Below are 62,678 nucleotides of genomic sequence, written 5' to 3'. Positions count from 1 at the left end.
CAGCAGTTATCTCGCCATCTGATGTCTGGGATTCCTGTCACATGAGAGAGGAGTCAGGGGTGACCTGAGCTACCCCAGAGGGAAGGAATGAGACATAATTCCTCTCCCTGGCCTGCTCTTGCTCTGTCTCCCAAGCGCCCTCATGTGGTGACACCATGTCTGATCTAAAGCCAGTGGAAGCGCTGCTGCCCAACCCAAGCTTCACCACAGGTACTCACTCCCCTTGGCCTCATACCCTGGAAAGAACGAAGCATTCAGGCAAGAGAGGCTAGCGGAGGACAGGGCTCCAGCCCCCATAAGCCCAAGTGGCAGCCCCTTTCTCCCGTCCCCAGGCCCCCTGGAACCTTATCAGGTATACTGAAGCAGGGACCTGTGGGGTTCCCAGGCATGGAGGCATTTCTGTCCATTCCACAGGCAAGACTCCATGACCTCCCTTGCGTTCCAAAGGGCATATTCGAACAGTTAACGAAGGGAGGAACAGCCAAGAAATCACCTGAGTCGTAATTAAAGTTGAGGGGAGAGGGGCTTCCCAGGTGACTCAGTGGTAAAGGATCCACCTGCCAAGGCAGGAGACGCGAGTTCAATCCCTGGGTCAGGAAGACCTGGAGGAGGACATGACAACCCACTCCAGTATTCTTGCTGGAATAATCCAATGGCTAGAAAGAGCCTAGCAGGCTACAGTCCATGGGGTCACAAGAAGAGACAGTCCGACTGAGCGTGCACAAGATTAAAGGGACCAGAAAAAAAAAAAAAAAAAAAAAGATTAGACGACCACCTGAGAGTACAAGCCCTACACACACACTAATCTTGTCAGAGGCCCTACCTTTGAACCAGTTATTAACCCCCTCATCAAGGTCTCTGGAGAGGAGACACAGAAGCCCACTGGCCGCTTTACCTGGCAAAGCAATAAAGCTATCCTTTTCTGCTTCACCCAAAACACTGGGATTTGATTCACTGGCACCAGTGTAGAGGGAGGCCGAGCTTTTGGCAACAATACTCACCCATCAGCAGTGAACAGCACCCAGACCAGCTCTGTAAGTGGGGCAGACCTGGTGGGCGAATCCTAGAAGGGGGCAAGGGGCCCAGAGAGGCTGGAACCTGGGAGGAGACCCTGTCTGGCCTGGCCTGGCCTCTGTGTCCCCTCTCCTGTCCATCCCACTTGTAACCCCAGGCCTCCCACTACCTCTCCCACTGATTCTCCAGGCAATGTGAAGAAGGCCAAGGGCACCCAATCTTCCAGATCCCTGGGGACCTTTAAGAACTCACCTCTTGCTCCCTCTCTTTCCCCCCAAACACTCACCTATAGACACAGGTGTCACACTAAGGGCATATCATCTCCTTTCTAATCCTGGACCTTCTCCAGGCAACACCTCCAGCCTCTTAATTAGGAAATCTCCATATCTCTAAACTCATGTTCTGTTTCTAACTTTTAGCTGGTAGCGCCAAGGGGAGAGGTGTTCCAGGGGCTGCTGGATGCCCTACACTCTTGCCTAAAAGGGCTTTCTGACCTCCCCACACCCATTCTAGTGACTCACCCAGGCAGGATGATCCCCCGCACCCCCCGCTAAGGGTAGAGTCTGAGACCCAGGATGGTTCTGGAACCTGTGATGGTGGCAGCAATCTACCACCAACCACCAGACAGGGCCTCTTACTGTGTGAGCAGACCAGTAGACCTGGGGTATCTATGGCACCACGAAACCTCTTTAAAGGATTCTCTTGATTCCCCATTTAGTCTTGGTTTGATTTCTTTACCTTTTAGTGTAAGGTGATTTTCAGTTTAAGATTTAAAAACATCTATGTGTTACCAAGTCCAAACTCACTCTGCTCACCACACAACAGGCCAACAAATCCAAGAGACAAGGTGTTGAGGCAAGGAGTACTACTTCAATCAGAAAGTTGGCCGACCAAGAAAATGGTAGATTAATGTCTCAAAATGATCATCTTGTCAGGGTCTGGATGCCAGGCTTTTACAGAACCAAAGATGGAAGTTGTGAGGAGCTAAAGTCAAAAGGCAGAATAGAGAGGGAGAGGCACTGAGGAAGTAAAGTAAGACAGGTCTTCAGTCTTGCAAAACATCTCCCAGAAGGGCCAGGCTTTGGAAGGGGTGTGTTAATCTCTTCTTTTTTTAGCCATTCACAGGTGAGCAGGGTCAGATTATCTCTATGAGCTGAACAAAGGCACTTTTAACAGGCAGAGGAGCAGGATCCTCTGAGGCATGACCCTGTGTATGACTATAACAATAACAGAAACAAAAGGCAAGTCAAAGAAATAGTTCCAACATAGAGTCAGAATTGATTCTTTGAAACATGTGGTATGGTAGGGGGTGCTGCAGAGAGAAAGCCAATTCTTGACTCCAAGTTGGGAAGTGCTTCTTTGACTTCCTTTCCATTGCTTTTGTTGTTACAATCATACACAATAGCTTGCCTCAAAGGACCCTGCCCTTCTGCCTGACTGTACTAAAGGGCCTTTGTTCGGCTCCTAGAGAAATAATTTGACCTTCGGTTCAGTCGCTCAGTCCTGTCCAACTCTGCGACCCCATGGACTGCAGCACGCCAGGCCTCCCTTGTCCATCACCAACTCCCGGAGCTTGCTCAAACTCATGTCCATTGAATCAGTGATACCATCCAAACATCTCTTCCTCTGTCATCCCCTTCTCCTGCCTTCAATCTTATCCCAGCATCAAGGTCTTTTCCAATGAGTCAGTTCTTCACAACAGGTGGTCAAAGTATTGGAGTTTCAGTTTCAGCATCAGTCCTTCCAATGAATATTCAGGACTGATCTCCTTTAGGATGGACTGGTTGGATCTCCTTGCTGTCCAATGGACTCTCAAGTATAGTCCAAATCTCACATCCATACATGACTACTGGAAAAACCATAGCTTTGACTAGATGGACCTTTGTCAGCAAAGTGATGTCTCTGCTTTTTAATAGGCGGTCTAGGTAGGTCACAGCTTTTCTTCCAAGGAGCAAGCGTTTTTTAATTTCATGGCTGCAGTTACCATTTGCAGTGATTTTGGAGCCTAAGAAAATAAAGTCTCTCACTGTTTCTATTGTTTCCACATCTATTAGCCATGAACCAGAGGCCATGATCTTCATTTTTTAAATATTCAGTTTTAAGCCAACTTTTTCACTCTCCTCTTTTACTTTCATCAAGAGGTTCTTTAGTTCTTCTTCAATTTCTGCCATAAGGGTGGTGTCATCTGCATATCTGAAGTGAAGTGAAGTGAAGTTGCTCAGTCATGTCCAACTCTTTGCGACCCCATGGACTGTAGGCTACAACGCTCCTCAGCCCATGGGATTTTCCAGGCAAGAATACTGGAGTGGGTTGCCATTTCCTTCTCCAGGGGATGTTCCCGATGCAGGGATCAAACCCGGGTCTCCCGCATTGTAGGCAGATGCTTTATCATCTGAGCTACCAGGGAAGCCCCCTGCATATCTGAGGTTATTGATATTTTTCGAAGCAATCTTGATTCCAGCTTGTGCTTCATCCAGCCCAGCATTTCACATGATGTACTCTACATATAAGTTAAATAAACAGGGTGACAATATACAGCCTTAATGTATTTCTTTCCTGATTTGGAACCAGTCTGTTTTTCATGTCCAGTTATAACTGTTGGTTCTTGACCTGCATACAGGTTTCTCAGTCTGGTATTCCCATCTCTTTCAGAATTTTTCAGAGTTTATTGTGATCCACCCAGTCAAAAACTTTGGCATAGTCAGTAAAGCAGAAGTGGATGTTTTTCTGGAACTCTCTTGTTTTTTCGATGATCCAACGGATGTTGGCAATTTGGTCTCTGGTTCCTCTGCCTTTTCCAAAACCAGCTTGAACATCTGGAAGTTCACGGTTCGCATACCATTGAAGCCTAGCTTGGAGAATTTTGAGCAGTACTTTCCTAGCATGTGAGATGAGTGCAATTGTGAGGTAGCTTGAACATTCTTTGGCATTGCCTTTCTTTGGGATTGGAATGAAAACACCTTTTCCAATCCTGTGGCCACTGCTGAGTTTTCCAAATTTGCTGGCATATTGAGTGTAGCACTTTCACAGCATCATCTTTTAGGATTTGAAATAGCTCAAATGGAATTCCATCACCTCCACTAGCTTTGTTCATAGTGATGCTTCCTAAGGCCCACTTGACTTCACATTCCAGGATGTCTGGCTCTAAGTGAGTGATCACCTAAAGTGATTGTGGTTATCTGGGTCATGATCTTTTTTATATAGTTCTTCTGTGTATTCTTGCCACCTCTTCTTATTCTGACCTTGCCCACCTGTGAATAGAAGAGATTAACACACCCCTTCTAAAAACTGGTCATGCCCTTGAAGATGTTTTGCAAGACTGAAGACTCTTTCACCTTCCTGACTACCTCCCCCTCTCTCTTCTGTCTTTGACTTTCATTCCTCTTTGCTTCTTTCTCTCTAAGTCTACAAAAGATCCTGGCATCCAGACCTCAACAAGATGGTTATTTTGAGGCGCTAGCTAGCCTCCCATCTTCTCTGTCAGTCAGTTCCCCAAATAAAGTCCCTTCCTTATCTTAACCCCTCGTCTCTCAGATTTATCAGCGAGCAGAACGAGCTTGGATGCAGGTAGTGGGGGTAGGTGTTAGGCCTCTCAGACCTGTCTTATACTTTTCGACCCCATGGACTGCAGCATACCACGCTTTCGTGTCCATCACCAACTCCCGCAGCTTGCTCAAACTCATGTCCATTGAATCAGTGATGCCATCCAGGCATCTCATCCTCTGTCCTCCCCTTCTCCTCCTGCCTTCAGTCTTTCCCAGCATCAGCATCTCTTCTAATGAGTTGACTCTTCTCATCAGGTGGCCAAAGTATTGGAGCTTCAACTTCAGCATCAGTCCTTCCAATGAATATTCAGGACTGATTTCCTTTAGGATGGACTGTTTGATCTCCTTGCAGTCCAAAGGACCCTCAAGAGTCTTCAACACCACAGTTCAAAAGCACCAATTCTTCAGTGCTCAGCCTTCTTTATGGTCCAACTCTCACATCCATAAATGACCACTGGAAAAAACCATAGCTTTGACTAGATGAACCTTTGTCAGCAAAGTGATGCCTCTGCTTTTTAATATGCTGTCTAGGTTTGTCATAGCTATTCTCGAGACTCTCATGAACAGTATGAAAAGCTTTGTCATGCTCCTTTGCCAATTTTGAACTAGTCCATTGTTTCATGTCCAGTTCTAACTTTTGCTTCTTGCCCATTTGGTCCTGCAAGAGTCATACATGACTTAGCAACTAAACAAGAGTGCCACGATGGGACTTACACAAGAAATATATATTTGGTCATAAGTCCCAGTTCCTGCCACAAGGTCCTAAAGTCCTTAGAATTTCCTGTGACTATGCTAAAGCTTTTGACTATGTGGATCACAACAAGTAGTGGAAAATTCTTAAAGAGATGTGAATACCAGACCACCTTACCTGCCTCCTGAGAAACCTATATGCAGGGCAAGAAGCAACAATTAGAACTGGACACGGAACAATGAACTGGTTCCAAATACTCCTTTCCAGAGTACATCAAGGCTATATATTGTCACCCTGTTTATTTAACTTATATGCAGAGTACATCATACAGAATGCCGGGCTGGATGAAGCACAAGCTGGAATCAAAATTGCCGGGAGAAATATCAATAACCTCAGATATGCAGATGATACCACCCTTATGGCAGAAAGTGAAGAAGAACTAAAGAGCCACTTGATGAAAGTGAAAAAGGAGAGTGAAAAAGTTGGTTTAAAACTCAACATTCAGAAAACTAAGATCATGGCATCTGGTCCCATCACTTCATGGCCAACAGATGGGGAAACAATAGATACAGTGAGAGACTATATTTTCTTGGGCTTCAAAATCACTGCAGATGGTGACTGCAGCCATGAAATTAAAAGACGCTTGCTCCTTGGAGGAAAAGCTATGGCCAACCTAGACAGCATATTAAAAAGCAGAGACATCACTTTGCTGACAAAGGTCCATCTAGTCAAAGCTATGGTTTTTCCAGTAGTCATGTATGGATATGAGAGTTGGACCGTAAAGAAGGCTGAACACTGAAGAACTGGTGCTTTTGAACCAAGGTGTTGGAGAAGACTCTTGAGGGTTCCTTGGACTGCAAGGAGATCAAACCAGTCCATCCTAAATGAAATCAGTCCTGAATATACATTGGAAGGACTGATGCTGAAACTGAAGCTCCAATACTTTGGCCACCTGATGAGAAGAGTCAACTCATTAGAAGAGATCCTGATGCTGGGAAAGACTGAAGGCAGGAGGAGACAGGGAGGACAGAGGATGAGATGCCTGGATGGCATCACTGACTCGATGGACATGAACTTGAGCAAGCTCCAGGAAATGGTGAAGGACAGGGAAGCTGGACACAACTGACGGACTGAACAACAACAACAAAGTCTAATAAAGATGTTTTTTTTTATGTGAATAAGGTGGCTTTTTGAAAGCTCCAAGTAATCTAAGGGTGTGGACTGGGGTTGGTTGCCAGGGCAATCAATCAAATCATTAAAGCCTTGGAACTTTCATTCCCTTCCCCAGACCTCTAGGGAGGGGAGAGGGGCTGGAGATTGAGTTTTGTTAATGAAGTGGTTTGGACTGGACAGGGAAGCCAGACGTGCTGCAGTCCATGAGGTAGAAAAGAGTCAGATACAACTGAGCGACTGAACAACATCAATGAAAGGATACTGATTGGTTGCCAGGAGAACCAACCTGGTAATTAGAGGGATGGAACTTTCAGTCCCACTCCCCAACCTCCATGGAGGGGAAAAGGGCTGGAGGTTCCCTATTCATCACCAAAGGGCGATGATTCATGTGTATGTAGTGAAAATTTCCTAAAAACCAGAAGCGCTCTTGGTTCTAAGAGTTTACAGCTGATGAACACATGGAGATTTGGGGAGAATGTCATGCCTGAAGAGGGCATGGAACCGTCACACTCTTTTCAACAAAATACGCTTGAGTTCTTCAGCAGGAACTAAGGCCCCCACCCAAGTGGAGAATGGGGACTTCAGGCTGAGCGCAAGATTCTAGGAACACCGCACTATCACCACCAAGCGATAAGAAGAAAGTCTGCACACAGCAGAATGTAGACTCCGAACCTCTCCCCAAATGATTCTCCCTTTAAAAACCTTCATGGTCAAACCAGAATCCTCAGAGTTAGTTTTTAGATGCGAGTTCGCCATCGCCCCATGTTGCCAGCCACCAAAATAAAGCAAGCCTTCTGTTCCTACCATCATTTGTCTCCAATATTGGCTTTTGAGTGGCAAGTAGCCAAACCTGAGTTCCGCCAGGAGGGGGTCGTGGGAATCTCTGACTTAGAGCCAGTCTGTCAAAAGTACAGGTAAACCTGAGCTAGCCTAGACGCTGGTGTCTAAAGTGGAAAGATTTGGGTGGGGGTTGCTGGTGGCAGTTACAGGACAGCCCTTAACCTGCTGTGGACCAAGAATGCCCTGCCTTTTCAGTAAGCAAGTGATGGTGAGGCTAGCCATCAAGCATCTCCCAGCCGCTTCAACTGACCCAAGGATGCACCGTGAGGGGATTCAGGATGGAAAAAAACAGGATATTTGCCCTATCCTTTGATAACTAAGGAGCATGGGAATAGTTTCCACCTTTTTTTTGTTTTTTGACTGCCCTCCTGCCCTGTGGTATCCCTGCCCTCCTGCCCTGGTTCCAACCAGGTATGGAACCCATGTTCCCTGCAGTGGAAGTGCAGTCTTAACCACTGGACTGCTGGGAAGTCCCTCAAAGGAATTATTTCAATAAGCCCAGACTCTTGCTTCTTCCCACACATAGAAAAGTGCTAGGGCTTCCCTGGTGGCTCAGTAGTAAAGAATCCGCCTGCCAGTGCAGGAGACACAGGTTCGATCCCTGGTCCAAGAAGATCCCACCTGCTGCAGGGCAACAAAGTCCGTGCAGATGACAGCTACTGAGCCTGTGCTCTGGAGCCCATGCTTGTGCTCAGTCACCAGTCATGTGTGATTCTTTGCATCCCTCTGGGTTGTATTCTGCCAGGCTCCTCACTCCATGGGATTCTCCAGGCAAGAATACTGGAATGGGTTGCCATGCCCTCCTCCTGGGAATCTTCCTGACCCAGGGATTGAACCCAGGTCTACTGCATTGCAGGCAGATTCCTTACCTACTGAACCACCTGGGAAGGTAACTGACCACACACCCAACAACTGGATTGATTTTTAAAACTAGCATATCACAATGCCTATGATAGAAAAACATTTGATTTACATGCAGGTGTCCTGGGTTCTACAGCCCAGGTTCCACCGCTATTGAAGCCTGAGCCTGCCAGAAGAGGACACTATACTGAACAAAAAAACAAGACCCTGTAGGACCTACTCCTGACACACCCCTCCCCCTACTTCCTCTGCCTGCCTCTTCCTTGTAAAAGTTGTAGTATCCCAGGCCTCCCCTGGGTCACAAAATCCTGGCTCAAGAATTGAGTGAAGGAATTTCCTGGCAGGCAATTCCTTAGGACTCTGTGCTTTTAATGACAAGGGCACAAGTTCAATCCCTGGTGAAGGAACTAAGATCTTGCAATCCATGTAGCATGGCCAAAGTAAATAAATAAGCAGTACAACAACTCTAAACATTAAAAAAAAAAAAAAAAAGAAGAGTGAAAAGATGTGAACATGTAGGGACAAAACGCGGGAGTTGGGCCAGGAGAACTGGTAAGAATTTAAACAGTAAGTCAGTCATATAGTAATCACAGAATCTTAAGTTTCCCCCAAAAATGCCTAGATAAAAGTATCTGATGGAAATTTCCTGAGCTGTTTTACAGATGCCAAAATTCCCACCAAATGGAAAAAATTAATTACTTGATGACTATGAGACTGTAGCCGTCAGACCAACTAGAGCATGATGGCTTGATATGCTAACCCCTGAGACACTACCCTACTGCCTCATGATCAACCAGTCAGAGAACTGTGCACAACCTGCAACTCCCCTCACTCACTTTCTCCTTAAAAACTCTTCCCTGTGCTCGCTTCGGCAGCACACATACTAAAATTGGAACGATACAGAGAAGATTAGCAGGGCCCCTGCGCAAGGATGATACGCAAATTCGTGAAGCGTCACGTATTTTTGAATGCAGATCACACCAATAATTCCTAAAGTAATGTGACTGAAATATCATTTCTCATGTCTGAAATTGGCAAATATTAAAAATCTTGAAGAGATTTCTTAAAAAAAAAAAAAAAAACTCCTCCCTGAGACCCTTTGGGGAGTTCAGGTCTTTTGAGAATGACATGAGTTTGAGTGAACTCCGGGAGTTAATGATGGACAGGGAGGCCTGGCATGCGGCGATTCATGGGGTCGCAAAGAATCGGACACAGCTGAGCGACTGAACTGAACTGAAATGAACATCCCATTCTTCTTGCATGGCCCTGCAATAAACCTTTCTCTGCTCCCAAATGTGTGAAGTTTCAGCCTCACTGTTCATCAGGCACAGAAACTTGGATTTGACAACAGCTCTACTGCCTGAGCCACAGCAGTGCCCAGCATAGCCCGGTGCAGAGATTTCTCGTGGACGTACCTCCAGAACCATCTGCAGGTATCCGGCAAGAGGGGACAAGTCAACCTAAGCACTGTCCAGGGATGCAAGTTCAAACCAATCCTAAAGGAGTCAGTTCTTTAGGATTCAAGCCAATCCTAAAGGAAATCAACCCTGAATATTCATTGGAAGGACTGATGCTGAAGTTGACACTCCAATATTTTGGCCACCTGATGCAAAGAGCTGACTCATTGGAAAAGACCCTGATGCTGGGAAAGATTGAAGACAGGAGGAGAAGGGGACAACAAAGGATGAGATGGTTAGATAGCATCACTGACTCAATGGACATGAATCTGAGCAAGCTCCGGGAGATGGTGAAGGACAAGAAGCCTGGTGTGCTGCAGTCCATGGGGTCACAAAGAGTCAGACACGACTAAGCAACTGAAAAACAACAAGGGGCTGGGGAGCTCAGGAACAGAAGAAACAGGGAGTTTTTATGACTCTCATTTCCTTCAGCCTCTGGGGGAAAGCCAAGGACTAGGAGATCACCGCTATGTGATACGGGCACAGGCGGGGAGGAGTGGGGTTTGTGGTGAGAACTGTGTGCCACTATCCCTGGAATTTGACAAGTGTTTAGAGGATGAATAATTGAACCAGCACCAGCTTTCAACCTGTTATCAAACTTCAGGGTTTCTGGAAGACCCTTGCCCAGTCTCCTTCACAAAGCTGTCCAAGGAATCAAGAAAACATGGATTCTCAAGTCCCTTTCAGCACTTATTTTCTCTGAGCAGGGTTATTATGTAATCTGACTGATATTTTAGAATGCAGGCTGACCTGGAAGATAGAGAGGCTAGAAGCAAGAAGATCAGTCAGGAGGGTGATACAATGTCCTCATGAGATATAAGAGCTAACTCAAAAAAAAAAAAAAAAATTGCTAACTCAAGTGATAAGGAGTGAAAAAGAAAGCATAAAAACAAAATACAGAGTGATTTTCCTCAGAGAACCAGCCTTTGAAGTAGAATTACTAGATAAGATAGTTATATTAAAAAATTTATTTGTTGTTTATCTGAAATTCTAATTTACCTAGTGTCCCAGAGTTTTTTGTTCTGTTTTCTAAATCTGGCGACATTACTTTGAAGAGGTAGCTGAAAGGACTGTGGCCTAACTTGGGGGCTTCCTTTCTAGACATGGGCCATCCACCTCTTTTCCAGCCAAGGCCAGTCCCTGTTCTCTGTCCCCAGCACAGGACCCAAGGACTTGACCTTTTTTCCTTTCTCTTCAACACGCACACTGCTTTATCCCCTGGGCATCCTTTACTGAAAGCCGGCTGTTGTTGCCCTAGCTACCCCCTTCTTTGCCGCTTACTCCCAAAATAAGACCCCAGCCTCTCCTGAGAGTTTTACCTCTAACCACTAGAGGGAACAATACAGAGAAACAAACGCAAAGAACAACAAAAAGTGTACTAGGTTTTAAAAGTTGCCATGGTTTGGGTCTCAGGTTTGCAGCTGCTGACCACCACTCTCCCACAATGATTTAAACACCTTTATTCCTGAGGACGAAGTTGTCAATGAAAAAAATTAATCAATGGTCAATCCAAGAAAGAACGGGAAAATTTTATTCGAACCTATCTAGGAATTGTAAGCTGGAGACAGTCTTTCAGAAAGCTCTGAGGACTGTTCCAAAAAGCTCAGGGGGAAGGCTTGAACTTATGTGATTTTTGACAAAGGGGTACAGATTTAGTACTTGCCTAACTATGGGAAGATGCAAGAAACTGAGTTCATAAAATTTTCTCCTGAAAATATGGAACTAAGGACCAGTTCTCCCAGTTTTCCCAGAGCACAAAATACCTTATCCTTATCCTGAATTCCTTTCTGGATGTACTGTAGATCACTGACCACAGTGGCTAATGACTTGATTCTTATAGAACTGAGTAGTGGGCAACATCCTTTATTTTTCAGTCCTCTACAAAGGTGTGTATAGTTATGGTTTTTTCAGTAGTCATGTATGGATATTAGAGTCAGACCATAAAGAAGGCTATTCATTCCCAGGTCAGGCAAGGAATTCATTGATGGGCCATTCAAGAGGCTGTTACTGGACTAGGCCCCTGTTAACAGTATCCAAAAGTCTCTGGACCGTCTGTCTTACTAGTCTGTTATGGCCTGGATAATGTTTCCCTCTTGTTTCTTTCATATCTAGAGTTATGCTATACAATTTTTTATTTTATTTTTTTTACAATTTTTTATCTTATAGAACTATACATTTGGTCAATTGCTTCAAGTTGCCTAGTTGTCACTATTTTTTTTTTTAGTTGTCACTATTTTTATTGGCAGCTTAGTCACACATTTGGTAATGGAAGAAACAGTAATCTTGTAAAATAGGCAGAACACAAGTAAGATAGCTAGTAATATTAATTAGGTCATAAGTAAGCATTTAAGCTAAGAACTTTCATTAGGTATCTCTGCAGGTCATCTGACTTAGTCTGTCCTGCAGCAATTGCTAGCTTTAAGGGAATGATATATTGGTATTGTACATAAAGTTTACCAAAGATATCTGCACGTACAAGGTGAGTGGTGAGTCATCTGATGCCTTACAGAAATGAGAAAGAAATGTAATCTTCTAAGGAGTTACAACGTTGGTGTCAGAAGAAGAAAAATTTATGGTTGAGCAGCTATTTCTGACATTGGAATGATCTGGTTAACTCATAATGCAGACACACACTGAACACAAGAGGGAAGAGAAGAGGCCTCCAGGACTTCCCTGGTGTCCTGCAGTTAAGACTTTGTGCTTCCACTGCAGAGGGTAAGGGTTTGATCCCTGGTCAGAGAACCAAAGTGAAAGTGTTAGTTGCTCAGTCATGTCCAACTCTTTAGAACCCCATGGACTGTAGCCTGCCAGGCTCCTCTATGTCCATGGAATTCTCCAGTCAAGAATACTGGAGTGGGTAGTCATTCCCTCTTCCAGGGATCTTCTTGAGCCAGGGATCAAACCCATGGATCCTACATCACTTGTATTGGCAGGCAGATTCTTTACCACTAGCACCACCTGGGGGAGAAGGCAATGGCACCCCACTCCAGTACTCTTGCCTGGAGAATCCCATGGACGGAGGAGCCTGGTCGGCTGCAGTCCATGGGGTCGCTAAGAGTAGGACACAACTGAGCGACTTCACTTTCACTTTTCACTTTCATGCATTGGAGAAGGAAATGGCAACCCACTCCAGTGTCCTCGCCTGGAGAATCCCAGGGACGGGGGAGCCTGGTGGGCTGCCGTCTATGGGGTCACACAGAGTCGGACACGACTGAAGCGACTTAGCAGCAGCAGCAGCAGCACCTGGGAAGCACATGGCTGTAAGAGTTGGACCATAAAGAAGGTTGAGTGCTGAAGAAAAGATGTTTTGGAATTGTAGTAGTGGAAAAGACTCCTGAGAGTCCTTTAGACTGCAAAGAGATCAAACCAGTCCATCCTAAAGGAAATCAACCTTGAATATTCATTGGAAGGACTGATGCTAAAATCAAAGCTCCAATACTTTGGCTGCCTGATGCAAAGAGCTAACTCATTGGACAAGATCCTGATGCTGAAAAAGACTGAAGACAAAAGGAGAAGGGGGCGGCAGAAGATGAGATGGTTAAATAGCATCACCAACTCAATGGACATGAATGTGAGCAAATTCCAGGAAATAGTGAAGGACAGAGGAGCCTGTGCTTTAGACCATGGGGTTACAAAGAATGGCTGAGTAACAACATTAACAGGGAACTAAAATCTGGCAAGCCATGAGATGTGGACAAAAAAAGACTTTCGGGATCTTAGTTCCTAGGCCAGGGATTAAACCCAGGTCCATGGCAGTGAAAGCACACAATCCTAACCACTGTACCATCGGGGAATTCCCAAGCAGTTTTCTTGTCTTAAAATAGGAACTTTATTTCATCAAATCTCAAGACTGAATATTTTGATGCCCATTTTTTTGTAAGCCACTGGAACACATTAGGATTTTAGAGACAGAGGGTTGTGCCTCTTGTTGAGAGTTCAACAAGAGATGTAAACTCTCTGGAAAGCCATGAAAAACAAAAGTAAGGAAACTTTTTGAGGGTAGAAAAAAATACAAATATGGAAACATGCAGGTTAAATGTTTTTCCCTGTGGCAAAATCTATATTACATAAAAATTAGCACTTTAATCATTTTTAAGTGTAAGGTTCAGTGGCATTGAGTAAACTCACATTATTGTGAAACTATCACCACTGCTCATCTCTAGAACTAAAAGCTATGACAAACCTAGACAGCATATTAAAAAGCAGAGACATTACTTTGCCACCAAAGGTCTGTCTAGTCAAAGCTATGGTTTTTCCAGTAGTCAAGGATGGATGCGAGGGTTGGACCATAAAGAAGGCTGGGCTCCAAAGAACTGATGTTTTTGAACTGTGGTGTTGGAGAAGACTCTTGAGAGTCCCTTAGACAGCAAGAAGATCAACGCAGTCAATCTTACAGGATATCAATCCTAAACATTCACTGGAAGGACTAATGCTAAAGCTCCAATACTTTGGCCACCTGATGCAAAGAGTTGACTCACTAGAAAAGACCCTGATACTGGGAAAGATTGAAGCTGGAGGAGAAGGAGTCAACAGAGGAGATGGTTGGTAGGCATCACTGACTCAATGGACATGACTTTGAGCAAGCTCTGGGAGATGGTGATAGACAGGGAAGCCTGGCATGCTGCAGTCCATGGGGTCACAAAGAGTCAGACACGACTGAGAGGCTGAACAACAACAACAAATACTGAAACTGTATCTGTTGAGCAACAAATCTCCACTCCCCTCAGCCCCTGACAACACTGTTCTGATAGACAAAACCACATTTTAGCTCCACGAATTTGACTGCTATAGGTACTTCATATAAGCAGGACTATTAAATTTTGATCTTCTGGGTCTGGCTTATCTCACTCAGCATAATGTCTTCACATTTAACCCACCAGAATTTCATTCCTTCTTAAGGCTGAATGATATTCAGATTCAGTTTTGTATATATTTTAGTGCCATTAAAAATACACTTAAATTTAGAAAGATACTATGACTATCATTTGGATTTCCCACAAAATTAACATGGGAAATCTATGAACAATAGGGTATGTAAGCAATTATTCTTCAACATTGGAGAAAACAAAAAGTACCCCTCCCAAAACGGTTCCTTTGGACTTCCTCGGTGGCTCAGACGGTAAAGCGTCTGCCTACACTGCGGGAGACCCATGTTCAATCCCTGGGTCGGGAAGGTATCATGCAGAAGGAAATAGCAACTCACTCCAGTATTCTTGCCTGGAAAATCCCATGGACGTAAGAGCCTGGTAGGCTACAGTCCTTTGGGTCGCAAAGAGTCGGACACGACTGCGCGACTTCACTTTCAGCTCTTGAAGTCTGGAAACTTTCTCAACCAGTCACTTCAAAGCCTAAAGAGAACTACAACTTCCAGTAGCTCTAGGTTCTGTCCCTTCGCTTCTCTCCGTCCCGCCCCGCCCCTCTGGCTCCAGAGACTGCATTTCCCAGAAACCCCTGGCAGGGCCGGAGACGGCACTCCCCGGACGCCCCCTGGCGGCGCACTTTGGAGCGGCTTAAGTTCCCGGCGGCCTCCGCGGCGGGTTCCGGGCGTAAGGGCAGTTCGTGATGGCGGGGGCTGGTTCCGCCGCTGTGTCCGGTGCAGGGACGCCCGTGGCGGGGCCCGCAGGCCGCGACCTCTTCGCCGAGGGGCTCCTCGAGTTCCTGAGACCAGCTGTACAGCAGCTTGACTCTCACGTCCACGCCGTCAGGTGCCCTGGAGGGCAGGTTGGGGCGGGGCCTCTCCTGGATTTGGCTTTTTAGGGGCGGGACCAAGAAAGGGCGGAGACAAGATGAGTTCGCTGGCTTTCTGGCGCGACTACAAGTGGGGAAACATTGGAAGCGGGGCCGACTGGCGGCAGGGCGTGCAGGTGGAGGCAAAAGCTGGCTTCTCTAAGCACTTGGGAAACACACAGGGGAGGTTTTTTATTCCATTAACTGTCTGACCGTGGGACAGTCTGACCGTCTAACTCGTACCTCTTTGCAGAGAGAGCCAAGTAGAGCTCCGGGAACAAATTGACAACCTAGCCACCGGTGAGTAAGCATCCCCCTGGATCCTACAACTGACTTCAGTACCTTCCGTTTTGCTAACCTCTTGGGCTGGGTTTTTCTCACTTGCTTCTAGGGCTGCTAACTGACCCCTAAGTTTCTAGTGACAGTATCCATTTGGTAAAGTGTTTTCCATAACATTTACTAGCTTACTTGTCCCGAACAAGGCCGTTAGGTGTTTAGTTGCCTCTTCCTTCCATTTCCCAGAACTGTGTCGTATCAATGAGGATCAGAAAGTGGCCCTGGATCTCGACCCCTATGTGAAGAAGCTCCTTAATGCCCGACGACGCGTCGTCTTGGTCAATAATATCCTACAGAATGCCCAGGTAAAGGAATTTCCTACCAACAGTAATTCAAGGTACTTTCCGATTTTCAAAAGGTGTCATGAAGTCCCCAACACAATGAAAGTCACCGTTATTTTTAGTCTTTGGGGAAAGGGAGTTGTCAACTAAAACTTACTGTTCTTAACCTTGAGATGAAGCAAGCCTAAGATATTTTCCAGCACCTGGTTAACAGCGAGCTCTAAATCCTTTGACAGGATAGTTATCTGATTCCAAATCTTGTTTTGTAGGAAAGGCTGAGGCGGCTAAACCACAGCGTGGCCAAGGAAACAGCCCGAAGGAGAGCAATGTTGGATTCAGGAGTTTACCCCTCTGGTTCCCCAAGCAAGTAACAGGCCAGAAGATGGCCCATGGCCACAGTGTAGCACGACTACTATTCCCCAGCTGCCTGTTTCCTCCAGGATGCCCTGTAGGTGTTGGGACATCAAAAAGGCAGCCCTGTGGTTTGTTTGAAACACTTCAAAGTCTTACCCATTTATGCGGGGCCCAAAGAAACCTGTGTACAGCAGGACTCAGGATCCCAAAGGATTTATTATGGCTCTTACTTCCAGGAATGAGTTGAAGCTTCTGCATTTTTTTTCTAAGCTGTGTCAAGGCCCACTTCCTGTACCATCTCTGAGCCTCATTAACAAGGGGAGGGGCTTCCTGTTACATGCCAGGTTGTTGGACCTGGGCAGAATGTCCTCTGTGACTTCCAGTTTTCCTTTGTTTACACTAAGGATTGAGAGGAAAGGACAGGCAAAGTCAAGGTGAATGACCCATCTACTCCCTTTTGTTGACTGCACTGGCTTGACTACTGTAGCAGTGTTACTAGAAATATTTCATTCAATAAATGCTTAAATGGTAGTCCAGTTTACTCTGGTATATGGAAGCGTTCCAAGAGTTTTCTACATTAATTCAAATATAGCTTCAAATTGAGATCAAGCATTATCAATGAAAAAAACTCAAGTATCATTTTCAGTGAAGAGTACAGAAAGTAAATGGAAGCAAAATGATTGCCAGATGCCAAGGAAAAACAGTACCAAGAGCCCTACTAGGAAGTACTTTAATCTTTTTTCTTAGAAAAAAAAAAAAATCCAAACACTAACAGTTCACAACATTTCAACAACAAAGTACTGGCTTAGAGAGGTTTCAGGAGCTGGAGATTCTACAATATTAGGAAGAAAAGTTGTTGGTATCTTGCTTCACTGTGGATGGATGGCACAGGTCATAAACGGGAGATTTCTGATTACTAAGACAGTTTCAGAACCCAGTGGAATGATACCTCCTTCTATAGTCTTTCTTTAAAAATCTTCCTTCCTGTCTCCCTTACTCCCTCAGAAATGCCACCACATAAAGCCCAGTAGCAGTCAGCTTAGGCTCCAGTCTTCCCCTTGGGTAAGAAAGGGGGTGGTGAAGAGATAAGGAGGTCACTCCTGAGTCTCCATGCTTTCCTCTTCCTCTCCTTGAGGTGGCTCTTCTGTATTCTCCTCCTCTTCCTCTCCTTCCTTCTTCTCTGGTGGCTTCTCATAAGCCTTTTCTGAAGGTGTCACTATCACTCCATCCCAGGTAGATATTTCAGAAGCAAGATCTAGAAGAGAAGAAAAGGTGACTTCAGACAAGTAGCCCAACATCCAAGTCATGACCTACACAGTGGACAAATGAAGACCACTGAGTGCAGTTACTTTGTAGATCACAGAGTAACATGAAGAACCCCTGCCCATCTATGGCTGATTCATATCAATGTATGACAAAACCCACTGAAAAAAAAAAAAAAAGAACCCCTGCCCCACAGTGGTCACTCACAGCTGGCATCACCCTCCTGGCCAAGGATCTTCCTAAAGCCACCATGTGAGAGGATTCGGACCAGAGTCTGAGCTGTGTAGCAGACCATATCCTGAAGGAGGGCAAAGTAAGAGTAAATTAGCAAGGAGAATCAAAATACCTTCTCATTTTCATGACAACTGAGATGAAGAAAACTTTTAATTTCAAAACCAAAATTTGTGAGAACCCCCAAATCTCTGACCACTAAGATCACATTTCCTTTGCTTTCTGACAAAGGATATTCAAGAGAGGGGCACAATGCACCATTTCAGAGCTGCACCAATATACCTGCTGTTCCAGAGTCATGACTGTGTGTACTCTGAAGTTGCCACTCTCACAGGGGTCTGTGATACCCACCGACCCTGGCAGGAACAGTCCTGCAGCCAGAATCTGCAGGCATCGTCTGAAACATGGAGAGATATTAGAAGAACACACAAGACAACGTACAGTCAAACCCCAAACCCAAAGCAGCATGCTATACCTGTATGCCACGTTTAGGGCCAAAGGCTGTCTGGTGGGATTGTTCATCACGGCATAATGTCCCTACAAGAAAAGCCGGTAAGTGTGCCATAAAGTGGCAATTCTATCTTCAAACAAATTAAAACTTTAAACCATCATGAAAACTTTCATGTTCAAGAAGCAGTTTTGAAATGACTGCTCATTCAGTAATTTCTCTCCATTACCACATTAATGACCATAGTAATGAAAAAGATAAAGGAGCAGTAATAACTACCCATTTAACTGAATACTCCAAAAGCCCAAGAAATAATCAACATTGAATCTGTTGGATTACTTGTCCACTAATGAGATTTCTTTTTTTTTTTTTTTTAGTACCCCCATTCCTCTAAGATTTCTTTTAATCTGTACCAAGTTTCATTTTATGGTAGGTTTCAGACTAACTACTGATTCATAGGGTGGATCAGGAATTCCAGTTGCCCTTCATTACTTACAAGTAGGTCAAGTATCCAAGGAGTGAGGGGCTCAAAGCCAGGAAAACGAATCCTCAGGTCCTTCAGCAGTCTGATGAGAACTTTAACTCTGAAGGTAAGAGGCACCAGGAATTAAAAGCAGTTAACAGATCATTAAACAAATCAGAGAATATAACAAAAAAGAAAACAAAAACAGGCCTACAGATACAGAGACCAAGCTAGTGGTTACGAATGGGGAGAGGGAAGGGGAAGGGGCACAATAGGAGTCATGGGATTAAGAGGTACAAACTACTACGTATAAAATAAATGTTACAAGGATACACAGTAAAACACGGGTATTTTATAACCTTTAAAAATTAAAGCAATAAGATTTTACTTCCATACCTAAGGCACAGAGCTGAAGCTACTGCCAGAATTATTCCCTTCTTTCCCTCAACCTAAGTTTGAAGTGAAGTGAAAGTCACTCACTTGTGTCCGACTCTTTGTAACACCATGGACCATATAGCCCATGGAATTCTCCAGGCCAGAATACTGGAGTGGGTAGCCATTCCCTTCTCCAGGGGAATCTTCCCCACCCAGGGATCAAACACTAGGTCTCCCACATTGCGGGTGGATTCTTTGCCAGCTGAGCCACCAGGGAAGACCAGGAATACTGGAGTGGGTAGCCTATCCCTTCTCCAGGGGATCTTCCCAACCCAGGAATTGAACTGGGGTCTCCTGCATTGCAGGCGGATTCTTTACCAGTTGAGCTACCAGGTACTTCAGGTAAAAACAAAATCAAAATCCAGACAGAAAATCAGTCAAAAACAGTTGTCAGAGGAAGGCTGGGTTATCATGCTGTTCAGTGTAGTTAGAAGGATTAGGATATATCTTCATTCAAACAGGGAGGGACTCACGTGGACTGAGAAGCATTTTCCTCAAACCAGCGGGCATGTCGGATGGCTGCTAAGGCACTCTGTAATACCTTGATATCCACTAGAAGACAAGCACGACATCCACCAAGATGAAACATTCTGATTACTGAGCAAGCAATTCAATTCCATTGCCATGCTCCAAGAACTCAGAAGGAGGACAGGGTGATTTAGTAATTCCTTGAACTAATCCCCATGTCCTCAGATCAGCAAATCCCCAAATCACTGTTCCTTCCCTAAACCAGATCTGGAAGCATGAGAGAGCCCCAATTTTCTCCAAAAGTCTACCCCCTCCATAAATATTTCCTCAGTCCTTTTTCTTAAGTCCTCAAACTGCTTTCTTGGCCTGGCTGTTTTTGACAATTTCATTAGCAAGCTGATAAAACTGCTTCCAAATTACAAAGGAAGACAGCAAAGTTTGGGAGAAAACTTGGGTCCCCAAAAGGTAGCATGTGGAATAGCAACAAATGAAGTAAATTCAACAGCATTTGATACCATGTTTTGAATTTCCCCCAAATTTCACAGCAGTGTAATAAAGGACTAACAGTGGAGTTCTGGGTCCAGTTTTCGGAGGTTTGGTGGCACTGTTGTAATGAGAATCTTCACTGTAGCATCAGAAGAGCTGATTTCAAAGCCAGTTTCATTGGTCAGCATGGTCAAAACTGAAATAAGAAAAATCAGAAGTTGCACTCACATTTCCATTAGATGACCAAAGGTAAATCCAGGATGAGGGTAGGGGAACAGATATTTATTTATCTATTGATTTATCTAACAGATCTGTCTATCTGTTATTGTTTATTTGTTATTTACTCAGCTACAGGATCTTAGTTCCCCAACCAGGGATCAAACCCATGCCCCCTGCATTGGTAGCGCAGAATCTTAACAACTGGATCACTAGGGAAGTCCCAGGTTTTTAAAAACAGCAACAGTCCAGAGTCAGAATTGAGAATACAGAATTTTAAAAGTAAGAGAAATCAATTAGATTTTGAACGCTGGTGATCTCTGCTAGAAACTTCCCCAACATAAAACTCTGCACTCACTCTTCCTTCTAGCCTGACCTGACTTTATTAAAATGTACTTATAAACCTGGCTTCTATGACCACTGTGTTACATGTTCAGCAACAAACTCAAACCTTCAGAAGGATCCTGTGCTCTCAGGCTCTCCACGACCTTGTTTCCTAGTGCAGCAACAGCTTCCACTAGATTGAGAGAGAAAAAGAGATAATAAAGATTATAATTATTTTAGTAGACTTTCTATATGTCTCAAAGCTACTCTGCACTCTGATTTCGGCAGAGCAAGGACAAGCAACTGAATACACGCTTTTACAAGGGGAAGTTTGTAAAAACAGAGAAACTGAAGGCTCAGCGACACCTCCTCCTTTACACACACCTTTTTTCCACCCTAGGGATTTTTATCAGTGGGACTAATGCCATTTTGGCCTGGATAATTCTTTGTTTGGGGTTGGGAGGTAGGGTCTGTCTTGTCCATTGTAGGATGCTTAGCAGCAACCCTGGCCTGTACCAGAAGACATTAGCCTCAAACATCTCCAGACACTGCCAAATGTCCCCTGGGGAGCAAAGTCTATCCTGCAGTAACTGGTCATACATTCTTTCGCATACAGCACACATTTAGATCCCTATGCCTCGAATCCAACTGCTATGTTCTGCTGCTGTGGCCAGAGAGAGGCACACTCACATGTTGGCAAAATCTTTAGGATCACCACCAGGTCAGCCACATTGTGTCCTGTAGTCATCGTTCCCTTTTTATATGATCCAACTTGTCGGACTTCTTCAATTTGCTGTTGGAAAAGGGATTTAAGAAAGAAAAAACAAAACTTAGAAGTGAGAAGCTTATTACCCAGATTTGGAAGTAGCAGAGTTCAAATCATATCCCAAAACGAGCAATGAAAAGCCTGATTCATTACGGCTAGGTGATAGTCATGATGAATCTGGTCCCCAAGACCAGCACTACAAAGGAATTCCACTGTACTTTCCCATTCCAAGAGTGGCTTTGAATAAGCATCTGAAGAACTAAGCAACAGGAACCAAGGAAACTTTCACACTACCATGGCTTCCCTTTCCTAGGGCTAAATCTTCAAAAACTCACCACTTCAAATGTCCCTGGAGCCACAATCAAATTGTCAATCACATTGTTTATTTTTGTCACCAGGGAAAGGATAGAGGCCTGAAAGATAGCAGGAAACAAAAAATACCCTCAGGTGAAATACTAAGTAACTTTTCATCAAGTCTGACTATTTCCCCCAATTCCTTCAATAGGAGATGAATCAACACCTACACAGGATTCTGAGAACACCCTGACCCTCCCAGCCTTGAATATGCCAGAAGAGAAAACTTTTTGATCCCAAAGACAGATTCCCCAGTGATAATATGAATGCACATGTAATCTGTTTATACACTCACCCACAATGAAAAATTACCCACAATGAAAAATAATTAAACTTATGGAGTTCAGGCTCTGATAACAGTAACCTCACCAAGTAACTGTTTACTTCTCTAGCTTCCTTCATGAAATCTCAGGAAGAAAACCAACAGAATATACCTGTTCAGCAGAATTAGGAGCAAGGTCCTGATTCCTCTTCAACAAGGCCTCACTGAAGGAAGTTTCATCAGGTGCTGGCTTGACCCGGGGAAAAGCCATTTCACACTAGACAAGAAATAAACTACTATATACTACTTACCAAAAATAATACACAACAGATTTTGCTGTTGCCACAACACAAAAAAAGAGACAATTCTACAACACTTATGCTCTCACTACCCTTATATTAACAGATAAGGCAGTGATACAATTAACTGTTCAGACCAAAGATTATAATCATGTTACTGTCAATTGTAATGAAGGAACTATCTTCCCCACCCAGATTACACTGTTTCTGTATGTAAAGCAACACAGATGACTCAAAACCTCCCTTTTTCTACTCCAGCTACCATATGACTTCATTATCAGGGAAATGCCAGGTTCCAAGAAACAACAACTGAATAGTGGCCAAGGTACTCACCAAATAGAAGTCAAACGGAATATGTGGCACAAAGGGCCTGAACCTAAAAAGCAGAAAAACAATCCAGATTACTCACCACATAAATCAAATTGACTTCACATCATGGGGTCAAACTCATTTATCAAGAGAGCATGAGAAGAATACTTTTAAAGTACAGCTGGATCTCAACAAGGCAGCTAAGATTACTCCACTCCAAACTCCTATTTAGATGACTGAAACGGAAAGCAACGGGCACAGAGATGCTAAAAACTGGCACTCACCCTCCTCCTGGGCCTCCTCTGGAACCAAAGCGCCCGCCACGACCTCGGCCTCTGTCACCCCTAGAAATGCATTATTAACACATTTTAACTTTGTTTTCACCTCGTTGAAGCAATCTCCTCGATACCGGCCATATGATTTCAAGTTAGCCTACCTCTATCGCTCTGCGCTTCCCTTTGGAAGCCAAAGGATCCCATTCTCACTTACACTTCTACACCTTCCAAATGTCCAGGCTCACTCCCCATGACTGAATAACTGAATCACATCAAATCACATTAAATACTGACGAGGCTCAGAGAGCCCTACAAGAAACACCCCATAACTGCTGGGTCCCGCCAACCCTAATACTTCGGAGACTAATGTGATTGCAGTAAATGTAGTAAAAGCATCTATCAGGCGTATCTGTATGTCAAGCGCCTGACATTGAGGATGAATGAGACACGTTCCAGCCTTCTCAGTCCAAATAGGGGGTGTAGAGGTGCTCCTCCTGGAACCTTAAGACACCCCCTCATGTGAACTCCCCCAGAGATCGAACAGTCGAAACCGCCTCCCGACTCCTGGGCCCCACCCCCCATCCCCGGCCAAGTTTCCCCGCCTCCACTGCCCCCGACCTCCCCCAGTCTCTTAGACCCGGAGTTCCCAGGTTTCCGTGCAACCCCCAGGTACATGGCCCTTTCCAGTCCGCCGACTCCTTTCGGACCAACTTCCTAAAGTTTTCGCTCGAATACCTGAAACCTCTCCAGAGCACCCCACAGCCCTTACCTCATGGCGTCCTAGATCCCGAACAATGGAGGCCACACCAACCGCCCCTTTCCTCTGGGGACCCGAGAACTGGAGAGGCAGCTTGCCGGCGTGTCCCAACAAACTCCAACGCGATTGGCTCCTGCCGTACTCCGCTGTCTGGGCCTATTGGTTTGCTTTGGCAAACCGGTTTATTGAGCCAATGAAAAGGGCCTGCTATGTCAGTAACTAGCCAATAAGAACGGGTTAGACATTAACGCCTTTTTGCAGACGCTAGGGAGCGCTGTGTAAACAATTTAGCATGGCTGACATCTGGAGACCTTTCTATATGATTCTTGGGAAACACGCGCTCGTAGGAGCAGAGTGGCGCAGCGGAAGCGTGCTGGGCCCATAACCCAGAGGTCGATGGATCGAAACCATCCTCTGCTAGCGGTGTTTTTACTTTTCTCCTGGGACAGTTTTTCTGTTTTAAATTTCTTCAGTAAAAAAAAAAATTTCTTCAGTAAATGTAACTACCGTAATCCTACTTTTTTCTCCCTCAAAAATGCAGCCTTTAAAAGCTGTTTTTGCTATCAGCGAGTGAAATGGAAAAAGCAAGCGCAATCATGTAGGAAGGGATTTTAGGTGACTGTGAACACTACATGTCTGGATGTGGTTCATAGAAGCTCTTGAGGCAGGAGAAACGGATATGAGTCTGCATGTGTGTTGATTGACTCAGGGAGGGAAAGTACTGATGGTACTGAGGGACTAGAAGGGAAACTGAGACAGCCTTTGGAAAGAGAGCTCAGAAAAGGAGGGCAAGGGAAACGACAGGAGAGAAGGACCAGCCCTCTGCCATTTTTTGTCCAGTTTCCTCTCCTTTCTCCTTTCCTCTTTCTACAACCTCTCTGGCAGATTCCACCTTTATTCAAAGTTTCACAGCCACGTACATGGATGTACTGTGGTTGCATTTACATCAATTCATATTACTATGTGCTTTTTGTCCTTGCTATAATCCTACTTATCCTCCTTGCCTTCTTTCGTATTGATTACTATTTATTATTCCTTCCCTCCTTCTGTCAATTGAGAGCTCCCACTCGTTTTCTACATTTCTAGTGGTTATCCTAAAAATTATGACGCGCCTCCTTGATTGTCAAAGTCTAACTTTATAAAATCTATTCCCTCCTCGAGAAAAATGCAAGAATAATTTAATTCCGTTCACCACCATCACTCCCTCCGGAATTGTATATATTGTTGTGTAACTCCTTTAAGTACTATATTGGTGTATTATTTACTGCAGCAGAATGCACAGACCTTAAGTCTACAGCTCGATTAATTGTGAGTAATATATTTTGCCCAGGTAACCACCACACAGATTAACATAAAACATTTTTATCGCCTCAAAAAATTTACTGATACTCCTTTGCCCTTCTCCTAGAGGCAATCACTATTCTAATTTCTATTATCAGAGATTACTTTTGCTGTTGTTCACATAAAAGGACTAACATCCTATGTACTCTTTTTCTGTCTAACTTCTTTTGCTTGACCCATTTAAAAATTCTTCTGAAGTTTTGCATCTGTCAGCAATTTGTTCCCTTTTATTATGAGTAGCATTCCATTGCATAAATATTCCACAGTTTGTTTACCCATTCTCCTGTGTTGAATACAGGACCTCTGACTGGCTGAGACACAAGCTAATACATTTGGGTTGTTTCCAGTTTGAAGCCTTATGAATAAAGCTGCTACGACCATTTTTGTACAAGATTCTTGTGAGATGCAATTGTTCCTGTTGGGTAAGTGTAGGTGTATATGTTTACAGAATTTAAATTCCATATATATTTTCAATCCCATAGGACATTAATGCTTACTAAGACAATGGTCACTGAGATTTACCATTTTTAAAGCTCTATATTTCTTCCTGTATCCGCAACACTATGGAATAATACTCCTTCTTGAGAATTAGTGCCCTTCTGCTGGCGGCTAACTTTCTTGTTTTCAGCTTCTCTGAATACATCTTTATTTCACCTTTGTTTTGAAGGACATTTTCTCTAGATATGTAATTCCAAACTGGAAGTCATTTTCTTTCAGCACATTTACAATATTATTTTACTATTTATGGCTTCCATTTTTGCTGTGAAAAAAGAGTTGTTAGTCAAATGATTGCTCTTCTGAGAGTAACCAACCCTCTTTTTTCTGATTGTCTTTAAAGATTTTAAAGACTGCCGGGAGAAATATCAATAACCTCAGATATGCAGATGACCCCACTCTAATGGCAGAAAACGGAGAGGAACTAAAGAGCCTCCTGATGAAGGTGAAAGAGGAGAGTGAAAAAACTGGCTTAAAATTCAACATTCAAAAAACAAAGATCATGGCATCCGGTCCCATCATTTCATGGCCAATAGATGGGGGGAAAGTGGAAACAGTGGCAGATTTTATTTTCTTGGGCTCCAAAATGACTGGGGACGATGCCTGCAGTCATGAAATTAAAAGACACTTGCTCCTTGGAAGAGAAGCTATGACAAACCCAGACAGCATATTAAAAACCAGAGACATCACTTTGCTGACAAATGTCCCTACAGTCAAAGCTATGGTTTTTCCAATAGTCATACACATTTAACAATTGGATCATAAGGAAGGTTGAGCACTGAAGAATAGACGCTTTCAAATTGTGGTGCTGGAGAAGACTCTTGAGAGTCCATTTGGACTGCAAGGGGATCAAACCAGTCAATCCTAAAGGAAATTAACATTGAATGCTCATTGGAATGACTGAAACTGAAGTTGAAGTTCCAATATTTTAGCCTCCTGATGTGGAGATCAGACTCGTTGGAAAAGTCCCTGATGCTGGGAAAGATTGAAGGCAAAAGGAGAAGAGGGAAGCAAAGGATGAGGTGGTCAGATAGCATCACCGACTCAATGGACATGAATTTGAGCAAACTCCAGGAGATAGTAACGGACAGGGAAGCCTGGAGCAGTTCACAGGATTGCGAAGAGTTGGACATGAGTTAGCGACTGAACAACAATCATAGTGTCACACAGTAACTAATTTGTTTTAGATTTAAAAGTAAGACCAAGACTTTTTCAATTACACTCTCACATGCAGCAAATTGTATTATACAGTAAATATTTTCAATGACAAATAAGTGATGCCAGGTACTCAGTAATGGATTTAATTATGATCCTAATACCATAATCAGTGGAGGACTAGGAAGCCTGGAGTTTGTAGTCCATGGAGTCGCAAAGAGTCAGACATGAGTCAACTCATTGGAAAAGACCCTGATGCTGGGAAAGATTGAAGGCAGAAGGAGAAAGTGGGGACAGAGGATGAGATGGTTGGATAGCATCATCGACTCAAGAAACATGAGTCTGAGCAAACTACAGGAGACAGTGAAAAACAGGGAAGCTGGCGTGCTGCAGTCTGTGGGGCCACAAGGAGTCAGACATGACTGAGAGACAAATCTTTTATTTCCTGCAGTTTCACTCTGATGGTTCCAGGTATGAATTATTATTTTTAATCTTGAGATTTGTTGAGATTCTTGAATCTGTGACTTGAGGTACATATTTTTTAAGTTTCTCAGCCACTGTCTCTTTAAATATTGCTTCTACCCTATTATTTCCCTCCCTCCTTAGCTCCAAATAAAGGTGAGCCAGACTTTCTCATGATATCTTTTATACCTGCCCTCTTCTTTTTTCCCCCTAACTTCCTCTTTTATATTTTTCATTCCTTTTTGTCCATGCTTCATTCTGAGTGGTTTCTTCTTTGCTTTCTTCCAATTCATTACTTACTTCTCACTTGAGTCTAACTTGCTCTTAAACCCATCAGTTGGTTCTTAAGTTTGGGCTTTTGACTATGTCAAGACTGGATTTTCTGTTTACTTCTGGTTTCCCCTACTCCTGGGTTTCCCCTAAGAGTGCAGCCTTTCAGGATCCTAACCCTAAATAGGAAGATGGTTTACCAGTGTGATCATCTTTGGGGACATTTGGACTCCAACTTTTGTCTCACTTGCCCCATGTAGCCTATTTTCTGCCACCAATTTTGGATCAGCAAATGACTCCAGGGGGAAAAGGCCTCTGCTCTCCTGCTTTCCTGTCCTTTCATGCTTTCACTGTCTTCCTAGACTGTTGATTTTCAAAAGCATTTCATCTACCATTTTTTAGTTTTCTTCAGCTCAGCTTGAGGGTTGGACAAATTATTTAAGCCACTGTGGATAAAAGGGAAGCTCAATTACTAAGTTAGATTTCTAGTCTAGTTCTCCTGAGTTCCAGTTCCACTATTTCAATGGCTTATTGGATACCTCCACTTGGGTATCTACAGGCACCTCAAAACCAATAAACTAAAATAGTTATCTTCCCCCCCAAAACCTTTCAGCTTCTCAACTAATGGGTCAATGTTGCCTAGACTTCAGTTATTTGTATGCTGCCTTCTTTTCCTGAATTCCAATTGGTTCTACTTACAAAATATCACCCTATAATGAACAAGACCACATTATACATTTTAAATTTTGTTGAAAGGGTAGATCTCATGTTAGGTGTTCTTATGTTCTTACACACACACACACACACACACACACACACACACACACACAAAAGGACACAAGGAAATTTTTGGAGGTGATGAAAATGTGTATTACTTTGATGCTGTGGTGATAGTTTCACCAGTATACGTGTATGTCCAAGCTCATTAAATCGTAATATATGTTACAAATGTATAGTTTATGTTATAACAGATATACTTCAATAAAACTGTTTTATTTTTTATTGTTTTATTTCCCTATCTCCTATCTACCTCTATAGCTTCTGGAGTCCTCCCTTTAGGACAAAGACATGCCTATCGCACAAAGCTTGCATTATCCACCCGCCACTGCCTTTTCTTGCCTCTCCTCCTCAGTCACTCTTACACCCATATACCTTACGTCTTAGATCAGGGTTGAAAACATACACTAGTGCTGCAGCCAGTGATGCAAATGAGTCACCACGATGTATAGGGACTGTGATGAGCTAGACTCATCTCAAAGAAATGATCCTTGGTTTCAGATGACTGTTCATAGAGAGATGCAGAATCTATATTACCAGCTCTCCAATATTTTAAGACAAGTCAGAAGTCCAAATAGTCATGTGCCACCTGCTGATATAAAAATGTGGGCAATTAAATTACACACACACAAGTTGTGTGTGTGTGTGTGTGTGTGTGTGTGTGTGTGTGTGTGTGTAATTTAATTGCCCACATTCTTGGTCAATTCCAAGAGAGGAAGAGAGAGCGAGAGAACAGGTGAGATAGAACATACCTGCCATCTGAAGTTGGTCCGTGGGCTACTGTTTGCTCTAGACCATAACAATATTCAAAATTCTCCTAAATATGTAGGAAACATACTTCAGTGTTCTGCTCTCTCTGTACAGAGTAACTTTCTCATCCTCCCGGCCCCTTCATGGATCACAGGCTTGTGTAACTTGGTGAAGCTATGAGACATGCTGTGCGGGGCCACCCAAGACAGACGGGTCATAGTGAAGAGTTCTGACAAAATGTGGTCCCCCGGAGGAGGACATGGCAAGCCCTTCCAGTATTCTTGTTGCAAGAACCTCATGAACAGTATGAATAGGCAAAAAGATATGACACTGGAATATGAGCTTCCTAGGTCAAAGGTGTCCAGTATGCCACTGGGGAAGAGTGGAGGGCAATTACTAATTGCTCCAGAAGGAATGCAGCGACGGGGCCAAAGTGGAAACAACACTCAGTTGTGGATGTGTCTGGTGGTAAAAGTAAAGTCTGATGCTGTAAATAACAATACTGTATAGGAACCTGGAATGTTAGGTCCATGAATCAAGGTAAATTGGATGTCAAGATGACAGGAGACAGCAAGACTGAACATCGACATCTTAGGAATCAGTGAAGTAAAATGGATGGGAATGGGCGAATTTAATTCAGATGATCATTATGTCTACTACTGTGGGCAAGAAACCCTTAGAAGAAAGGAAGTACGTAATCCTCATAGTCAATAGAAGAGTTCAAAATGCAGTACTTGGGTGCAACCTCAAAAATGACAGAATGATGTCTGTTCGTTTTCAAGGCAAACCATTCAGTATCACGGTAATCCAAGTCTATGCCCCAAGCACTGATACCAAAGAAGTTGAGGTCGACGGGTTCTATGAAAACCTACAAGAACTTCTAGAACTAACACCAGAAAAGATGTCCTTTTTATCATAAGGAATTGGAATGTAAAAGTAGGAATTCAAGAGATACTGGGAATAACAGGCAAGTTTGGTCTCAGAGTGGCTTCCCTGGTTGCTCAGATGGTAAAGAATCTGCCCTTAATGCAGGAGTCCTGGGTGGGCCTTGAGAAGGGAATGGCTGCCCACTCGTTTTCTTGCCTGTAGAATTCCATGGACAGAGGAGCCTGGTGGGCGTTATAAGGGTCCATGGGGTCATAAAGAGTTGGACACAACTGAGCTACTAATACTTTCACTTTCAGTTGGCCTTGGAGTACAAAATGAAGCAGGGTAAAGGCTAACAGAGTTTTGTCAAGAGAACATGCTGGTCATAGCAAACACCCTTTTCCAACAACACAAGAGATGACTTTACACATGCACATCACTGGATGGTCAATACCAAAATCAGATTGATGATTATTTGCAGCCAAAGATGAAGAAACTCTATTCAGTCAGCAAAAACAAAACCAGGAGCTGACTGTGGCTCAGATCATGAGCTCCCTATTGCAAAATTCAGACCTGAATTGAAGAAAGTAGGAAACACCACTAGGTCATTCGGGTATGAGCTAAATCAAATCCCTTATGATTATAAAGTGGAGGTGACAAATAGATTCAAGGGATTAGATCTAACAGAGTGCCTGAAGAACTATGAACAGAGGTTCGTAACATGTACTTCAGGCACTGACCAAAACTATCCCAAAGAAAAAGAAATGCAGGTTGTCTGGGGAGGCTTTATAAATGACTGAAGAAAGAAGAGACATGAAAAAGCAAGGGACAAAGGGACAGATAAACTCAACTGAATGCAAAGTTACAGAGAATAGCAGGGAGAGATAAGAAGGTATTCTTAAATGAACAATGCAAAGAAATAGAGCAGAACAATAGAATGGGAAAGACTAGAGATCTCTTCAAGAAAATTAGAGCTATCAAACCAACTTTCCATGCAAGGATGGGCATGATGAAGGACAGAAACAGTAAAGACCTAACAGAAGCAGAAGAGATGAAGACGTGGCAAGAATACACAGAAGAACTATACAAAAAAGGTCTTAATGACTGGGATAACCACGATGATGTGGTCACTCACCGAGAGCTGAACTTCTCGGAGTGTGAAGTCAAGTGAACCTTAGAAAGCATTACTACAAACAAAGCTAGTGGAGGTGATGGAATTCCAGCTGTGCTATTTCAAATCCTAAAGATGATGCTGTGAAAGTGTTGGATTCAAGATGTCAGCAAATTTGGGAAATTCAACAGTGGCCGCAGGACTGGAAAAAGATCAGTTTTCATTCCAACGCCAAAGAATGTTCAAAGTACTGTACAATTGGGCTCATTTAACATGATAGCAAGGTTATGCTCGAAATCATTCAAGCTAGGCTTCAGCAGTCTGTGAACGGAGAAGTCCAGATGTACACACTGGATTTAGAAAAGGTAGAGGAACCAAAGATCAAATTGCCAACATTTACTGGATTATAAAGAAAGCAACAGAATTCCAGGAAAACATCTATTTTGGCTTCATTGACTACACCAAAACCTTTGACTGTGTGGATCACAATAAACTGTGGAAAATTCTTCAACAGATGGGAATACCAGACCACCTCACCTGTCTCCTGAGAAACTTGAATGCAGGTCAAAAAGCAACAGTTAGAATCAGACAGGGAAGACCGGTTCAAAATTGAGAAAGGGGTACAACAAGCCTGCATATTGTCACTCTACTTATTTAACTTCTATGCAGAGCACATCATGTGAAACGCCAGGCTGGAGGAATCATAAGTTGGAATCAAGATTGCCAGGAGAAATATCAATAACCTCAGATATGCAGATACTACCATTCTAATGGTAGGAAGTGAAGAGGAACTAAAGAACCTCTTGCTGAGGGTAAAAGAGGAAAGTGAAAAAGTTGGCTTAAAACTCAACACGATTAAAAGTAAGATCATGGCATCCGGTCCCATCAAGTCATGGCAAGTAGAAGGAGGAAAAGTGGAAACAGTGGCAGATTTTACTTTCTTGGGCTCCAAAATCACTATGGATGGTGACTGCAGCCATGAAATGAAAAGACACTTGATCCTTGGGAGGAAAGCTATGAAACCTAGACAGCATATTAAAAAGCAGAGACATTACTTTGCCAACAAAGGTCCATATAGTCAAAGTTGTGGTTTTTCCAGTAGTCATGAATGGATGTGAGAGTTGGAGCATAAGGAAGACTGAGCGCTGAAGAATTGATGCTTTCAGACTGTGATGCTTGAGAAGACTCTTGAGAGTCCACTGGACAGCAAGAAGATCAAGCCAGTCAATTCTAAAGGAAATCAACCCTGAATATTCATTGGAAGGACTGAAACTGAAGCTCCAGTACTTTGGCCACCTGATGTGAAGAGCCTACTCACTGGAAAAGACTCTGATGCTGGGAAAGACAGAAAGCAAAAGGAGAAGGAGGTGGCAGAAGATGAGATGGTTAGATAGCTTCACCGACTGAATGGACAGGAGATAGTGAAGGACAGAGGAGTCTGGGGTGCTTTAGTCCCTGGGGTGGCAAAGATTCGGACGTGACTTAGTGACAGAACAACAGCAAGGACAAATATACACACACAGAATCTTCATATTTATGCCTTCAGCATCTAGTTGGTGCTTGACATGTACTAGGTCCTTTGAAAGTCTACAGTGTAGAAGTTTGCAGATCTTTGGTCCTGAGCGACTGGTCTGAACTGAACTGAGGCAGTTTTCAGAGGTTGGCGCGCAATACCGCCAATGACTTCTTCTGGCCACTAGAGGGCAGACTGATTTCACAGCTGTCCAGCCCCCGGCCCAGCCGTCAAGGGCCCCCCAAACACTCCCCAATATATACCTCCACTTGTCATTTCCAACACTGTCTGCCACCGTCCCGACAAATCTCACTTTAATAATCCTCTTTAAGACAAAGCAAACGCACACGCCGGCAGCGGCCCTGAGGTCACACCTCTTCGCTTCAGCGGCCACCCACCAGCTCTCCCTCCCGTTCCTACGGCCTTTTGGGAACTAGAGTTAACTCCGCCCTCCACCTGGTCCTTTTTCTCCGCTAATCCGCTCTGTCTGGAAGCTGGGGGGTGGGTGACAACCTAGATAGAGTGGTCACGGGACCCTGGATTCAACTACTTTAACTTCTTTTCCAGAAACCGTCACCCTCCTGCCCCACAACCTGACACACAACCGAACACTCACACCTTTTCCGGCTAAGATCCCAAACCTGCACCTCTTTCTTCCCGCGGCGGAGTCAGGTAGGAGGAGAGGGACAAGGTGGGGCGCAAGAGGCACGCTGTTACTTCCACACATCTCTGTTCTTCCCATCCCCGTGGGGAAGCCCCTTCTGCGGGTACCGCTTCTCGGAGGAGAAACACATTTGGCCCGCCGAGAAGCGAGAAGAGCATCTAGAGGAAACCGCGCGAGTTGAGAGGCTCGGGAAGAGTCCGCGACTTCGGGGCGGGGAGGAAGGAGTTAAAGATCCAGGCTCGGTTCTACGGTCTCGGAGTCTGGGAGGGGAAGCGGCCGGGAGGGAGGGTTCGGAGCTTGGCTTGGGTCCTCCCCAGTTCCCCCCAGACTGTCGGAGTCTTGGGCCGGCCGGACGCCCCTTCTGGCACACTCCCTGGGCCAAGCGCTCAGGCACATACAAACACTCACACTCCCCTTTAACTCCCTGGCGCCCTCTCTCCCATCCTTCCCCTCCGAGCGCTCGCTCGTGCTCTCTTTTTCTCTCTCCTAACAGACGCACACACACACACGCACGCACACACACACACACCCTGTGGTTCACACTCGGGTCCTCTCGGCCCCCGCGCTCTCCTCGCACCCACCTGCTCCGCAGAGCCCTGGGCACACCCCTAGGTCGCGCGCCCCTGGCGCTCCCGGCGCGGACGGTCGCAGCTAGAGGGGGCAGCGTGCTCCGGGTGAGCGCCCCCGCTCCGCCCCTCTTCCCTCCCACAGGGGCGCTCCCGGTGCCCAGTACCGGCCGCTGAGCCGGAGTGGACGCTTGAGGCCATGGTGGGAGCGCTCGCCCACCACGGTGCCCGCTGAGGCCATGCCGCGCCCCGGGCGCCCCTCCGGCGCCCGCCTGCGCCTGCTTCTGCTCCTGCCGCCGTTGCTACTGCTCCCGGGCAGCTACGCTGGCAACCTGACGGTGGCCGTGGTGCTGCCTCTGACCAACACCTCGTACCCGTGGTCTTGGGCGCGCGTGGGACCGGCGGTGGAGCTGGCCCTGGCCCGGGTGAAGGCGCAGCCGGACCTGCTGCCGGGTTGGACAGTCCGCACGGTGCTGGGCAGCAGCGAGAGCGCGCTGGGCGTCTGCTCCGACACCGCCGCGCCCCTGGCCGCCGTGGACCTCAAGTGGGAGCACAGCCCCGCGGTGTTCCTGGGCCCCGGCTGCGTGTACGCCGCCGCCCCCGTGGGCCGCTTCACCGCGCACTGGCGGGTGCCGCTGCTGACCGCCGGCGCCCCCGCCGTGGGCTTCGGAGCCAAGGACGAGTACGCGCTGACCACCCGCGCGGGACCCAGCCACGCCAAGCTGGGCGACTTCGTGGCGGCGCTGCACCGACGGCTGGGCTGGGAGCGCCAGGCGCTCGTGCTCTACGCCTACCAGCCAGGGAACGACCAGCCCTGCTTCTTCGTGGTGGAGGGTCTGTACATGCGGGTTCGCGACCGCCTCAACATCACGGTGGACCACCTGGAATTCGCCGAGGGAGACCGCGACCACTACGCCATGCTGCTGCGCACCGTGCGGCGTAAAGGCCGAGGTAGAGGCAGGGCACACCCGTCTGGCCGCTCGGCCTCCGGGCCTTCCCCGGGACTTGACCTCTCTCCTGGCTGCACTAAACGTCTCCTCCTCTGGGCCCTTCACTCCTGCCTCGGCCTCCTCCGCCCCGTCCACCTCTGAGTTTCTATTTCCCTGTCTTTCTCCATGGCCCCCTCTCTTCCTAGGCTCGCCTCGATTCTCACCTCCCCACTCGATTCTCACCTCCCCACTCCCTCCTTCCCACCGATTCCTCCGGAGTTAATTTAACAGAGGTAAAAAAGCCTCCAGCTAACACCCTGACACCTAGTAGGGCCCCGGCTTAGTTCCCAGCCCTCTTTTCCTCCCCCATTTCCCATCTTTTTCCAGCAGCCGCCTTCCCTGCTCCAGCTTCCCTTCCCGGAGCTCCAGTCCCCTCTCCAGCTGGCCCTCCCCTGCTCTCCCTGCGCCACCCTCACCTTCCCCACCTTCAGCTCCACTATTCCTGCTCTCCCTATCTGGCCTCCTTCTCCCTCCCCCTCCCACCGCCTTCTCTGTTGTCTTTCTCCTGCTTCGCCTAGACTGAGCCGGGAGTTCCACTTGACCACCGCAGGGTCTCTGAACTTCCTCCCCTGGGTGCCCCCGCTTCAGTTTCTCCTCCATTCCCTGACACCCTGGCTTCCCTGGTTTCTCTCTCTCCCCCAGTTATCTACATCTGCAGCTCGCCGGATACCTTCAGAGCCCTCATGCTTCTGGCCCTGGAAGCTGGTCTGAGTGGGGACAACTATGTTTTCTTCCACCTGGACCTCTTTGGGCAAAGCCTGCAAGGTGCACACGGCCTTGCTCCCCGCAGGCCCTGGGAGAGAGGAGATGGGCAGGATGTCAGTGCCCACCAGGCCTTTCAGGTGAGGGTCCAGCTTGGAAGCCCAGGCTGTGGGGCTCTGGGTTGCTGGCACATCGTTTCTGGGTCCTGGGTGCCTCGGTGTCTGAAAGGATTCCAGAAAAGAAGTTATTGATGCTCGTAGGGAGTTAGGTGACAGAAGGACAGGGGGCTGAGGCCACGGATACATAGAAGGTCAGAAGATGGCAGAACTAGGAGGCTAAAAATATGAGAGAATGCCCTTGAGGCGGGATAATGTTCACATCCCGTCAACCATCAGGACTTAGAAATGCCATCCCAGTTCATTCCCTGCTTTGATGCAGGCAGCACCTCATGCAGCACCTCATGTCCAATCTGACCTTGAGCTAAGCAGAGGTGCAACTCTGGGAGATGGGCACTCAGGATACAGGGAGGACCAGAGTCAGCATCCAACCAGCTCTCCCCTCTCCACTGACTCCTCCTCAGGCTGCCAAAATCATTACATATAAAGAGCCGAATAATCCTGAGTACTTGGAATTCCTACAGAAGCTAAAACGCTTGGCCCTTGAGCAGTTCAACTTCACCATGGAGGATGGCCTGGTAGGAGGTGGTCCTGGGTGATGTGGACCCCGAATCTCCACTCCACACCCCTCTGCTGCTCTCTACCCCACTTTCTCAGCCTCCCTCCTATTCCCGGTCTGCCCTTCTCTCCCTTCCCTTTGCTCCCCTATCTCTCCTGATGATGGAGGGCGGCACTGACAATTGTTCAACGTCTGAACCTCAAATCTTTATCAGTAAAATGAGGATGATACGTCCTGCCCCATGTGCCTAGCAGGTGTATACAGATGTGTCTTATAAGTAGTGAAATCTCTCTATACGTACATGAGTAGGGTTGTTTTCATCCATCCTCCTCCATTCCCTGCCCCACAGCACCCCACTCTGCACCCCTCATACTTCCCCCCACCAGCCCAGCTCTCTCTGCCCCTGCAGGTGAACACCATCCCAGCGTCCTTCCATGATGGGCTCCTGCTCTACATCCAGGCGGTGACGGAGACTCTAGCACACGGGGGAGCTGTCACCGATGGGGAGGGCATCACTCAGCGGATGTGGAACCGAACCTTCCAAGGTCAGGGACTGCAGGTGGCAGGAATGGGCTACCCTGGGGCGCCCCAGGCAGGAGGCAACAAGAAGCCTCTGGGCCTGCAGTGCAGGTAGTTACACACGCCAGTCTCTTCCTCTCCTCCAAGCTGCCTTTAGGCTTTCTTCCCCATCTCCCTAGTGTCATGACAAGTCTTCTTAAGTGCCCAACACCAGTCATTCCTGCTGATGACATGTCTGTCTCTTTTATTATGTGTGTGTGTGTGTGTGTGTGTGTTTGTGTGTGTGTGTGTGTGTGTATTTGGAGAGCAAGACAGACAAGATCAAAAGATGGAGATGAGGTCTGGAGTCCCTGAACTTTCACTCTCAAAACACAGCCATCATCCTCCATACCCCCAGGTGTGACAGGATACCTGAAAATGGACAGCAATGGAGACCGGGAGACTGACTTCTCCCTCTGGGATATGGATCCTAACACTGGCGCCTTCAGGGTAAGGTTGTGCCCCCAAGAAGGCAGTGCCAACTGGGAGTGACATCTCCCCTTCCCACCTCTGTGCATAAGAGCGAACCCTGGATAAAAGTGATCCAGCCAATCTGGAGGAACAACCAGAGTGATAGGGACTTGGGTGTTGTCCTTGGGGAGCCCATGTGTAAGTAGGGAACACAACCCTGCCCTCAGCAAGCCCCATGTCTCTGAAGGGAGGCAGGATCCCCTCCCAGCAGAGACAGGCTATACTCAGAAGGAGGAGTATATGGTTTAGGCCTGGGAATGTGGACTGAAAACACTGCCTTTTCCTATTTTCTGGGTGCTTCAATCCCGGATTACAAACTTCCTGAGTGTGGGACTGTGATCCTATACAGAATATAGAAGCACTTAAGTCATTGTCAAGTTTGTCCATTCTGATAACATGGGGCGTGGGTATGAGGCTCTCTGTATCCAGTCACGCCAGGGGCTCGGTGAACTGTTGACAGGGCAGACTCAGTCTCTGGCAGCGGAGGCGGGGTAGGTGGGGGGCAGGACTGCTTCCCTGGACAGGAGGCCTCACCAAGGGCCCTGGCCCGCCCACCACTCCTGCCCTCTCATAGGTTGTTCTGAACTTCAATGGGACTTCCCAAGAACTGGTGACCATGTCAGGGCGCAAACTGAACTGGCCCCTGGGGTATCCACCTCCTGATGTCCCCAAGTGCGGCTTCGACAATGAGGACCCAGCCTGCAACCAAGGTGACTGCCCCTTGCCTTCCTGGCCTGCATTCTGGAGACACTGCATGCTTCCTGTTCAGGAGGTCGAATAGGTGCTGCTCTCTGGCACTGAGGGTTTCCCACAGAGACTCCGCCTGCCGTTTTTGTTCCTTCGTCCACCATCTGAGTTCACTGATTAAATATTAAAAAGTGCTGGGACTTCCCTGGCAGTCCAGTGATTAGGACTCCATGTTTCCACTTTAGGCATGGGTTCAAATCTCAGAGAGGATCCTGCATGCCATGCAGGGCAGCCAAAAAAAAAAAATTATATATAAAAAAGTTCTTCTTTCTCCTGTCCAATGTCTATCTCACATCTCTCTTGCTGCAACTCGGTCCTCCTCTGTAGACCACTTCTCCACCCTGGAGGTGCTGGCTTTGGTGGGGAGCCTTTCCCTTCTCAGCATCCTGATCGTCTCCTTCTTCATATACAGGTGAGCCTGGGGATGAGGTTGGTGACTGAGGCTGGAAGGCCTGGAGAGCCAGTAGCAGAGGAGGTGGCAGGGGCCCGGAGTGGAGAGGGAGGGGTGAAGGGACAGCACAGCAAAGCCCAGGGATATGGGGGAGAAAAGAGACTAAAAAGCCCTCCAACGAAGAAGGAGGGGAAAGGGCTTCCCAGGTGGTGCTAGTGGTAAAGAACCCCCCTGCCAACGCAGGAGACTTAAGGAGGCACCAGAGATAGGAGTGGTCAAGGAGGATCTGGGAGATCCAAGAAGGAGCAGATCTGTTGGAGCATCATAGGATGTGGGTTCTGAGCTGAGGCTGGTCTATCCTCCCTTCCTGTTTGTACAGACCAGATGGGAAGCAATGTATTAGACCCATATTAGCTGACCAAGGATGATGGCTCGGCCATGTACCAGGGGCTGAACCCAGAGCAGAGGAGAGAGATAAGGAAGACTCACTCCTGCCTTCTGGTGGGAGGCTGACAGGTGCAGAAAAAGTTGATGACAGAGGGAAGCAAGGAGGGAGAGAAGAAAATCAGGGCTGGTTGAGCATAAATTGTGTGCCAGGCACTTCCACACACATTTCTTTTCATTCTTATAACAATGCTTTGAAATAAACATCAAGATCCCCAGTTTCCACATGAGGACATTTAGATGTGAACATGAGCCCTCAGAGAAGTGAAATGACTACCTCAAGGTCCCCAGTGAGGCAGAATTTCACCCAGGCCTCCTGACTCCGAGCCGAGAGGCTGTAACTGCCCCACCCATCTCTCAGCTCCTGCAGAGATCCCAGGGCTCTGAGGAGGGGCTGCTGAGTACCCCCGCCCTGGGTCAGGAGCTCAGATGTGGGCTCAGGTGCAGGTTTCGTGCCCCAGGAAGATGCAGCTGGAGAAGGAACTGGCCTCAGAGCTGTGGCGCGTGCGCTGGGAGGACCTGCAGCCCAGTAGCCTTGAGAGGCATCTCCGGAGTGCAGGCAGCCGGCTGACCCTGAGCGGGGTAAGAACTCCACTACTGGGAAGAAGGGGGCTGAGCCGGGTACGGGTATGGGGGTTAGCACCTGACAAGTTAAGGTAGAGAGCAAGATTCTCGTCCCAGCTCTGCCTTCACTTGCTATGTGACCTTGGGCAAGTCACATATCCTCTCTGAGACCATCTCAGATAATGATGATATCCACAGAGCCTCCCTCACAGGTCAGTGATAGCATATGTGAAAATACATTTTTTTTTAAAGTAAATAATGAGAACCTACTGGATAACACAGGGAACTTCTAGTCAATGCTCTGTGGTGACCTAAACGGGAAAGAAATCTGAAAAAGAAGGGATAGATGTGTATATACATTTGATTCACTTTGCGGTCCAACACAACACTGTAAAGCAACTACACTCCAATAAATCTTGTTTTTTAAAAAGTAAGTAAATGAGGAAAGGATTTCAGGATGAGCTGAAATTCCACACATTGAGCTGGATGACAGGATGAGGCCGGGTGACACAAAGATAAGGCAGAGTAGTGAAGAGCAGAGCCCAGACGGCCGGGATGGAGAACTAGGCCCGCTGGCTGACCACCCCTCCTGTGCTCCACCCCTTCAGAGAGGCTCCAATTATGGCTCCCTACTGACCACAGAGGGCCAGCTCCAAATCTTTGCCAGGACAGCATATTATAAGGTAGGTCTGCGTGAGGCCACTGGTCCTCCCGCTGCGACAGGCAGTCCTCTGATGGAGGGCTGCGGAGGGTCTCAGGGCAGTGGGGGGCTGTGGGAGCGCTGGGGTTCCCAGTGCCGGGCTCTCTCCTCACAGTGCCCACCTCCACTCCTTGCTCAGGGCAACCTCGTGGCTGTGAAACGCGTGAACCGGAAACGCATTGAGCTGACACGGGAAGTCCTGTTTGAGCTGAAGCATGTAATGTGCGGAGGGAGGGAGGGAGGCAGGCAGTGGCCTGGGGAAGAATCTGGGGATACGGGGAGGTTGGCCAACAGAAGCGGCCAACAGCGCATCCTAGGAAAGGGCGGGCACTAGAGCCGTGGGAGGGGCCCTTGACATTGTGAGTAGAATCACAGGTGGGAGAAGGGCTACTGGAGATTTCCTAGGGGCTCCGCTGGACGGGCTTAGGAGGCAGAGGGAATAGGGAGCGGATTCTGGGGACGGGTTCTGTCAAACAGGAGCGGGAATCACGGGAAGCTCTAGAATGTCTGGAGAGAATACATCGGGACTTAGGAAGAGTGAGGGGTCCCTGAGGGTAGTGGCGACTTGGTGCGGAGTGAGGTCTCTGCCAGGCTCTGATGCTGGCTCTCGCCTGCAGATGCGGGATGTACAAAATGAACACTTGACCAGGTTTGTGGGAGCCTGCACTGATCCCCCCAACATCTGTATCCTCACAGAGTACTGTCCCCGTGGGAGCCTGCAGGTGAGGGTAACAAGGGAGTGTCAGGACACCTGGGTCCAGCCCTGAGTCCGCCCTTGACTGACCATAAGCGCAAGCCTCTCCTTTTTTCTGATCTTTATTTTCCCCATCTGTAAAATGGAAGTGGGGGAGGGTGGTGGCTCCAGAGTAAATACAAAGCTTTGTTCTCTTCTGCCAGTTTATGTCAGCAGGACCCCTGCACTCCTCCTCCTGGGGGCGCATGCAGGGTCCAGAGCTGACTCTCACTGCCCTACAGGACATCCTGGAGAATGAGAGCATCACCCTGGACTGGATGTTCCGGTACTCGCTCACCAATGACATTGTCAAGGTAGGTTGGGTATAGCCCACTGGGTGTGGGGTGAGGGGCCAGGCAGGCCTCTTCTCTGGCCCTGGTTGGAGGTCCCACTCAGACCCCTGCCTCCCCAAACTTCCCAGGGTATGCTGTTCTTACACAATGGAGCCATTTGCTCCCATGGGAACCTCAAGTCATCCAACTGCGTGGTAGACGGGCGCTTTGTGCTCAAGATCACTGACTACGGGCTGGAGAGCTTCAGGGATCCAGAGCCAGAGCAAGGACACACCCTCTATGCCAGTGAGCCCCGCATGACTCTGACCCCTAACCCCTACGGTCAGCACAACCCGATGGGGAGACCGATGCCCTGGCCTGCAATGGGCTCAGGCCCACCTTTCCTGACTGCCAGCTCAATTCATCATCAGCAGAAAGCTGAGTCAGACGAAGTCGTTTCAAGCTGCTTCTAGCTCTAGCACCCCCTGTTTTGTCTCCAGATCAGCCCAGCCACTTCCTTGTTTCCCGTCACCCCTTAGCTTTGGGGCCCTTCACCCTGTGACTCCTGACCTCTGACCCACAGAAAAGTTGTGGACTGCCCCTGAGCTCCTGCGAATGGCCTCGCCCCCTGCCCGGGGCTCCCAGGCTGGTGATGTGTACAGCTTTGGGATCATCCTTCAGGAGATTGCCCTGAGGAGTGGTGCCTTCCACGTGGAAGGTTTGGACCTTAGTCCCAAAGGTGAGAGGACCACACTTTCCCCTAATGCCGCCACACTCCACTGACCCCACCTCGAGAGAGAGGGAACCCTGGAAACACTGCCCCCTTCTCCACCACTGTGGCCAGCGACCCCAGGCACCGCTGGCCCATGTCCCTGCGGGGCTTCCCCAGCCCTTGCTCTGGTCCTGGGCTTCCCCACCTCGTTACTCAACAGGCCCCAGGCTGAACCCATCCCTCATCCTCTCTCCCCACAACCACACAGAGATCATCGAGCGTGTGACTCGGGGCGAGCAGCCCCCCTTCCGGCCCTCCCTGGTCCTGCAGAGTCACCTGGAGGAACTGGGGCAGTTGATGCAGCGCTGCTGGGCTGAGGACCCACAGGAGCGGCCACCCTTCCAGCAGATCCGCCTGATGTTGCGAAAATTTAACAGGTCGCTGGCGTTAGTCCTGAGCCATCCCAGTCTCCTCCACCCACGGCAGCCACCGTGTATCCGACGCTTAAGTCTTATCCCTGTGGTGGGTGGCAGAGCCCATGCACAGCCCCCCAGACATAGCCTGCTCCAGCCCACCACAGCCCCGCAGCCCCCTCTGTGAATACTCTGGGACCCAGTTGTCCCCACAGCCACCCACTTTTCATACCAGTGTCCTCCCCGGCCCCTGCTCCAGTCTTCACTGGTAAGCAGAGTAAATGGCCTTGCACCTCCTCCCTTTGCCTCTCTGTCCTCCATGGGGGCTCCCACCCATCCTTTGCTCCCCTTTCCCAGTGTGCTCTATGGGGGCCGGTTCCTCCAGGCACACCCCTTAGCTAGTCTGTGCCCTCACTCTTCTCAGTTGATCCCTGTTCCTTTCTACCTCCTCTGTGTGCATGTGTGCTAAGTCACTTCAGTCGTGTCTGACTCTTTGAGATCCTATGGACTATATAGCCTGCCAGGCTCCTCCCTCCATGGGATTTCCCAGGCAAGAATACTGGAGTGGGTTGCCATGCCCTCCTCCAGGTGATCTTCCCGATCCAGGGATCGAACCCTCGTCTCCTGGGTCTCCTGCATTGGCAAGCGGGTTCTTTATCACTAGCACCACCTGGGAAGCCCTCTATCTCCTCCACCTCCTTCTAGCCTACTTGTGTTCAACAAAATGAGCAGAAGAGCCAATACATCTGAAGCTTCAGACTTGACCCTGGGGACTCAGGGAAGAGTTGGACTTTCTTCCTACCCTCTTCCCCTGCACTCCCATCCTGCTGTGTCCCCCAACCCTGACCATCTCCAGGGACTCTGCTGTATAAGCTAACTTAAGTATAAGCTAACTTAAGTCTGGGGAAGGTGAGAGCCTGGGGTGGGCACTGCAGCATTGGGCATGCTGCTCCCCTTTGACCACCACCCCCTCCGCCACCCCCCTCCCCAGGGAGAACAGCAGCAACATCCTGGACAACCTGCTGTCACGCATGGAGCAGTACGCCAACAACCTGGAGGAGCTGGTGGAGGAGCGGACCCAGGCCTACCTGGAGGAGAAGCGCAAGGCCGAGGCACTGCTCTACCAGATTCTCCCTCAGTGAGTGCCTGCACCTCGTGCCCCCGCCACCCCTGTCCTGGCCCCAGCTCATCTTCTGATCCTGTCCCTGTCCCTGGCCCTTCAGCTCAGTGGCTGAGCAGCTGAAGCGTGGGGAGACGGTCCAGGCTGAAGCCTTTGACAGCGTCACCATCTACTTCAGTGACATCGTGGGTTTCACAGCCCTATCAGCAGAGAGCACGCCCATGCAGGTAAGTCAGGCACAGCTACAGGGGTGAGAGCAGCCAGGTGTGCTTGGCTTCTCATCTCCATCCCACAGGTCTGCCTTCTGGGTCTGCATTTTCCACCTGAGCCCAGGTGGGGCCCCTTACTCCTCACCCCTTGTGGATGCTCTTTTCTTCCAGGTGGTGACCCTGCTCAACGACCTGTACACTTGTTTTGATGCTGTTATAGACAACTTTGATGTATACAAGGTGAGTAAAGATGGGAAGGGACAGACAGGCAGTTGTGGACAGGGTTACAGAAAAGTGAAGGGTAGAATGACACAGAGCCTTAAGAGAGAAGACTAGCCTGAAGAAGGAAATGGCAACCCACTCCAGTATTCTTGCCTGGAAGAGTCCATGGACAGAGGAGCTTGGTGGGCTGCAGTCCATGGGGTTCCATGACTAAGCATGCACGCATGAGGTGGGTGGAGGGAGATGGGTTGGTAGCAATAAACAGGTAGAACTAAAAAAACAAGGAGAGAGAAGACTAAGGGACATGGGCAAAGACAGTGTCACGAGGAGGTGTCACAAGGATACCAGGAACCGGCAGAAAAACCGGGCGGAGTATGGAGGATGAGCAAACACAATGGCTGGTAGGCGGTAGCCTAGGAGACAGTACCCTCTGGGTGACGGCTCACACTGGGAGGAGAAAGTTGGAGCCCTCAGGTCCGGCACTCTCTCACGACCCTCGTAGGTGGAGACCATTGGTGACGCCTACATGGTGGTGTCCGGGCTCCCGGTGCGGAACGGGCGGCTGCACGCCCGCGAGGTGGCCCGCATGGCCCTGGCGCTGCTGGACGCGGTGCGTTCCTTCCGCATCTGCCACCGGCCCCAGGAGCAGCTGCGCCTGCGCATCGGCATCCACACGGGTGAGGCCGCCGAAGACCAGAGACCAGCCCCAGCTCTCTCCAGCGCTACCTACACGCGCGCATACACCTTCACCTCCCCCCGCCACACCCACACCCCTGGGCTCCCACCGACCACAGACCCCACCTGCTGCCTCTCCTGGGGCACCCTACCCTAGCCTCACCCTCTGGCCCCACCTAGGTCACCCTCCATTCCTCCCACCTGCTTCTCTGAACTGATGGGCTTCCACTCCCTTCAGGACCCGTGTGTGCCGGCGTGGTGGGGCTGAAGATGCCCCGGTACTGTCTCTTTGGGGACACAGTCAACACTGCCTCAAGAATGGAGTCTAACGGGGAAGGTACTCTGGGTCCCCTGGGCGGGACAGGGCGGGCAGGGGGGTTGTAGTTGCCCGCCTGGCAGCGGATGCCTTCCACTCCCTGTTCTCTCTCTTCCCGAGTTGCCTTCTTATAAGGGTTCAACCTGGCCAGGTCACCTTGAGTCTAATCAGAGACGCAGGTCCCAGCTGCCCCCTCTTGCCAAATGACTGAGAAGTCTTTCCAGACCAACGTCTGGCAGTTTCCAGCAGGAATCTTGCCCTTAGGGCCCTCTTGAGTGTGGTCAGGAGGGCTTCAGAGCCGCCCACTTGGGTGTGAATCTCAGTTCTACAACTGATGTTTCATGTCAGTTTGCTACACCTCCCTGAACCCCTGTTTTCCTTATCTGGAAAATGATAATGGAACATCTACCTCAGAAAAGTTATTTGAGAAAGTCGTATAACATGACTAGCACGTAATTGTTCAGCTTGTCTGAGCTTCAGCTGTTTATCTTTAAAATGATGATGTCTTGGGTTATAAAAAAACAGCACAACCCCTGGAACACAATGGGTACCTATGCTTGCTCCCAGCTCTTCCCTTGGGCTTGCTTCCTGTTGATCTGCTTCCTGCTGTAGTCAACACAATTCAATTCAGTTACCATTTATTGAGCAACTACTGAATACCAGGCCCTGGAATACTAAGATGACCTAGACCACAGTTTGCTAGGGACTCAAGGAAGGGCTGCAGGGAACTGTAGTTAGGAAGCCTGGGCCTGACCTCAGCAGCCTGCACAGATCTCCTCTCCAAGGCCTGGGCTCCCTCAACCCTAAAATGAGGGTGTTAAGTTAAAAAACGTTGATAGTAACCGATTGTATAGTGCCTCCTAAGTGCCAGATTCTTTTAAAATACTTTATGAGTAACATTAAATTTAATCCACACAAGAAAGCTTTGAGATGGATCCTATCACTCCCAGCATTTTGTAGACAAGGAAAATGAGGCACAGAGAGTTAATATTACTTCCCCAGCCGAGCGAGAGCCAAGCTGGGATTCGTACTAGGCAGTGCAGTCTCCAGTGTCTGAGCCCTTGACCTCTACACTCTACATCTGTCTAGAGCCTGGTGACGCTCTGAAGTGCTGTCCAATGGAACTTTCTGCAGTAATAGAAATGTTCTATAAGCTGTGTTGTCCAATATGGTAGCCTCTGAGGCATTGTGTTTTATTTATTTATTGCATTTTAACTGTATTTCATTTTAATTACAATTTAAATAGCTACAAAAATAAATAAATAAATAAAAAATAGCTACATGTGACTAGTGGCTATCATGGTGGACAGCACAGCTCTGGAATTCTTAGGGTGAGGCCTATGTGGTCAGACACCACGTGGAGTGGGTGGGACTCTGAATTAGGAGGTTTTCAGGGCTAAAGGAAGGTGGGAGAGCATCTTTCTAGCCCTATGGCCCCCAATCTCCTGCTCCCAACTCTTGCATCTCTCGTCTCCCTTCTCCTCCTTTATCCTACCCAGCCCTGAAGATCCACTTATCTTCTGAAACCAAAGCTGTTCTGGAGGAGTTTGGTGGTTTCGAACTGGAGCTTCGAGGGGATGTAGAAATGAAGGTAGAAAGTCCCCGCCCTCATGACCCCTTGAGGTCCCTGCAGGGCTCACCTTCCCCCAGGCCCCTTCTCAAGCAACCATCCCCATTCCCATCATTTGGGAAAGTGAATGTATCACTCCCCACCCCCAATGTCCTCTTTTTCCCTCCAGGGCAAAGGCAAAGTTCGGACCTACTGGCTCCTGGGGGAGCGAGGGAGTAGCACCCGAGGCTGACCTGGCTCCCCTCCTGGCCTTCCACTCCCCCCTTCCCTGGGCCAGAGATGACAGAGAGATGCCAGCATCAGCCCGTCCACAGCAACCCCACATTGCCAAAGAAGTGGCTTGAACAACTCAGATGTGCTGACCCCAGTGGTGCCACCAGATACTACCTCTGAAAGAGGACTTGTATGGGGGAGAACTTGGAGCCCACAGGACTGGACCAGAACTCACAGTCATGCCCAGGGAACACACACACACACACACACACACACACATACACACACACACATAGGCACACACACTCACTCTTCACCCTACCCCAGGCCAGGCCAGGCTGGGATGTGGATTCCTGAATCCTCCTGCCCCTCCCTGTGCCCTACTCCCTCAACCTTGCTACACTGTGACTATTATTGGGGGGGCGGGAAGAGCCCCCTGAGTGAGAATAGAAGGAACTATAAATGAATCTAGGGGCTGGGGGGAGCCCACATCTGGGCCTGGCCCACATGGGCCACAAACACCCCGAATCCCCCATGACCCAACACAAGATATTCAGCACATAGGGGAGAAAGGGAAGTACAGAGGGCTGTGGGCTTCTATGCCTTGCTTCTCCTGTGAGTGGAGACCATTAAAATCTTTATTCCAGTGACAGTGTCTTTTCTCGAGTCAGGGTGGCCAGGAAACACAACCGTATTCTCTACCCTCAACTTTAAATAAGACGTTTCTCAAGCTGGCAGTTTAATATGTGAGAAAGTTCCCTTCAACTTTGAGGAACCAGTGTAACAGCCTATGAGTGACCCCAGCAGTGCTGACTCTGTTGGTCTCAGGATCTGTTTACACCCTTTAGAACTACTGAGGGCCCCAAAGAGCTTTTATGTGGGTTATATCTATCGATATATTCTGTATTAGAAATTAAAACAAGTCTTTATTAACTCATTTAAAATAACTTTAATAAACCCATCACATGTTAATTTTTTACTGCTTTATCAAAGACGTTCTTGAGAGAAACTGGCTTTTTTTTGTTTTGTTTTGTTTTTGAAGATTACAATGACTAGTTTGGTGCTACTGCCTTGATTTATGCTAAGACACCAGCCTTTTAACCCCATTGTTTTTGCACCATCAGTGCACATAACAACAGTCAATAAGGTAAATAAAAAACTTCCCCGGAAATCCAGTGGTTAAGACTCCACGCTCTTGATGCAGGGACACAGGTTTGATCCCTGGTCAGGGAACTAAGATTCTGTGTGCTGCTCAGTGCAGCCAAAAACGGGAAAATAATATATAATTAGTAGGATTATGGGGGAAAAAACCTTTTTTTTTAATTGGCAGTGCTGTGCAGTTTGCAGGATCCTACTTCCTCAACTAGGGATTGAACCCAGGCCACAGCAGTGAAAACACCAAGTCCTAACCACTGCACTGTCAGAGAATAATTATGAAAATTATTTTGACCTCATCCATCCCCTGAAATGGAGAAGGAAATGGCAACCCACTCCAGTATTCTTGCCTGGAGAATTCCATGGACAGAGGAGCCAAGCAGGCTACAGTCCATGGGGTTGCAAAGAGTTGGCCATGACTGAACTGACTGACTGAGCAACATGCCCTGAAAGGATCTTGGGGATTCACAGAATCTGTGGACTACGCTTTGAGACCTCTGTTTACTTGCTCTATTACCCAATGCCCAGCATACAGTAGAAATATAATGAGTGCAGACTGAATGGGCAGTCCTGGCACCTGCCCCAGGAGGTCTGGGAGCCAAGAAGGAGGGTGCGGTGGGAACATAGGGATCCCTTTTTACCTCAGTTGAAGTGTGGGAATTGTCCACCTGCCCATCCGTTCCCCTGCCGGTGTAGACAAATGTGAGTGATAGTTTACAACTCTCAGTGGGGCTAAGGGCCCTCCTTTCCCTGCTCCGGCCACCCACCCCACCCCCTTCCTGAGCAGGCAGGCAGGAATGTGAATGCGGGGGAGAGGTGGCTGCAGTTTCACCTCCCCCATGGGGAAAGAAAGTGCCAGACATTTCTTCAGTACCATCCATCAAGTGCAGACAGGCCCCTCCTCCGACCTCCCCAAGCCTCTTCCTGGAGTCCACGCCCAGCGGCACTGGAGGTCAGGATGGTCCAGGGAGAGCTTGGAGGTCTGCCTTGGGGACAGGGCTCCTTGATACACAAGTGGCTCAAGAAAGGTTAACTTGACCTCCCTTTGTCTAATAAGTCTTCTTGATATCCTGTGCGCCCTGCCCACCCTTTTTGGCCTCAGTCAGATTTGATTTATTGGGAGAGGGAGCCAGCACAGTCAAGTCCTCACCCTCCTCTGCTGGGGACAAATAGCTCTGGGAAGGCCTAACACAGAAGGGTGGTTGCCTTGGTAACACGGCAGCACATCCAACTTCCTGATGGGCCCTGGTGGCCATGTTGACTCCCAAACTCCCATTCCGCCTCCCCCGGGGTAGTGACAATCCTAGAAGAGAGAGGAAATGCTAAAGAGAACTGTGGGGCCTAAGAAGTCAGATCAGGGTGGAGGTTGGGATATCCAGGAGACTGGGGCTTTGGAGAGGGTAGACTGCAAGAGATGAGGTGGGGAAGGAAGCGGGGAGCTGATAGACTGAGGAGCCCCAGTCAGACAATTGTAGGAAATTGCCGGTCAGATCCTTCCGGGGCAGCCTGGCTCCGCTGCGGGCACTTGGGAGGGGAGGGGGCTGGGGGAGTGGGTGTGAAGACAGGCCAAGGGAGTCGCTGACTTCAGTAGCTCGAGAACTTTCACTGGAACTGAGGAGATTTCCTTCCGGAGTTAGGCCCCCGAAGCCAGGAAGGACTGGGAAAGCCATTACTGAGGGGAGGTGGGGGGGCGGGTAGGCGGGCAGGGTCTGAGGCGAGCAGTAGCGCCCCCACCCGCTAGCCGGGGAGACGGGTTTGCGCCAGGACCTCCGCCCACGCGGGAGGGGCTGTCTAGCCTCGCTTGAGTTTCGCCGGCTGTCCCGCGGAGTAGGTCTGGGAGGGTGGGAGGCAACAGGGTTTCCCTGGAGTATGATAAGAATAATAACAACAGTAATCATTGGCATTCGATTGTGCCTTGCAGTTGACCAAGGCTTTCACATACATTATCTCATCAGCCCACGTGACACCCTTGGAAGGGGAGGGAGGGAGCGCAGCTGGAGGTAGGAGGGCCCCGCTGTGGTCCAGCTGCGGGTAGGAGGGCCCACAGTAGACAGTGTGCGGGAGGAACCAGCGGTGCGAGAGCCGGAGACCCGAAAAATAAAAGAGAGCTGACAGAAAAAGACAAATATCTTCACACACCACGCCCCCCTCCATCCTCTCTCTTCTGTAGGTCGAAGAGCTCGGGTAGTTTATTTATTATAGCAATACATTTAGTGATAATGTTTTAAAAATGATTTATACCTTTCAGGACAGATCCATGGAATCTAATTAGCAGTAGAGGTCAGTTTTGCAGCCTGAAAGTCATTTTTTTCTTTTTAATTGCAAGAGCTGTAAAAATATAAAAATAAATTAATTAACCATTACAAAAATACCTAATGCTGTTCAGGGAGATTTAATCTCATTGAACTGGAATGCAATTAAGAGTCCAGGCGAGGTGTTTACCATCAAGATGCTGATAAATCTGGATGCTGGTGAGGAGGATAAGGCCTTAGAAAAGAGAAGGTGTGGGGCAGGAACCCACTTAATTGCAGTGCTAACCGCAGGTGTAGTGAGGGGGTCCAGATGGGGAAAAATCCTATCCACCCAGTTCCCTATCACAAATTTCACCCGTGAGTGAGTGGTCAGGCTGGTTGCCCTGTAAGAACCTTTCCATAGCAAAGATTCCATAATCAGATGCATCTGTTAATCACTATGACACCTCTTCTGGACTTGATGCATTCCACTGTTACTGTCTGCGTTAGACTTTCAAATGTGGACTGCACATGGCATACATTGACTGTTGATAATGTCCTGTGATCAGGTCAACTTATCTTGTCTCAGCCCACCAAACTCCCAGCAGGCCAAAACCAGGCCATCATACCATATATAACTCAGGATTCAGAACTGGAGCAACCTCAAATCTCTAGCAAGTGAGAGGCTATATGATGCTGATTGGAAGGACTGATGCTGAAGCTGAAACTCCAACACTTTGGCCACTGCATGCAAAGAGCTGAGTTATTGGAAAAGACCCTGATGCTGGGGGCAGGAGGAGAAGGGGACAACAGAGGATGAGATGGCTGGATGGCATCACCGACTCAATGGACATGAGTTTGAGTAAACTCCAGGAGTTGGTGATGGACAGGGAGGCCTGGCATGCTGCGATTCACGGGGTGGCAGAGAGTCGGACACGACTGAGCGACTGAGCTGAATTGAACTGAAGAGCCTAATTCTGGATTCAAATTTCAGCTCCACTTAAAACATATATTTTGGCCTCTCTGTGTGGCATGTGGGATCTTAGTTCCCCCACCATGGATTGAACCTGTGCCCCCTGCAAAGGAAGGGTGGAATCTTAACCATGGGACCTCAAGGGACAACCCTCTGCCACCTATAATCCAAGTAGCTTTGGGCAAACTTCTCAACTTCCCTAAGTGTCAATTTTCTGCTCTAACGTGGCTGTTGTTGGTCAGTTGCCAAATCATGTCCGACTCTTTGTGACTCCAAGCACACCAGGCTTCCCTGTTCCTCACCATCTCCCGGAGTTTGCCCAAGTTCATGTCCACTGAATCGGTGATGCTATCCAATCATCTCATCCTCTGTTGCTCTAACATGGGAATGATCATAGAAAGACCTACCCCATAGGGTTGCCTGGAGGATTGTTTTTTCCCATCATATCCTTAGAACACTTAAGGGCAGGTAATAGGAACTCATTAAGTTTGCTGCTATTATTAAAAAGTCTATATTATGCAAACTATAATGCTAAATGTGAGGAGTTACTGATATCCAGGGACAGTTGTAAGTGAAATGCAACATGATTAGACCCCTCAATGAGAGGTAAGATCTAAAAATCTTATAAGAAAAGCTAGAGGTTATGCATTTCAACTGCTTATCTGGGACTGAAACACTTTTAAAAAGTCTGTGTATCTTTCATGGTCTACTGGAAAACTTTCAGGGACTTGGAACTAAGACCATTCTGTTTTTGAACAGCTGTGATTAGAATATTCTTCCTGATATAAGAAGATGGAGATATTTCAATCATAAGAATTCCTTTTGAGGAAATAATTTTTGTTTACAGACAAGGAAGCATGCTCATGCTCCTTCAACTGCCTTCTAAGGAAGGCGCATCTTGTTGTATGAAGAGTCCTTTGTTTTTCTGAGCCTCGAGCTGAGTTTTTATATAAATTGTGAGCTCAGGATGAGCTTATCTAATAAATCCACTTGTGTGACAGTTGAGAGAAGAAGCAAGGGTAGAGATATTCCAATAGCTGAACAGAGACTTTGGAGACCAGATATTATCTAATAGAGACTTTTAAAAAAGAAAAAAAGAAGTAGTGATTGGAGTTCCCTGGTGGTCCAGTGATTAGGGCTTGGCATTTTAACCTTCAGAGCCTAGTTCAATGCCCTGTTGGGGAACTAGGATCCCACAAGCACTGCCAAAAACAAGAAAACAAAAAAAACTTATGACTTTATTGTTTTCTAGAAATGACACACTTCTATAAAGAGGTACAGAGAAGAAACTAAAACTTGGCCATTGAATAGTTATTGTTAACATTTGATGAACATCATTCCAGTATGAATTGTAAATTCTTTGATGTTGGATATTTAATATAAATTCCGTTTATGTTTATGGAAAGGCCAATCTGCCTCTTACCTTTTCCACTGGTCCTATCACTGCCGTTTCTAGCTCTGTAAAAGCCTCCTCTCTCTTCCAAGGACAACCTGACCCCCTAATCCTAACCCCCCTTCCTCCCCCACCGTCCCCCCCACTGGAGTCTCAGCAATATAACATCACTAGTTTCTTTAGAGATTTCTCTAAAATCTGACTTTAAACTCTGTACCATTCTGGGTGAGCTCCTATGTGTTCACCCTGGTTCATCAACGTCCTTTTGACAGCCTACCTCCCTGTCTGGAGCACAATCACTCAGGTGAAGTCTAAGGAGTGCAGAGAGCAGGAAACTGTCACCTCCTAGCATCTGTCAAACGATGGGCTATTATGGAACTTGTGGTCACACATATCCCTCTCTCCCCCGACCTCCACGGTTTTTCTGACGTTGCTACTGTTAATACAAGTCTCTCATACCGTATTCTTTTTTCAATTTCAAAACAAAAAATACCTATTTTACTAAAGATTCCATATAGATGATGACGAGGAGGAGGGTTATGTCACTGAGAGCACAATCAGTTCAGTTCAATTGCTCAGTTGTATCCGACTCTTTGTGATCCCTATGAACTGCAGCAACCCAGGCTTCCCTGTCCATCACCAACTCCTGGAGCTTGCTCAAACTCATGTCCGTTGTCAGTGATGCCATCCAACCATCTCATCTTCTGTCGTCCCCTTCTCCTCCTGCCTTCAATCTTTCCCAGCATCAGGGTCTTTTCCAATGAGTTAGTTCTTCGCATCAGGTGACCAAAATACTGGAGCTTCAACTTCAGCATCAGTCTTTCCAATGAATATTCAGGACTGATTTCCCTTAAAATAGACTGGTTTGATCTCTTTGCAGTCCAAGGGACTCTCAAGAGTCTTCTCCAACACCATATTCAAAAGCATCAGTTCTTTGGTGCTCAACTTTCTTTATGGTCCAACTCTCACATCTATACATTACCACTGGAAAAACCATAGCTTTGACTAGATGGACCTTTGTTGGCAAAGTATTGTCTCTGCTTTTTATTGTGCTGCCTAGGTTGGTCATAGATTTTCTTCCAAGGAGCAAGCATCTCTTAATTTCATGGCTGCAGTCACCATCTGCAGTGATTTTGGAGCCCAAGAAAATAGTCTCTCGCTGTTTCCACTGTTTCCCCATCTGTTGGCCGTGAAGTGATGGAACCGGATGCCATGATCTTAGTTTTTTAAATGTTGAGTTTTAAGCCAGCTTTTTCACTCTCCTCTTTCACTTTCACCAAGAGGTTTTTTTAGTTCCTCTTTGCTTTCTGCCAGAAGGGTGGTGTCATATCTGAGGTTATTGATATTTCCCCTGGCAACCTGATTCCAGCTTGTGCTCATCCAGCCCAGCATTCCACGTGATGTACTCTGCATATAAGTTAAATAAACAGGGTAACAGTATACAGCCTTGTTGTACTCCTTTCCCAATTTGGAACCAGTCCATTGTTCCATGTCCGGTTCTAACTGTTGCTTCCTGACCTGCAAACGGATTTCTCAGGAGGCAGGTAAAGTGGCCTGGTATTCCCATCTCTCGAAGAATTTTCCACAGTTTGTTGTGATTCACACAGTCAAAGGCTTTAGCATAGTCAATGAAGCAGATGTTTTTCTGAAATTCTCTTGCCTTTTCAATAGTCAAACGGATGTTGATCTCTTATTCCTCTGCCTTTCCTAAATCCAGCTTGGACATCTGGAAGTTCTCGGTTCATGTACTGTTGAAGCCTGGCCTGGAGGATGTTGACTATTACTTTGCTAGCGTGTGAGATGAATGCAATTGTACTGTAGTTTGAACATTCTTTGGCGTTGGAATGAAAACTGGTCTTTTCCAGTCCTGTGGCCACTGCTGGGTTTTCCAAATTTGCAGGCACATTGAGTACAGCGCTTTAACAGCATCTTTTAGGATTTGAAATAACTCAGCTCTAATTTCATCATCTCCACTAGCTTCTTCCATAAAGATGCTTCCTAAGGCCCACTTGACTTTGCACTCCAGACTGTCTGGCTCTAGGTGAGTGATCACACCATTATGGTTATATGGGTCATGAAGATCTTTGTTGTATAGTTCTTCTGTGTATTCTTGCCACCTCTTCTTAATATCTTCTGCTTCTGTTAGGTCCATTCCATTTCTGTCTTTTATTGTGTCCATATTTGCAAGAAATGTTCCCTTGGTATCTCTAATTTTCTTAAAGAGGTCTCTGCTGCTGCTGCTAAGTCGCTTCAGTCGTGTCCAACTCTGTGCGACCCCATAGACTGCAGCTCACCAGGCTCCCCCGTCTCTGGGATTCTCCAGGCAAGAACACTGGAGTGGGTTGCCATTTCCTTCTCCAATACGTGAAAGTGAAGACACTCAGTCCTGTCTGACTCTTAGTGACCCAATGAACCAAAGTCTATCAGGCTCCTCCGTCCATGGGATTGTCCAGGCAAGAGTACTGGAATGAGTTGCCATTGCCTTCTCTGAAGAGGTCTTTAGTCTTTCCTATTCTATTGTTTTCCTCTATTTCTTTGCATTGATCATTAACGAAGGCTTTCTTATCTCTCCTTGCTATTTTTTGGAACTCTGCATTCAGATGGATATATCTTTCCTTTTCTCCTTTGCCTTTTGCTTCTCTTCTTTTCTCAGCTATTTCTAAGGCCTCCTCAGACAACCATTTTGCCTTTTTGCATTTCTTTTTCTTGGGGATGGTCTTGACTACTGCCTCCTGTACAATGTTACAAACTTCCATCCATAGTTCTTCAGGCACTCTATCAGACCCAATTCCTTGAATCTATTTGTCACTTCCACTGTACAATTGTAAGGGATTTGATTTAGATCATACCTGAATAGTCTACTGGTTTTCCCTGCTTTCTTCAATTTAAGTCTGAATTTTGCAGTAAGGAGTTCATGATCTGAGCCACAGTCAGCTTCTGGTCTTGTTTTTGCTGACTGTACAGAGCTTATCCATCTTCGGCTGCAAAGAATATAATCAGTCCGATTTCGGTATTGACCATTTGGTGATGTCCATGTGTAGAGTTGGCTCTTGTGTTGTTGGGAGAGGGTGTTTGCTATGACCAGTGCGTCCCCTTGGCAAAACTCTGTTAGCTTTTGCCCTGCTTCATTTTGTATTCCAAGGCCAAACTTGCCTGTTACTCCGGATATCTCCTGACTTCCTACTTTTGCATTTCAGTCCCCTATGATGAAAAAGTCATCTTTTTTTTGGTGTTAGTTCTAGAAGATTTTGTAGGCTTTCATAGAACTGTTTGACTTCAGCTTCTTTTACATTAGTGGTTGGGGAAAATTCTTGGATTACTGTGATATTGAATGGTTTGCCTTGGAAATGAACAGAGATCATTCTGTCATTTTTGAGATTGCACCCCAGTACTACATTTCAGACTCTTTTGTTGACAGTGAGGGCTACTCCATTTCTTCTAAAGGATTCTTGCCCACTGTAGTAGATGTAGTGATCATCTGAATTAAATTTGCCCATCCAGCATATTTTAGTTCACTGATTCCTAAAATGTCAAGGTTCACTCTTGCCATCTCTTATTTGACCACTTCTAATTTACCTTGATTCATGGACCTAACATTCAAGGTTCCTACACAATATTATTCTTTATAGCATTGGACTTTACTTCCATCACCAGTCACATCCACAACTGAGTGTCATTTTTGCTTTGGTTCAGCCGCTTCATTCTTTCTGGAGGTATTTCTCCACTCTTGTCCAGTAGCATATCGGACATCTACTGACCTGGGGAGTTCATCTTTCAGTGTCATATCTTTTTGCCTTTTCATACTGTTCATGGGGTTCTCGGGGCAAGAATACTGAAGTGGTTAGCCTTCTCTGGTGGACCTCTTTCTGTCAGAATTCTCCACCATGACCCGTCCATCTTGGGTGGCCCTACCTGGCATGGCTCACAGTTTCACTGAGTTAGAAAAGGCTGTGAGCCATGTGATAGCACAATATTCCTACCTAAAAACTCATTAGACAGGCTCACTGTCTCCTCAGATTCCCTCTCCAGCCAGCCGCCTGCCAGGATGGATCCAGGTTTTGTGGGTCTGGAAGCTTATACAATTTGGTGGATCCTCTTTAAGAAAGACAAAACAAAATTGGCAATGAAATATTTAATTAGAATGTGAAGATAAGGTTACAAATTAAAAATTTTACAAATTTTAAATTTCCAAAAGCTGACAAACATCCAAATATCCCAAAATCCAGAAAAATAGCTATCTTTTTTCTCTTCCATTTGTTATTTATTTATTTGGCTTTATTGAGCCTTAGTTGCGTCCTATGGGATCTTTTGTTGTGGCACACACACACACACGCTCTCTAGTTCTGGCTCCCAGGCTCAGTAGTCACAGGGCACAGGTTTAGTTGCTCCGCAGGATGTGGGATCTTAGTTCTCCAACCAGGGAACAAACCAGCATCCCCTGAATTGCAAGGTGAATTCTTAACCACAGGACACCCAGGGAAGTCCCTCCATTATTGTTGATTACAAGACATTGAATGTGATTCCCTGTGCCACACAATAGAACCGTGTTGTTTCTTTTATATATAGTAGCTTGTATCTTGGAGAAGGAAATGGCAACCCACTCCAGTATTCTTGCCTGGAGAATCCCAAGGGACAGAGGAGCCTAGTGGGCTGCCATCTATGGGGTCACACAGAGCTGGACATGACTGAAGCAACTTAGCAGCAGCAGCAGCTTGTATCTGCTAACCCAAACTCCTAATTTATCCCTCCTTCACTTCCTTTTCCCTTTGGTGACCGTAAGTTTGTTTTCTATGTCTGTGAGTCTGTTTCTGTTTAATAGATATGTTCATTTGTGTCATATTTTAGATTCCACATATATACAATATCATATGATATTTGTCTTTTTCTGATCTAGTTCACATAGTGCATGTTAGATAACTGAATATATTCCTGATAGGAGAGAACTTCTGTCTTGACTAGTTATCAATGAAAGCTGAATTCTCCCTCTACAGTTTTATATATCTGATGATTGGAAGGATTTTCCATAGACTATTTTCTGGCTCTGTATATTTCAAACCTTGTTTCTCCTCTGCTAACCGTGTGCTTCCAGTGCTCAGCATAAAGGATATGTTCACATGCTGTGTTTATATAGACTCTGGTCCTATTCCTGTTACCATGTTGGATGAGCCTGCTTAGACCATGGTAGACTCCTCCTGAAAGCTATTCCTACATGGAAATGATTCTCAATAACTGTGCATGAAAGTGACTTCAAACTATGTCAATATATACAACTGAACTCCAATAAAATGTAGTGCCAACTCAACCTCACCTTAGCCAGATCATCAAAATGCCTATGGCCACTTTCATCAGTTCAGTTCAGTTCAGTTGCTCAGTCGTGTCCGACTCTTTGCGACCCCATGAATCGCAGCACGCCAGGCCTCCCTGTCCATCACCAGCTCCCTAGATAGTATATTAAAAAGCAGAGACATTACTTTACCAACAAAGGTCTGTCTGGTCAAGGCTATGGCCACTTTCATACTATGCAACAAAAGGGGAAGCTTGTAGAGGGGCCAGAGTGAAAGAGTGGTCTTAGCAAATTATAGTTAAAATATCTTCCTTTTGCCGATTTTACAAACACATGTGAGCACATTGCTAGACCCTCTTCCAGGGCCTTGGAAGCAATCAGTGAAAGTAAGTAGCTCTGAAGCCTGAGCTCCATATGGAATCTCCCTCTTTGGGCTTCCCTGGTGGTCTAGTGGTTTGGAGTCTGCCTGCCAATGCAGGAGACATGGGTTTGATCTCTGATCCAGGAAGATCCCACATGTCGCAGAGCAATTAAAATCTGTGTATCAAAACTACTGAGCTCGTGTGCCTAGAGCCCACGCTCTGCAACCAGAGAAGCCACTGCAATGTACCGCAATGAAGACCCAGCACAGCCAAATAAATAAATAAATCTAAAAAAAAAAAGTCTACCTCTTCTATACCCAGCTTATATCACCTTCCCTATATCACCCCTGGAGAAAGAAATGGCAACCCACTCCAGTATTCTTGCCTGAAGAATTCCACGGACAGAGGAGCCAGAGGAACCTGGTGGGCTACAGTCCATTAGGTCACAAAGAGTCAAACACGACTAAGCAGCTAACACACACACACTCACACATCACCTCTAAAATTTGCCAGGATCCAGTTCCCAGGGGATCTCAGAGCCTCTCCACTTCCTGAGATATAATCAATATATTCTATTAGCTTCAGGTATAAAACATAAGGATTCAATATTTGTGTACATTGCAAAATAATCACCACAGTAAGTCTAGTTAACATCCATCACCATACAGAGTCAGTCTTTTTTCTTGTGAGCACTTTTAAGATCTACTTTCTCAGCAACTTTCAGATAGACACTACAGTATCATTTACTATACTCACCCTGCTATGCATTACATATCCATTATTATTTATTTTATAACTGTAAGTTTGTACCTTTTGGCCATTTTGCCACTCCACTCCCACCACTGGCAACTACCAGTTTGTTCTCTATATCTATGAGTTAAATTTTTGTAATTGTTAATTGTTTGTTTTAGAGTTCACATATAAGTGAGATTGTGTGGTATTTGTCTTTCTCTGATTTATTAAACTTAGCAAAATGTCCTGAAGGTCCATCCATGTTGTCTTTTTTTTTTTTTTTGGCTGCCACTGGGTCTTCGTTGCTGCATGCAGGCTTTCTCCAGTTGCGGAGAGCAGGCTTATTTCTTGTTGCAGAGCAGGGGCTCTAGCTGCGCAAGCTTCAGCAGTTGCAGCACAAGGGCTCATTAGTTGTGGCTCTCGGGTCCTAGAGCATGCAGGGTTTAGTCATTGTGGTCACAGGCTTAGTTGCTCCACACCTTGTGGAACCTTCCCAGACTAGGGATCAAGCCTGTGCCCCCTGCGTTGACAGGTGGATTCTTATCCCCTCTGCCACCAGGGAAGTCCCATGTTGTCTTAAATAGCAAGATTACATTCTTTTTCATGGCCAAATAATATTCCATTAAATATACATACCACATTTTCTTTATCCATTAAGTTAACAGAAACTTGGGTTGTTTCCATATCTTGGCAATTTTAAATAGTGCTGCAGTGCACGTGGGGATACCTATGTCTTTTCAACTTAATGTTTTCATTTCCTTCATCTCAATATCCAGAAGCAGAATTGCTAGTGCATATGGTTGTTGTTGTTTAGTCACTAAGCCGTGCCCAACTGTTTGCAACCCCATGGACTGTATGTAGCTTGCCAGGCTCCTCTGTCCATGGGATTTCCCAGGCAAGAATACTGGAGTGTGTTGCCATTTCTTTCTCCGGGAGATTTTCCCAACCCAAGGATTGAACCTGCATTTCCTGCACTGGCAGGCGGATTCTTTACCACTGAGCCACCAGGGAAGCCCCTTATAGCCTCTTTTAAGTTAAACTAGTTGAATTTTAAAGTCAGCAATTGTGCTCGCTTCAGCAGCACATATACTAAAATTGGAACGATACAGAGAAGATTAGCATGGCCCCTGCGCAAGGATGACATGCAACTTCGTGAAGCGTTCCATATTTTTCATGTAAATCCATGGCTGATTCATGTCAATGTATGGCAAAAACCACTACAATATGGTAAAGTAATTAGCCTCCAACTAATAAATATAAATGAAAAAAAATAATAAAGTCAGCAATTACCCAGCTGCAAAACAAAATCTGTATATAAAGATACACTGTGAAAAAATTCTCTTGCATCTGCTCCATTGTCATCTATATCCATGTAAATATAAGCAAGCACTTTTATTAACTTTTTTTTTGTTCTTACCAAGTTTCTTTATGTGAGCATGAGCACACACAAATATATATTATGTTTTCCCTTTTTTACACAAATGGTAGCATCTTGCTTAGCTCACTTAATAACATATCTTTGAACTCTTTTCATTCAACTTGGAAATAGTTTCTTTTCTAAAATTTATTTATATTTAAATTGAAGAATAATTGCTTTACAATATTTTGTTGTTTTCACCATACGTCAGCATGAATCAGCCATAGGTATACATATGTCCTCTCCCTCCTGAACCTCCTTCCCACCTCCCACCCTATCCCACCTGGAAATAGCTTCTTTATTCTTTTTGAGCTGCATAGTATTAATTTTTGTGTTTATGTCATAATCTAGTAACCTAGTTGATAAACATTGACATGTTTTCAATATTTTGCTCTTTTTTAAGTCTATTTTGTTTATTTACTTATTTTGGCTGAACTGGGTCTTTGTTGCTGTGTGCAGCTTTCTCTAGTTGTGGCGGTCGGGGGCTACTCTCTAATAGTGGTGCATGGGCTTCTCATTGCAGAGGCTTCTCTTGTGGAGCACCAACTCTAGATCATGCAGGCTCCAGTAGCTGTAGTGCATGGGCTTAGTTAGTTGCCCTGTGGCATGTGGAATCTTCCCAGACCAGGGATCAAACTCATGATCCCTGCATTGACAGGTAGATTCTTAACCACTGGACCACCCCGGAAGTCAAATATTTTGCTGTTTTATGCAATGTAATAATGTTGAATCAGATTCGTCTACCAAATGTGTACTCTCATATCTTTGTCATGTTGCATGCAGTATATCTGCAAGATAAACTTCTAGAAGTGAGGTTCCTGAGTCAAAGAGTATATATGTTTGTAGTTGTTATATCTATTTCAAATTGTCCCCATATAAAGTTTACCAACACGTACATCCAACAACCAAACATGAGTATGCCTAATTCTCTAAAACTTTGGAAAATTTGGGATTTCCAAATTTGGGATTTTTGCCAACCTGACAGATGAAAAGTGGTGTCCCAATTTTGTTTCATTTGTTCCATTTTAAAAAATTGAGGTAAAGCATATATACATAGTAAAATATACAGTTCAATCAATTTTTACATACGTATGCCATCACCCAGGCTTCCCAGGTGGCTCAGTGATTAAAAACAAACAAACAAGCAAAAATCCTGCCTGTCAATGCAGGAGATATAAGAGACGTGGGTTAGATCCCTGGATTCGGAAGATCCCCTGGAGGAGAGTGTGGCAATCCACTCCAGTATTCTTGCCTGGATAATCCCATGGACAGAAGAGCCTGGCAGGATAAGGTCCACAGGGTCACTAAGAGTCAGACATGACTGAAACAACTTAACACGCATGCATGCACATGCATGCTATCACCCAAATAAACCATATAACCATCACCCAAATAAAGATCTGATTGCTCCTGGTACCTCAGAAGTCTCCTTCATTTCCCTTCCCAATCAACACCTCCTCCAACCCTCGCCTCCTCAGAGTTAGTCATTATTCTTATTTCTACTGGCATAGATAGCGAAGTATTCTTGAACTTCATATACATGAAATGGCACGATATATGCTTGGTGTACTTAGTAAGTCTATATTCTTTCTTGTTTTTTGTAAGACTTTATAAAAAGCAATTTAAGGTCCCACCAAAACTGAGGGCCAGGTACAGAGATTTCCCACATACCCTTTGCCCCTACATATGCATAGCCTCCTCCATCATCCACATCCCCCACCAGATTGGTACACTTGTTACAACCGATGAACCTACACTGACACATTATCATATCCAGACTCACTAGGTTACCTCAGTGTTTACCTTGGTATTGTACATTCTACAGGTTTGGACAAATGTATAATGACATGTATCCATCATTATAATATCGTACAGAGTATTTTCACTGCCCTAAAAATTCTCTGTGCTCTCCTCACTCATCCTTCCGCCCATCATTCACCCCATGGCAACCAGATCTTTTTGCTCTCCATACAGTTTTGCCTTTTTTGGAATGTCATGAAGTTGGATCATACAGTATATAGCCTTTTTCAGATTGACTTCTTTCACTAAGTAATGTGCATTGAGGGTTCTTTCATGTTTTTTCATGGCTTAATGTATCATTTCTTTTTGGTGGTTGGTTGGGATTCTTTCAGTCAACATTATGTCTGTGAAATGCATCCAATGTTGTGAGAGTTTGTTCTTTTTTACCACTATATATTATTCCATTGTATTAATATATCTATAATTATTTATCCTTTCTATTATTTTTCTTTTTTTAATTGAAGTATGAGCTTCCCTGATAGCTCAGTTGGTAAAGAATCCCCCTGCAATGCAGGAGACCCCGGGTTGATTCCTAGGTTGGGAAGACTCCCTGGAGAAGGGATAGGCTACCCACACTAGTATTCTGGCCTGGAGAATTCCATAAACTGTATACTTCAACTAATTGAAGTATAGTTGTTTTACAATGTTGTGTCAGTTTAAAATATTCTGTACTGTTCTTAGTCGCTCAGTCATGTCCAACTATTTGCGATCCCATGGACTGCAGCCCACTATCCATGGGATTCTCCAAGCAAGAATACTGGAGTGGGTGGCCATGTCCTCCTGCGGGGGATCTTTCCCACCCAGGAATCGAACCCAGGTCTCCCACATTGTAGGTGATTCTTCAGCAGCTGAGCTACCAGGGAAGCTCCAGTTTAAAACATATATAAGTATAGAGATATATAGAGATATTCCTTTTTACAGCCTTTTTATTATTGATGGACTTTTGGATTGTTTCTAGTTTTTTAAAGAAGACTATTTTTTAAGAGTAATTTTTGGTTTACAATTGTGTCTGATTGTTTTACTGTAGTA

General features: G+C 46.4%; 3 protein-coding genes and 3 non-coding genes across 6 annotated transcripts; 5 read left to right on the top strand and 1 right to left on the bottom strand.

Moving 5' to 3' along the window:
- Nucleotides 1-8,983: 8,983 nt before the first annotated feature.
- Nucleotides 8,984-9,090, top strand: LOC136156666 (U6 spliceosomal RNA). Its single transcript, XR_010661155.1, has one exon. It is a non-coding gene; the product is annotated as a U6 spliceosomal RNA (small nuclear RNA).
- A 6,003-nt stretch (nt 9,091-15,093) lies between these two features.
- SNAPIN (SNAP associated protein) lies at nt 15,094-16,810 on the top strand. Its single transcript, XM_065903850.1, has 4 exons — nt 15,094-15,286; nt 15,562-15,608; nt 15,831-15,949; nt 16,195-16,810. The coding sequence occupies exons 1-4, from the start codon at nt 15,144-15,146 to the stop codon at nt 16,294-16,296; spliced, it is 411 nt and encodes a 136-aa protein (XP_065759922.1). The 5' UTR covers nt 15,094-15,143; the 3' UTR covers nt 16,297-16,810.
- Nucleotides 16,811-16,978: 168 nt separating this feature from the next.
- On the bottom strand, nt 16,979-23,742 carry ILF2 (interleukin enhancer binding factor 2). The gene is made up of 14 exons (XM_065903837.1): nt 23,648-23,742; nt 22,888-22,947; nt 22,628-22,670; nt 22,168-22,272; nt 21,715-21,792; nt 21,304-21,406; nt 20,741-20,806; nt 20,153-20,269; nt 19,593-19,671; nt 18,718-18,805; nt 18,249-18,310; nt 18,056-18,170; nt 17,750-17,840; nt 16,979-17,534 (listed from the first exon to the last, which is right to left on the bottom strand). The coding sequence occupies exons 1-14, from the start codon at nt 23,650-23,652 to the stop codon at nt 17,374-17,376; spliced, it is 1,173 nt and encodes a 390-aa protein (XP_065759909.1). The 5' UTR covers nt 23,653-23,742; the 3' UTR covers nt 16,979-17,373.
- A 241-nt stretch (nt 23,743-23,983) lies between these two features.
- On the top strand, nt 23,984-24,055 carry TRNAM-CAU (transfer RNA methionine (anticodon CAU)). Its single transcript has one exon. It is a non-coding gene; the product is annotated as a tRNA-Met (tRNA).
- Nucleotides 24,056-32,849: 8,794 nt separating this feature from the next.
- Nucleotides 32,850-47,449, top strand: NPR1 (natriuretic peptide receptor 1). The gene is made up of 22 exons (XM_065903822.1): nt 32,850-34,557; nt 35,238-35,437; nt 35,878-35,991; nt 36,382-36,517; nt 36,889-36,980; nt 37,576-37,711; nt 38,076-38,160; nt 39,045-39,165; nt 39,756-39,830; nt 39,987-40,064; nt 40,465-40,569; nt 40,823-40,894; nt 41,002-41,158; nt 41,436-41,591; nt 41,833-42,001; nt 42,969-43,115; nt 43,201-43,324; nt 43,478-43,546; nt 44,031-44,205; nt 44,442-44,540; nt 46,019-46,110; nt 46,259-47,449. Exons 1-22 carry the CDS (start codon nt 33,846-33,848, stop codon nt 46,319-46,321), a joined length of 3,177 nt encoding a protein of 1,058 aa, XP_065759894.1. The 5' UTR covers nt 32,850-33,845; the 3' UTR covers nt 46,322-47,449.
- Nucleotides 47,450-59,497: 12,048 nt separating this feature from the next.
- Nucleotides 59,498-59,604, top strand: LOC136156629 (U6 spliceosomal RNA). The gene has a single exon (XR_010661122.1). It is a non-coding gene; the product is annotated as a U6 spliceosomal RNA (small nuclear RNA).
- Nucleotides 59,605-62,678: the final 3,074 nt, after the last annotated feature.

This window comes from Muntiacus reevesi, chromosome 1, assembly GCF_963930625.1.
Source record: "Muntiacus reevesi chromosome 1, mMunRee1.1, whole genome shotgun sequence".
Taxonomy (NCBI): Eukaryota; Metazoa; Chordata; class Mammalia; order Artiodactyla; family Cervidae; genus Muntiacus; species Muntiacus reevesi.
The sequence above is the reverse complement of the archived record's forward strand: the minus strand, read 5'-3'. Positions and strand labels throughout refer to the sequence as shown.

Bases quoted from the DNA above. Each gene is read 5' to 3' on its own strand.
- ILF2 (XM_065903837.1), bottom strand. The intron at 22,273-22,627 runs GTGAGTACCTTG...TTTCTTGTCTAG, and splicing joins TTCCGTTTGACTTCTATTTG to TGTGAAATGGCTTTTCCCCG. The intron at 20,807-21,303 runs GTGAGTGTGCCT...CTCTCAATCTAG, and splicing joins CCTAAAGATTTTGCCAACAT to TGGAAGCTGTTGCTGCACTA.
- SNAPIN (XM_065903850.1), top strand. From the start codon at position 15,144: ATGGCGGGGGCTGGTTCCGCCGCTGTGTCCGGTGCAGGGACGCCCGTG. The intron at 15,609-15,830 runs GTGAGTAAGCAT...TCCATTTCCCAG, and splicing joins AATTGACAACCTAGCCACCG to AACTGTGTCGTATCAATGAG. The intron at 15,950-16,194 runs GTAAAGGAATTT...CTTGTTTTGTAG, and splicing joins ATATCCTACAGAATGCCCAG to GAAAGGCTGAGGCGGCTAAA.
- NPR1 (XM_065903822.1), top strand. From the start codon at position 33,846: ATGCCGCGCCCCGGGCGCCCCTCCGGCGCCCGCCTGCGCCTGCTTCTG. The intron at 43,325-43,477 runs GTAAGTCAGGCA...CTTTTCTTCCAG, and splicing joins CAGAGAGCACGCCCATGCAG to GTGGTGACCCTGCTCAACGA. The intron at 46,111-46,258 runs GTAGAAAGTCCC...TTTTCCCTCCAG, and splicing joins GAGGGGATGTAGAAATGAAG to GGCAAAGGCAAAGTTCGGAC.